The sequence below is a fragment of the Phocoena phocoena genome, chromosome 6, assembly GCF_963924675.1.
Source record: "Phocoena phocoena chromosome 6, mPhoPho1.1, whole genome shotgun sequence".
Taxonomy (NCBI): Eukaryota; Metazoa; Chordata; class Mammalia; order Artiodactyla; family Phocoenidae; genus Phocoena; species Phocoena phocoena.
Window position 1 is genome coordinate 64,000,353 of NC_089224.1, and position 72,089 is coordinate 64,072,441.

Sequence of the window (72,089 nt, forward strand, 5' to 3'; positions counted from 1 at the left end):
TACTCAGCAGAGCAAGAGGCAAACTTCTGGTCTAGTGAGAATGGAGGGACTGAAGATGTCAGCCACAGAATGGAGAGAAGAGGGACTGGGAAAGTGAAACACCTTCCTGCCCCATAACTCAGAACCAGTGAGGGAGGCCGATGTTTGCCTGTGTTGAATCCCTTAACTAAGCTGGATTAAGCCTCCACATTGACCATTTTCCTTTCCCTCCAGATGAATAGATATATTAGGAGTGTACTGTCCTGCTGTGGACGACGCCACACATTATAACCTTTGTTGGGGCCATGCTTCTGTGCATCATGCAGACACATTTCCTTGAAACAGAGACCAGTGTTTGATGTTCAGAAGTGAGAGAACTCAAGGAGCCTCAGCTCTTTGTTGGACACATTGGGGAGAGGTTATGAGTAAGAAAGTAGATGGCATGAGGGCTTAAGTTTAGGAACCCCTGTGGCGGTTTGGTTTGGCTCAGTTGGAGGGTGTGGGGGGAATGTGATGGGGCTGAACCCAAATTACTGAGGAACTTTCGTCAAGCCAGACCAAGCAGGAAGTGAGGGAGCCATCCAGTGGCTTTAAACAGGGAATAATAGGACCACACTGCAGAGGGACAAGGCTGGCGGTGGGCAGACCAATTCAGACACCCTCACGGCAAGCCAGGAGTGGTGGTGGTGGTGCCCTGAACTAAGGGAGCCCCAGCGCTGCCTCACAGCAGATCCTAATTCCCTCGCCCTCACACCCAACAAAGACAGGTTGCAGATTCCTCAGAAAAACCTTCTTGCTCTTCTCCGTCAGAGCAGCCTGCCTGGGTTCAGTGCTGCAGTGGACAATCCAAGCTGAACATGGACATCCACAGCTTGATCCGTTCCCACCCACCCAGCTGTTGTCCATGCTCCTGGGGTAACTCTGAAGATGCTGTTTCTGTGTGAGTGCCTGTGTGCTCTGGGAGTGAAACCTGGAATGATGAAAAACCACCTGGTCTCAAGAAAAAATTCCCTTACCTTTAGCAAAACAGCTAACGCTTCTAGAGCACCTGTGCAAGTTTACAAAATGCTTTCACAAGCATGATCTCATATGATTTCCTCATCATTTGCTGTTCCAAGTAGAAGAGGCTTGGACAAAGCAGCTGTGGGTTCTCTTTGGCTTTTGTTCTCGAGGTTTCTCTCCTCCTGGTCAACGGGTCACGTGACCTGACTGTAACTAGGGCAGAAGGGGTGGGTGCTTGTGTGACTTTTCTGGGGTCTGCCCATTTCTGGTAGGGGGCTGTAGCCTGCAGGTTTTGCTGGTTTCCTACTGCCATGGATTCCTTCTTGCTCCAGCTCTGGACAGGGTCTTCGGCTTCATTAGAACCCAAGGGTGCCCATCTGTGAAGACTTCTGGGCAAGAGGGGGATCACAGGAGTTATTTACAGAGCCGGGGTTGGAAGGTGTTTTATTGAGCTCCAGAGAACAGTTCTGGAGCTGTAGTCTCCAATCTGGGCCAAGAAAAACAGTTCCCCCTCCTTGACTGTATCACCTGACTTCTGATATAGAAGAAGGTGGTTAAAACTGGCGGGTGGGTAAGGTTGAAGAGAAAATGTTCAAAATGGCCAGACATAAAATAGCGGTGCCTTTTGCCCTTCCCTACTGCTTAGCTTCCCCAAAGGAAATGGCAGAAGCCAGCCACTGGTTGCCTTGGGAGGGCACCTGGATGGAGTCTTACCAAAGCTACAGCCCCATGTGCTGTGGCAGGTAAGTTCTGTTCTTGTTGGCCCATCAGCTGAAGTCCTTCCACTTCTTGGCTGAGACCACAGCCTAGAGAACTTAGACAGCCACACTGCAAAGACAGACACAGAGTCCCTTGGGGCTCAGACTTTCTAATAATACATCTTCGCGGCAGTGCCTGGAAATTAAGCATCCTTGTTTGTTTTACTGGAGACAGCAGGACTCCCTCCAGTTTTCCTCCTCCTTAGGATGGGAGTGATTTCTTCATCACTTGCTTTTCCAAGTATAACAGGCTTGGAGAAAGCAGCTATGGATTCTCTTTGGTTTTCTTTCTAGAAGCTTCCATCTTCCTAGTCAACGAGTCACACGACAAATATACCTGGGCAGGGCTGTCAGGTACTTGTGTGACTCTTCTGGGGTCTGCAGATTACTGGCCTGACCCTAACTCTAGTGGTGGTGGTAGGCTGGAGAGTGACACTCAGAGGCACATGGCAAACTAACTGCGCTCTCAGTAGCCAGGGCATCCCCAGAATCAGACTTCTGTGCCTTTAAATAAGCAGAGTCTAGGATGTTTTAGGAAACCAGTTCTCGGCCTGAAGGATTTTCATTTGCTCTGTAGTTCCCAGATCATCCTGGTCAGGGAAAGAGACTCTGTCCCACGAGACCCAGGCAGAGTTTGGAGCCACGGACATTGTGTAAAAGGCGGGTGTAACTCAACTTGCAGTCTTTTCTCTGGGATAAACTTTCTTACTGAATTAATCTCAGATAAAGGGCACCTTGATTGATTTCTTCTCTGGAATCGAGTCTCTAACACTAGAAATATAATCCCACTGGGATATGAGGCTTTGGTGAAGACTGCTTTTCTCTCTACAAGGGGGGCAGTGTGGTACAGTGATTAAGTGCAGGGACTCTGGAGCTGCACTGGTTCCTGGCCTGGCTTTGTCACTTAATAGCTGTGTGATATTGGGCAAGTTCCTTAATCTCTATATGCTGTTTCCTCATCTGTAAAGAGCATAAAGTAATGTTGTACAACTACCTCTCAGGTCTACGGTGAGGAAAACGAGTTAACATGCATAAAGCAGTCAGAACAGTGCCTGGTATGTAGTTAAGCGCTATATAAGGGTTTGTTGTTATTTTTCACTATGTGAAACCAGAGCAGAATGTGAAGTAAAAGGGTGTCATGCTCAGTAGCTTGGAGTAGTGATAAACAGTCTTGGCCTGGGAGACAGAAGACCCGGTCTCCCTGATCAGGCTTCCCACTAAGTAATGGGGTAACCCTGAGCCACTCAGAGCTTCCGTTCCTTCACTGAAAATGAGATGCTAACAACCCAAGTGTCCATCAACAGATGAATGAATAAATAAAATATCACATACAATGGACCATTATTCAGCCATAACAGGAATGAAGTTCTAACACAGGCTACAACATGGATTAACCTTGAAGACATTATGCTCAGTGAAATGTACCACACCTGCTTTTCCAAGTATAAATGTACCACCACAAAAAGACAAATATTACATGATTTCACTAATATGAGATATCTAGAAAGGCAAATTCAGAGACAGAAAGTAGAACTGAGGCAACCAGGGGGAGGGTGAATAGGAAATGAGTAGTTGTTTCTCGATGGTTACAGTTTCTGTTTCGGGTGATGAAACATTTTAGTAATGGATGATGGGGCTGATTATTCAACATCATGAATGAACTTAATGCCACTGAATCGTACACTTAAAAATAGTTAAATGGAAAACTTCATGTTATGTGTATTTTACCACAATAAAAAAAATCAAGAGTGGGAGAAATAAGCTGACTTTGAAGGAGTCAGACACGTGCTATTAAACTTTGAAACTTTTATAGTTCATGAGGCTATAAATATGGGTTACCAGGAAAAAAGTAAGGTGGTGATGACATTAGTCCAGGCTTCCAGCTACAGCCTGCTATGAGGTAAACATCCCTTTTCCTCTAGCACTTTCATGCCCTTTGTTTTCTTCATTATACAGCTCTGGACAAATCTTCCCAGGCTTCCTACCTCCCCTTGGTTCTACTTTCTCAAGTGCCTGTTGCACCATAACTTGCTTGTTTTTTACTTGTCATCTATGTTATTATCTCCTCAATGAGGAAGGACTGTGCCCTCTCCAGCTTTTGTGCTACCTCCTCCCTACCCACAAGTCCCTGACTCAGAATGAGTCAAAATGGGTGTTTGAGGATGATTCCTCCCAGTGTTCCTTGCCATGAGGAACCACAACTATGGAGGACCTGGTTGCACCATGTTTGAAAACTTTTTAAACTTCTACTCTACCAACTAACAAATACAGCTTACCTTGTGACCCAGCACATACACACACACACACAAATACATATGTAAAGTTCATGAAATAATAGTGACCATTACTATACGTGGTACAACCTGAGATTTCTGATTTATTTGACTTTAAAAAGTGCTTGCAGGGGCTTCCCTGGTGGCGCAGTCGTTGAGAATCTACCTGCCAATGCAGGGGACACGGGTTCCAGCCCTGGTCTGGGAAGATCCCACATGCCGCGGAGCAACTGGGCCCATGAGCCATGGCCGCTGAGCCTGCACATCCGGAGCCTGTGCTCCGCAACGGGAGAGGCCACAACAGTGAGAGACCCGCACACCGCAATGAAGAGTGGCCCCCCCACTTGCCACAACTGGTGAAGGCCCCCGCACAGAAACGAAGACCCCAACACAGCCATAAATAAATAAATAAACAAATTAAAATTTTTAAAAAGTGCTTGTGGCTACATTGATTTTGGAATCCATGACTTGCTTGAAAAACACACTTAGGAGACTGGCTCCTGCTTGGGTGTGTCCAGCACTGGCCTCTAGGGGGAGCTGCTAGGCCAGGTTGTTCGGAGGAAGTGGAGGACGCAGTCTCAGCCTTGGCGGGGACCTCAGGATGCCTACATGAGCTCTCATACCCCTTAACAAGCCCCCTCAAAGAAGGATCAGCAGTGCTCGCTCAGGCCTTATTTAGTTGAACAAACACCTGTTTTGTCGATTTAATTGAATGAACTCTTCCCTCTCTCCTGGGGGTGCCGTTTAAACGTGTGGCGTGCTGGTTTTTGGAGTTCTGGCTTAGTACTCAGACGCCCTTCCTCCTGGGGCAGCACAGAGCTCCTCCCTTCCCTTTCTGCGCAACTGCCCTTCAGATGTGTCACCGACCGCCTCGCGTGAACGCCTTGTAGAATCTGTCACACTGGGCAGGTTCGAAACTGTACACTGTGCCAGGCACCCGCCTCATAGCCTCAGCAAACGAGACTGGTTCTGCTTGCCATTTTGGTTGTGAGGAAAGTGGGGTCCCTAGAAGGGAAGTAGCAGCCTGGCCCTGGTGATCCTGGAACCCACGCACAGAGAAAAATCTCCATGGCATGTGAAGCCAGCTGCAGTGAGGACAGCCGGCCTGGCCTGGGCTCCCTCCCTGATGTAGGTGCGAGAAGACATCCACCTCAGCTCCAGCACAGCTCCTGTGTCTGTCTGAAGCCAGGGGCCAACAGGTGTTTCAGCCTTCCTCTGGGAGCGCCGGGAGGGTCAGGCCTCAGGCTGGTTAACCGCATCATCTTCAGTGGCTCTCGCTGTATTTGATAGTTAACATAGTTTCTTATCCTTGTTCTTCTACAGTCAAGTGTGAGAAGCACTGTTACGGTGATGACCGCAGTCTGCTCCACCTTTCCAGTGGGACCAGGAATGAATGCCTCGGTATTTTGAGTAGATTCAGTAGACAGCTTATATCCAGAGCAAGCCAGAGGGTTAATATACCATTAAGCAATGAGGAGTTCCTTTCACTTCTTTAGCAAGTGGTCAAGCTCCGGTCTCTGCCAACGGCCTCACTCCCAACCTCAACATTCACACCCCCGGCGCGGCACAACCCACTTCCACGCTCCACGTGACACGTTAGGCTGGGATCAGCTATCAAGGGGTAAGGGCCATGCCTTTTAGTAAGTGCCCAGAGACTGAGCCAGACTTACTTGGTTAAGACTGCCTCAGAGCAATCCCATGGACAAGAATTCAGAAATGATTATGGAGCCGTTCCCTGTTGGCCACGGGAAGTAGCCAAGGCCTGTGGTGAAAATAAAGCTCGCCAGCTAAGCGCTTAAGGACTCCAACATGACTGACGCTAGTCACCTCTCTGATTGTACCAGGAGGAAGCCAGAGGCTGTGGAGATCAAACTCCCATCCTGCTTTCTGGTGTAGGCTCCCCAGTAAGAACAGACTGGAGATAACTAGCTGCTCCCTCAATTGTGCCTCACCCTGATCCTTCTCAAAAATACTTACAATTAGCTCCCAAGACTCTTTTTTTTTTTTTTTTTTGTCGGTACGTGGGCCTCTCACTGTTGTGGCCTCTCCCGTTGCGGAGCACAGGCTCCGGACGCGCAGGCTCAGCGGCCATGGCTCACGGGCCCAGCCGCTCCACGGCATGTGGGATCTTCCCGGACCGGGGCACGAACCCGTGTCCCCTGCATCGGCAGGCGGACTCTCAACCACTGCGCCACCAGGGAAGCCCTCCCAAGACTCTTATATGACAACACTCTTCTCTTCCAGCTGCTTTTAGGCCACCCCCTCACCCCCAGCATGATTTCCAACAAGCTACCGTTATCTGTCCACGACTGAAGTTCACAGTCACTGGATGCTCTGCGGCAAATAAGTCTAGTTAGGAGCTCCCCTGTGGCGACAATCATGACAGTGATAATGGTATGCTGAGGACTTACACAAGGCCTCAAGAGAAGACCTGGTTGACCCTCTCCACCCTTTACTGCAGGTATTTAAAAGGAGGGTAATAGAAGTACGTCTCTTAAGCAACCCCCAAATCCTGGCCAGAACTATTACTGGGGGAGGATCTCACTGTGAAAGATTTATTGCATTTTATGGCTCCAAATCCTTTACTTCTGTCAACAGCCAAACACTCTGACATGTGGCTTTTCGGTTCATCTCACAGAAGAGGCAGGACTTGTTTCCCGATCTCCTTGAATCTGGGCTGGCCTTGTGACTTTCTTGGCCTGAAAGAATGCCATGGAAATGATGACGTGCCAGTTCTGAGCCTAAGCCTCAAGGAGCCTTGTCCACGTGTTCTTCTTGTGTCTTTGCTGCAGCCATGAGAACAAGCTTGGGCTATCCAGCTGGAAGATCAGAGGCATGTGCAACAGACCTGAATTGCCTCAGCTGCCTGGCCAAAGCCAGTCTTGATCCGCTGACAGCAGTGAGTGAGACTGGCCAAGGTCAACAGAACCATCTGCCTGGATATGTGAGCAGTAACTGCTTCTTGTTGTATGCCACTGAGGCTCTGAGAGCTGTGTGTTACACAGCATTACAGTTGCCATAAATAACTGACACAACAACTTAGGAATGAGAGAATGATGCACCCCTTGAAGAATTATTAGAAGCAGCTTTCACCTTCAAATAAAATGAGTTCCTGTAGATTTGCTTCTTCACTTGCACTGATTACCCCACGGTGAATATCCTTCACTGGTCTTCAACTCTAGATGCATTTACATCTTGGTAGAAGCCAGAGAATGAGCACGAGAAGTGAAAAGTCATTCTTCATTAAGCCTCCAATGAACAGAGGTGGAGCAGCAAAGACAAGAAAAGTGACACCTATCTACATTTCCATAGACTTTGGATAATATGGGACTTTCCTACCCAGATGGGGTGGGATGTTTGTAGCAGTCAGTATTTCTTATTTTGGCATCTTCATGTAGAGGCCAGCATATGTACAGATCACTGAAAAGTCATCTTTGTAAGACTTACAGGTGGGTAGTGGCAGTGCCTGTGAAGGAAGGCCACAGGGGCCCATTGGACCAGGAACCAACCTGAAGGATCTCCCTGCCTATAAAGGCACCTAGTGCATGTCCATAGCTCTGGGGTCAGAGACTGAATTGAGATGAGTAAGAAGAGGGAGGAGAAATCCGTGTTTCACGGGAAAGGGGGCAACTTGTTTATATCCTCCCCCATCTATAAATTAATCTCTGAGAGACAAGACTCACTTTCAGAAAGTACACTTGCTGACGCTGATTGATGGCAGGCCTTGAATGACCAAAGAATACTAATGAAGTTCCTCCATAAGCCTCACTCAGTCACTGTCAGAATATATGACCAAATGTGTAACCAAATAGTCAGAAGTTTGGTGTCTATCTTAAAAGCCTGCTATATGTTTCTAGTCTGTGTAATATTTTAAAAGGTAGAACAGAGTACTTCTACTTATCTTCATGTGTCAGAGTTTCTGGACCCCCATCTCAGGAGGCCAATAATCCTGCAATTGCTAGAGCACAGCAGACTTGGATTCATTAATTTGCTTTGCCAGATTCTTATCTGTGCTTCTGATCCATACTGAAATGAGAGAAGCTAAGCACTGCCACTGTCTCTCAGACCATGGCATGAGTGTCTAGATGACCACTGTCCTGGCTCTGTAAAGGGAAACCATTGTATGCGTCTGCCTGATGGCAGAAGAAGAACACAGCTGGAATTCAGAGGCAGCAGCTGAGAGGTGGCAACACGGCACACCCGCTCTTCCCTGCCTCACTGGGGTTTTGGGAGGAGACAGTGATTTTTCAAGGAGCATTCATGAGGGAGTGAGCCAACACAAAGAGACACTCAGTGGCATTAACATAAATAAAGATTTCTTTCTAAGCGTAATGTGTGGGTCATTTTTTCTTACAAGACTGCTGTGATTCAAGTGAAGTCCTCTGACCAAATTCTAAAGCCCAACTCTGGATGAATACAGGATTTATAAACACTTGATATTATTATACAAGCTGTAGAAAGAAAGAGTTGCCACTAGACAGTAACAGCTTTGCAAAATTCAGTTTTTAAATTGGGGAGCAAACGTTCCACAGGGAGCAGCTTAACTGCAAGGCTTAGTCACTGGAAACCGCAAACAAACAAAGAAAACCCCACAAAGATTAGAGAGCTACAGACACTTAGGAGTCCCATCAGCAGGTACTTGTGGTTGAGATAAGGGGAAGTCCACTTATAATACTCCTTCCCTTGAGCAGTGGTTCTCAAAAGCGTGGTCTCCAGGCCAGCGGCAACAGCATCACCCGGGAACTTGCTGGAAATGCCAATTCATGGGCCTCTTCCAAGACATACTGCCTCAGAAACTCTCGGTAGGGCCCAGCAATGTGTTGTCACCATCCGTCCTGGGGATTCTGATGCATGCTCAAGTTTGAGAACTACAAGTTTATAAGATGCCATCTGCCTTTCAAGATACACAAGAAAGGGCTTTCCTTCCCAAAGAGATTTAGTCCTTAGCACCCAAAGGCATCTATGCAGTGGATTACCTTCTCTCCTGTGCATCTAGGATGGTACTGGTACCTATCATTCTTGGGAAAACTAAGAAAGAGCCATTCAAATAGTTTCCTGTGTTCTGTGACTGATTCTCCAATGACAGTAACCTTGCTGTCAACACATCAGCTACTAAGCCCTTTGGTTACAGCAGCATCACTTCCTGGAAGCAATTTCTATATCAATATAGGAAATCTAAGTTACGCTGTGGTCACAAACCACAGCCTAACTTCCCTAACTCAATGTAGTAAAGGTGTATTGTATTGTACATAACACGCCTGTAACACAGGTCAGCAGTGGAACCCTATTCCATGCAGTCCCTCGGGGAGCCAGGATGACTTCCATCTCAACACTTGGTTCCATGATCACCATGAAGGGGGAAGAGGACCTGGTGAAGTGCACACTGGCCTTGAAAGCTCCCATCTGGAACGGACACATGTCATGTCACTTCCACTAGTGTTTCATAGGCAAAGCAAGTCACATGGTCAAGCCTAACTTCAAAAGTGGACGGGCAGTACCCAGAAAAACAACTGGAGGATCTGAAAACAACCTGGATGATTCCTATTCCAGGTTATGCTTGGGCCACAATACTCGTCGTGTGCAAAGCTGTGTATTTACATTAAAGAACTGGCAGGGCCGAGAGCTCTCGGCCTTACATTCACTCTCTCTTTGTTCCTGCTGACCTTCAGATCAACAAAACTGACACCTTTTCCACAAACGTTTTCATTTTTTTAAATGAAAAAATATTGAAGTTAAAATACCCACAGGCAAGTGCACAGGTCATGAGTATACAGCCAGATGAATGACTGTAACAGGGCAGCTACAAGGCTAGGAGAGGGACTGCTGTCAGGGGTGCCCAGCCCCGCTCAGGCTCCCTCCCAGGCACCTCCTTCCCTGTTCCTAATGGGAACCCTCCCCTGACTTCCAACGCTCATCCATTTCACACTCACTCACTCAACTAGGATTTATCAGCCAGGGACTGGAACTTCGCCGATCTTACTAAGCTTCCTGTCAGGGGGCTGGCTCTTCTGGGGTGCGTCGGGGGGTGAACTCTCAGGGACTCACTCTAATTAATGAGTATTGTCTTTATTATCTGTTTATTTAAGCACATTCAGTATTTCGTAACAGAGCAGATGGAATCAGGGCCGGAATCTCTGCTGCCTGGCACGTGAAAAATAAGTGGCCCGCCCTGCTGGCATGGGGTTCCCGACAGCCACCCTTTCCAGCGTTGAGCGGCCTGATACCACTGGGCAAAGCAGCTCTTGCCCACCTGCAGTTCAGGTGTTTTCTCTTCTTCCCCATCATGCAGCCTCACCCTTCCAAGTAGCTCTAGGGCTGGGCTAAGTGGATCTTTCTGGGTTAGGGAATGGGGAACAAGTGTGAAACTTATTTTGTCCAAGATACAAGATTGCCATTTGGTCTTAGGAATATTTCTTATGCAGCTTCCACTATCTGAAAATTAGGGAGATTTTTTCCATTCCCTTGCCTGTGAAATCATCAAAGGTCTTAATGGAGAGGCAGTGGGGCAGCTGGTTTCCTAAATGCCAGCTCTTCCCCCAAATGTCCTCAAAATCCTCAGACATATCTGTACAAGCATGCACCCGTAAAACATGGTACTTTGCTTTCCAGCTTCTCTACAAAAGCCGGAACTCGGGCCCCCAGGTATCTCAGGGACACCAATACAAGTGCTGACTAACCCCATCTTTCACCCTTAAAGAGCTGATGTGACCTCCCGACTCCTCCCCATGGGAAAGAGCCATGGCTCTGTGGGGGAGGGAGGGCAAGTGTGCGTAAGTAAGCTCGGGAACACTGTGACCAGCGGTTCAGTGACATCCCTTGCGGTGATCGTCTTTAACAGAATGTACTTTAAATATATTTTTATGATCAGTTGGCTTCTAAATTACAGTCATGCTGAGTAAGTACAGAGTAAACATATGATTAGTAATTTCCTTATGGCAGAAAGTAGCACCAAATAGTCTCCGGCTAAGGCCCAGGGCTCAGAAAGAACTGTGCTTTCAGTAAAAAAGAAAACAGAAAATGGTCCTTATTCCAAAGCCAAAGCAACAGGCCATGACCTTCTTCTTCCTGTGCGGTAATAGTCTTGCTTCACGAGGAAGTGGGGAAGGAAAAGATTAACTTAGGAAAATACTCCAAGAACCGGCTGCCTGCTTAACTGCTGTCACTCACGTACGGAGCCGCCCACTCCTCCTTCTGTCCCATAAACACAGAAAATGGATCCAGGGCAGCCCTGACTCCTGGCCTTCTGGAAATGACCACTCCAGGAGATGCAGAAACGTCACTGACCACGGACAAATGCCACACAAAGACTATACACACGCAAAGATAAATGATTAAATGTCATGTTTCCTCTTTCGTCGTAGCTCTCCCCACCCCACCTAACTTGTTTGGAAAAGAACATAGGAATGGCATCTCGTAATTCAGGAATAATGACATTCTCTGTGTGGACCAAAGGCCACATTAAGAAACACCCAGGATGCTTGTTAACAATGCAGATTCCCAGACCTTAAGAATCAGAATCCTCAGGGTGGGGCTGAGAATTTTCCTTTTCAGCAGCTCCCTCATGAAATTCTTACCCATGCTGTGAAGAGGATCGCTCACACAAAGGCCTCACAGAAACAAAACTATCTCTGCTTGCAGCAGGCTCCGCGCGCACCGAAAGGACTCACTAGAAATGGTATTTCCTTTGAGGGAAAAAATAGCCGTTTTCTTACCTGATTCTATCTGCAAGGGCTGTTACGTATCTGCAGTATTTCAGTATTACAAAAGTCTGGGATAACACTGTTCTTCTCATTAGCGTATTGGCAGCTTACAGGTAAGGACCCAACACTTCATGTATTGGGGGGACTGCGGCCAAGAGCAAGGCCTCCTCCCCCAGGGTAAATACAGGGTTTAGTCCATTTAGTCATAATGGTAGCAGGACAAGTGGTCAGTTTTACTTTCTTTAACACTGAAGTCTCCAAGTTCCCACTGCTCTATTCCTTTTGTCTCGGGGAGGATTCTGGCCTTCAGCTTCCAAATTTCCAGGGCAAGGGTGTCTGGGAAATTGGCTCTCTGTCACTTAAAGGTTTAGCCTTCTCTTCACTTAAGCTGGAAAATAAACTCAGGAGTCTCCAGCCCTATGCCAGCCTCACTTGGGGACCTTGCCCAAGCCTCCTACCACAAATCCCTTTAAGGACTTGTGCCTCAATAAATCACAGCTGTACCGATGGGGAGAGTCAGACTGGTTTTTACAGTGTGCCAAGATCCCAAGATAAAAAGCATTCTAAGTGCCCAGAGTTAGCAGAGCAAACAAGGCACAAGCCAGCATGTGCTATCCAGAAGTTAGCTCCTTAAATTCCTCATTCCACAATAAAACAAGCACTTATTTTCTTTTGCAAAACTTAGCACAAGAAATCCGAAATGCACCACGCAGATGTAGGAATTCATTTTCTCATGCACGGATGCTATGAATGCCTTCTTTTCTCAAATGGAACAAAGAAAATTCCCAGGACTGCAAACCACCTGAGATACAGTCCTCCTTGCTGAAAAGGCGTGCATTTCGTTAAGGGGCAGAAAACTCACAGCCCCACTTTTCTTCAAACACAAACTCTTCTGCTTTAATTTATTGTGCTATTTCAGGTCTGAAGGAACTCGGGTTTGCATAACTATCTGAACTGAAATTTAGCCCAGATCCCAGAACTAGCAGATCTGCTCTGGGAGGGAAAGAGACACTCATGACTCCAGGTAGCTGTGACCTCACTTTGATGGGTCATGAAGGCGGATGGCCCCTCTGCCCCAGAGGCCCTGGAACCGTACTGGGAGAGCATCTGTTACCACCCAAGGTTGGCCTGAATTGCCAGCACTCTTTTCACAGTTCCAGGTTCTCTAAAGATGCAAACCTCTGAGCCCATGAAACAGGAGTTCCTGAGCCAGCACTGTGATGACACATCTGTTGGAAAAATCTATTCTCTGGCCTCTTTCTCAAACTCAATAATGAGTGAATAAATGAAAGAAGGAAGGAGAGGAAGAAAGGAAAGAGAGGATTAAGAAAAGCCTCAGTGATATTTCTCCAATGCACCTGGCTCTCACAAATGGCCCAGGTTAAAGTTCACCACCAGCAACTGTGCCAAAACACCTGGCTTGCATTTTGGCTGTCATGCTTCTTCATTTTAAATGAGAAGGAATCAATCCCCTTTACTTTTTAAAAAGGACTTGAAAACAGGTGCTGTTGGGCCAACAGCATGCTGAAATAAAAAAGTCTCTCCAGGGGCTTCCCTGGTGGCGCAGTGGTTGAGAGTCCGCCTGCCAATGCAGGGGGCACGGGTTCGTGCCCCGGTCCGGGAAGATCCCACATGCCGCGGAGCGGCTGGGCCCGTGAGCCATGGCCGCTGAGCCTGCGCGTCCGGAGCCTGTGCCCCGCAACGGGAGAGGCCACAGCAGTAAGAGGCCCGCGTACCGCAAAAAAAAAAAAAAAAAAAAAGTCTCTCCGGGAGTGGGATGGGATAAATGGGAGATTGGGATTGACACATATACACTACTATGTATAAACTAGATAACTAATGAGAACCTACTGTATAGCACAGGGAACTCTACTTAATGCCCTTTGGTGACCTAAATGGGAAGGAAATCTAAAAAAGAGGGGATATCTGTATACATATAACTGATTCACTTTGCTGTACAGCAGAAACTAACACAATACTATAAAGCAACTATACTCCAATAAAAATTAATTTTAAAAAAAAGAAGTCTGTCTGGCTTCATCTTTCCTTTCTCATCACTTCCGGTTTCAACCAGTCACCCAGCAGCTGCCCCCAAATTAGAGTCAAGGACCAGTGCTTCTGCACCTGAGAAGAGTTAGCTCAGGAGTTAACTTGGAGGTTACCTGTCTGATGAACTGTTTGCCTAATTAGGTCTTAAATTTCAGACTCATGACGTGCAACCTGAGTAATGAGCAGAGCTGGAAACGGAGTGGTTCTCTCAGAAGACGTCTCCTCTTGTCGGAGCCCTGGACCAGTGGACTGGGCACTCACCCTACCCATGCGCTCCATCCATCAGCTTTTGCTGCCACTGCTGTAAGTCAATAGGATCGGGGCAGACGGCTGTCAGAGATGAAGCAGGGACAAGCAAAAGAGCTTAATGAAATTTTATTTTGAAAATATGGCAAGAGTCTAAGGCACTTCAAACATTTAAATACATACAGGACCAAAGCAAATGTGGCATGGGATAAAAGAATCCATAAATATGTGGAGAACTATACTATGCTTCTCTAGAGGCAAATATATAGCCAATTTCTCTAACACAATTCAAATTTTATCATTAGATACAGAGTTGTGCAATTATTAATAAAAATATGGTAATGTTACATGTCGTTCTTCAGGTCTTTAATTACTATGGAATATAAAAGTTGAAAATACTGCATCAATTTTATATGGATACCCTTTAAATAAAACGTCATGTAATGCATCGACCTAGATAAAACCAACTGAAAAGACTTCCTTTTGTTAAGTTCTAAACTTTTTGAGAGTTTCAACTTTTATTTTTAAACCAGAAACCAGCCCAGGCCCAATTCACCGATGATCAAAGTCATCTCAACTTCCTTACTTTAAAATAATAAAGACAAAAGAAAAATCAACAAAACCATCCTGGAATGGAATTTTCAAAGAGCTTTCCAATGGTTCCACGTTTGGTAAATATAAATACTTGTGGGAAAGTTTAAAAACACCATTCCAGTGAGAACCTGACACTTCTCAGCACTGGTAGGGGGTGGAGAGAAGGAACAGAAGTTGCCCACTCAGATCAGGTTGTTATTTCCTACAACTGTACATAACGGAGCAGAGACTCAACAGCAAGTGTGCCCTACACAGACGGAAGATGGCCAGAAGGGAGGCGTGTGTGCCTGGCCAGCAATCTCCTGCTGGCTCAGCTTCCACTGTGGCAGCTCCAGCCTTCAGCCCTTGGCTTTATGCGTTCTGTTTGCTGGTGAGCTCAGGCACAAAATACATTCAGTATCTGTCAGCCCAACAGGAATTAGCAGCTTAGTGGTGGCATGTAAATGGACGGTATTTGCACATAATCAATCAAATGAACCTCGGTGGGTGGGACCAGGAGATGTCTTCCTTCCAAGCCTAGGGGTGCCCTAGAGACCAGGAAAGGAAAAAAACTGGGGGTTAATTAGTGACCTCAGGTAGATGTGTCCTCTGTGACACAGGAACTCTGTCAGCCACAGCTGAGCACCACCTATAAGCCAGAGCGAGGAGAGCTGGAACACAGCACACAGTCCACTAGCGGGCGCAGCTCTGGGGCCAGCGGGCTCGGCAGTGCCACGTCCAGTTGTCCTGGGAAGTCAACTTCCCTCTCAGAGTGAGCTCTGGGACCACAGGCTGCAGCTCCCTGTCTGCTTTAAGAAAAATGCCAGGACGGCGATATGTATTTATGGGCTCAAGATGTGCCATTTGGATAATTCTGTCCAGAATAAACTCTTCCTGTGAGGGCATGAGGACAAGCAGGCATCCAGCCTGTGCTGTGCTAACCATTAGCACTCCTGGCCTTCTGGGTGAGGCAAAATTGATGAACTCTTCAGCTCTGGACTAAAACCTTGATTTTCAGAATCATTATAAAACCTGTATCTCCTGTCAACTCCCCGAGGAAGGGGGCCCACTAGTCTGGTAGCTTTTAGCCTGTTTACAAATGCCAAGTGCACAACACTGACCGGAGACTGGGCTTTCGCGAAGTTGACGTGGGCATACAGCAGAACGGCGATGTCCTTGTGTCCTGCCTCCAGGGCTATTGAGAGCGCGGTGCTGCCATCCTTAAGAGGAGATGAAAAGAACAAGCTAGGTTGGATTTCTCAAACTTCCAGGTAGCCCAAAGGGTAACAACACAAAACTCTTTCCATTAGATAAGGTTCCCCAATCTAGCCATCTGTTCAGTCTTTTAGGAAACTTTTCCGGACCTCTAGGTGCTAGCCCTGAAGGATACAAGGATGACAGAGGCACAGCCCCCTACCCTGCCCTCAGACAAGAATCACCCCGTTATTGCCTTTGTTGTTGCCTCATGGTACTTAGTGTGTAGGCCTGCACACCATGGAGACTCAACAAAAGCAGGCTGCCCACCAGCAGGGGGCAGGAGGTGAAGGTAGGGGGTAGAAACATAATTTAGTGTTGTTGTTTTTTTCCCTTATAATTACAAACGAACGGTCAAGTAGCGTGGTGTCTGTTTTGACGCCCTGCAATCTGCCAAGCATCTCTTAACTTTCCTCTTGCAGGGGGAGCTGATCCTACAGCCCTAGCCACCCCTGGAGAATGCTCCGAGTCACATCTACATGTAAGCACCACATCCTCATGCCTTGCAGAAATGTATCTTATGGAAATACGAGGGGAAACACTAAATATGGGTAAGAAAAATGTTCAGTTAAATGTCTGCTTTCCATTAAGATGCAGGAACTCAGATGGATATAAAGATGCATCAAGACAAAAAGAGCGTTCTGGACATCAACTCTACCTCAATCAAAAGTAGTAACAATAAAAAGACAAAAAACAGCACAACTTATTTTCTGTCTAGTCTTGGAATAAGGATGCCCTTCTGGTCACCAGCAGCTGGAAACAATTTGTGTGTGCTTTGAACCTTATGGTCCTCCGTCCCACTCTGAATTCTGGGAGTTACTTTTCTTCTGGAGGCCAGCTGGATGCCCTCCCGTTCCTTTAAGGATACGGAAGTAGACAACGGGCAGAGGGAACCAGGATTTCTGGAAGTTACTGTGGTGCAATGGTCTCTTATTATTAGATCTACCAGCTGTTCTTTGCTAAGAGTAGAAGTAAAAGCAAACAAACAAAAACAAGGCACACGAAACACAGACTGTTCTTAAGGAAAGAGAAGTTGGAAACTGGCCCTCTGCTGCAGTGGAAGTAAAGGGAATCTGGTGCAACCGCAGCTCACGTGCTCCTGGGGAGGTCACTGCAACTGCAGAAACCAGTCAGTCTTTCCTGCCAGTAAATACCTGCACTGATTTGCTCTTCCTGTTGGCGTGAGCCCACGAGGATCTCAAGTTTAGTGCAAAGGGGGATGTTTTCCCTCTAGCCTTTTTAGTGTTTGGGGCTGATGGAAGCTCTGGTCCAAACCTGGGCTCCACAGAGATAAACTTTCAAAAACAGAAGCAACCCAGCCAGACCTCTGGGACCTTTGGACCTTTGAACCATGTCGCCACCTAAATGTTAGTTCCTGTGCTGTGACCTATCGGTACTCCTCCCCTTTGGTCTGGAGACATCCAGAGCAGCAGGTTTCCTTGGAATGTTTTCCAGTCAAGGGGTTATCTGGGAATGGGACAGCTTGGGAACGGAGAGAGGAAGGAGATGAGAGTGACGATGATGGGAACAGCCCAAGGAGGAGTGCGAAGATGGGCTGAAAAGAAGCCAAGATGGTCCGGATTCCCTAGCTGACAAAATGTCACAAATTATTTACTCTGATGGGCCCTGGTGAAGGGTTTCCAAATGGACCAGGGGCCTGGTCCTCTCTTCGTAGTGTACCCATTAGTTGCCTACACTGCCTACTACATTTGATTCTGTATTGTAAATCTGTTTATTCCACTTCAGTATACTGGTTCTCGTACATGCCCATCACCTTCTTCCTTTTATAAATGTTTGGGGTGAGGCCTATTTATCTTTCTGCCTTTGGCTTTAGTTAATGGGAGTATTAGTTTGCAAACAGTAGATGCTACCATGCTGGGCCGTGAAGGGAAGTTGCCTGGATGGCAACGCAAATCCCTGAGGAGAATAAAGGAGGATTTGTTCTCTCCCCTGGTCAAGCAACGCTCACAGAACCGCCCCCCCACCCCCCACAACTGCGTCCAGGCCAGGGGCCTGCAGGACCGTTGGAGGCAGCTTACATTGTCCTCCAGGTGGCCACTGCAGCCTGGCTGGGCCAGCAGCAGCTTGACGAGCTCCACGTGCCCGTGCTCGCTGGCACACATCAGGGCGGTGGAGCCCTCGTCGTCCTGAATGTTGACGTCAGCCCCACAGGCCAGCAGGCCCTTCACCATGTCTATCCGCCCATGACTGACGGCCAGCATGAGGGCTGTTTGTCCTGCCTGTGGGAAGAAATGACAGCGGACTTCAGAAGCACATGCTGGGCTGGCAGCGTGTGACCTGCAGTGGGGCTGTGCCAGGGGAAGGGGAGGAGGGAGAGGGATGACAGGGGAAAACGTGGACATGGAATTACTTGGGGCCCAGTGGTGGAAAGGCATTGGAAAAACTAGTTTCTCGTGAGCTATGAGCTAATAAGTAAGACCATAAAGTAATGAGTTAATTTTTCCCTTTAGCTTGGAGGATCTGTCTTATGACAGCTAGGAGCTGGAAAGTGCAGAAGATGGTCACAAGGCAACTGTGAACACATCTGGATGAGAGGCGCTCTGTACCGGGCATGAGGATGCTATAACATGGAGACAGCCAGGAAACAGTGGTCACCAGGTACATGGTGGGGATCCCTAGTCCCTTACAGGCAGGCTGACCCATGATCCACACGCACACTACTCCAGGGAGGACGCAAGGTAATGGAGGGAGAAGTTTCCAGTGTGAAGTTAAGCCAGTGTTTCCTCGGTGTGTTTGGTCATAAGGACCACCGGGCAGCCGCATGGGCTGTGCTGAGTGGCGAGAGCACGGCAGAAGCACCCGGGCAGGTCAGAGCTGCATCAGCCAGCACAAACCCCGGAAGCAAGCGCGTTCACCTGGCTGGCTTTGGCGTTCACGTCCCCACAGGCAAAGAGTTCCTCCACAACTCGCATGTCCTTCTCTGCTTCCACAGCGGCAAGGGCTGCCAGCATGATGGGGGTATACCCCGCCTTGTTCTGGTGATCCACGTTACATACATCTGCAAAGACACGAGTCTCTTTAGGGAGGAGCCATCTGCTAAAAGCGTCAGTTGTCCCCATGAACTAAAGGTATGGAGTTTAGAAAAGCCCAGTGAAATGGCCTTAGGTAGTCAAAGTCCCGGAGTGACTCAGAAGGAAATGTGAGAGATGTTTCATACCAAACGGAAGAAAAAAATTTTTTTCTGTTTCATAACAAATGACAGCAAGCTCTCACAGCACCTCTTGTTTGCCACTGGTGGTTGAACTGCAACAGCCTGGAGGTCTGGGAGGCTATTCTAAGTAATGGTTGCTTTGAAGAATAAACAATAACATGGGATCTAGATACTAATCTGCGTCTAGAAAATCACCATTTTGGAGTGAAGAAGGCGGTGAGAGCTACAAAGGACAGAAGGATTTGTAAACGCTCACACAGGGAACACTGAATATGGCATTCCCCACTCATAAACCTCTGTTCACTCTGAGACCCTGAGTTTGCTGCTCTGACTCGTTTGGGGCCCTTGGAAGCCGAATTCCAATCACACGACACCCAGCTCTAGGAATCGTGGTCTGACAGCAACTGCAGTTAAGTCCCTTAGAGACTGTCAGGGACTCCCAGATCCAATAACCCAGACCTTTTCTAGTCCTATAATTCTTAAGGAGTCTTCAGGGCCTAAATTATCCTCCAGGCTTTTTAAAATTCCTTCAGCACTTTCTAATAAAATGAAAGGAATGGAGAGTGCAGGAAAGAAGCTTTTTATGTGTGACCAGATATAATTAAAATGCTTAGGATGTTTCCATCATTGGGAGTGAGAAGAGAAGGTACCGTGAAAACGTTCTTGAGTTCTAAAACAATAGCATACTAGGGACATAAGGGCATTTACAGTAGTGCATTTTTTTTTTTTTTCTTTTTTTGCAGTACGCGGGCCTCTCACTGTTGTGGCCTCTCCAGTTGCAGAGCACAGGCTCCAGACGTGCAGGCCCAGCAGCCATGGCTCGCGGGCCCAGCTGCTCCGCGGCATGTGGGATCCTCCCGGACCGGGTCACGAACCCGGGTCCCCTGCATCGGCAGGCGGACTCTCAACCACTGAGCCACCAGGGAAGCCCAATAGTAGTGCGTATTTTTTAACGTAGAAAAGGAAAAAGAAAAGAAAAAAGTTGTTTGATGGAGAAGTGGGTGAGCAGACATGGTCTTTGAGGCTCCTCAGTTTCTTTGGCGTTCGCCTCTTCTCTGTTGCTGCTAGTATCCTAGATTCACAAACATGCTTTACGAAGCCACAATCTCAGTCTATCATGGTGAGCAGTAAAAAGTGAAGTAAATCCAGAAAAGTGATTAACCAAAGCCATCCAACAATGGAATTAAAATAGTTTAATTTACCAAAATATCTTGTCCATGCAAATTTTCTAAGGGTGGATTAAGCTGTTACTTTCAGGGGCAATCCTGAAATCTTGTTCTTAGCTTTCCTGGATATCATCCACTTCTCTGTTTAAACAGTAACTCTGGCTGACAGTATCACCAGCTCTGTTTATAGTCTGGCAAGTCTGAAAGGAAGGAGGCTTGGAATTCCTTCCTTTAAGCTGGAAACAGTTTTATCCTAACATGGCCCCTAAACTGGGGACAAGCAAACTTAGAAGAGAAAAAAAAAGATAAATCTGTTTGGTTTCTTCTGTGCCTTAATGCAACATCCCCAAAACAGAGTAGAAAAAAATTGGACAGTTGGGTCAAGAAGCAGAATGGGAAAATTGAACAATTGTATTGCATATTCTAAATCAGATGTTCACATTGTGTTCTCATTAATTAGACTGAGGTACTGTGAATTCTGTATCAGTTATACTAGAAGTAAGAATATGTATTTCAAAAATAAATAAAAGTGATTTAGAGACTCAGTGTATCACAGGGCTGTTCCATTTGAACAAAAAGTTGAAAGCTCACTATGTCGCAAGGGGACCCTTCTATGTGCCACCGCCTCACTCCATGTTGAATACATCCACTGGCTATATTCTGGAATGGCAAATTCCAATTACAGACAAAAATTTTCACTGCTCTCGTTACTATGGTTCAGATGTAAGAATAGCATTTTCTTTTCTCTATGCCGATTCCCCAGGAACAGGGTGTATTTTGGCGGGAATGGTGTCGATTCTACCACAATCTGTTACAGTGGCTTTGCTTGGCCCCCATCTTGACTAACTGCACAGCTCTGCAAGGCGGCTGGAGAGGGGCATGGAACGAGGACAAAGAGAGCAGCTCACAAACACTAAAGCTTTGACTCTGGCCCCAGGCGCCGCATTCTGCCTCTTGAGAGTGAACCCACCAAGCCTGCATGATTCAGCTCAGGCAGGAACATGAGTCATGTGTGTTACCAGGGATACAACTCATCTGAACACAGCTAAACTGCAGCAAGAACACCCTCAACACCTCCTTTCAAAACAGATCTGGAGTCTGTGTCACCCCGTTTTGTTTAAACCTCAAGCCTCCCATGAATGACTCAAGGACGATTCTTGCCACATCACAGGGGAAAGCAATGAAAAGGCTTTTTAGGATGGTCACAGAACTGGAGATCAGCTGGATCAACCAGCTCCTTCTAAATGGGTCACAGCCCGAGTCTGTTAGAGAAGAGACAGGGACAACCAACGTACCAGCGTCCAAGAGCAGCTTCACAATCTCGAAGTTGGAGTGGGACACACTGTAATGGAGGGCGGTGTTGCCGTTCCCGTCTGCCATGTTGATGATATGACGCAGGACGTCTGGAGAGATGGCCTCAAAAGCGGCTATGTAGTCCCCCACCATGGCTGGGATGGCTGACTTCTGACTGGACACGCGGAACCACTCGTGCTGGAGAGTGTTCAGACAGAACCGCTGCCAAAACACCGAGCCATCGGCCATTAGTTCTTCTATTTATAGACATTTCTGAGACCTAGCTGAAAGCCTAAGAAAGCAGGCCTTTTATAGTCAAAAGTGTGTGCAAACAGAATTTGCTCTCAAAAAACAACTAATGAAACCCAGAGCTCTCAGAGAAGCCTCAAATTCCAAACTGAAGTATCCTTCCTGATTTTAACACACACACATATTGTAACTTCTATAAAACAGGCCTATAGCACTGTGCAAGAATTATACCACCAAGGCTCAAATTCTGACTCTGCTACTGACGAGCTGTTCGACGCCGGGGAAGATACTTATTCTGTGCCTCAGTTTCCTCATCTGCAAAATGGGGATAGTAAAAATACCTTTCCTTCACAGTGTTTGTGATGAGGACAAATGAGGCAACACATGTAAACCACTTAGGCCAGGCTCCATTTATTATTGAACTATTAATATTATGTAGGTACGCTGGCCTTGCAAATGATTTTCGTAGTAATCAGGACAGGAGAAATTACTTAACACAATTATGCTACCTCCTTCCTGTCCAGACCAACTTCAACTCCTTCAGCATCTCCACAGCACTAGGCTGGGAGACCATAACCGTGCAGGCAACCCAATTCCTACTCCATCCCAAATACAAACGTTCAACCACAGAAAGGGAATAAAAAGCAAGTCTGAAACAAATTACTTTTTCCCATTATGATCATCTGTATCTGGTCATCAGCCCCACTTGCTTTCCCTTAGGCTGTAGACACATGAACGTGGCATTTGTTTCACGGATAATCAAGTCAAACTTGGACATGAAGTTCAATGTAGACTGGGCAGAGCCAGTGCTGGAGATGGGGAAAACCACAATGCTTTTTTCATGGGCCCTCTTTCATATGAGTTTATCATTCATTTGTGCTTTGCTTGTTCTTTAAAAGTTTAAAAATAAATCAAGAAAGATGGAAAGCTTATGTCAAAAGCACCAGAACCCATGTAGTCTTCTTTCTATAGAAAAGGTGCAACTGGGATTACAGAACACACCCATCTCTTTATCTTCCTGCTACTAATTATTCAGGTGTACCCAATTCAATCATAGTTTGGGTCACTGGAGGAAAAGGGTCCTGGCCAGGAAATAATTCACTTAATTTTTCTTTTCTTCTGCTCACTCTTTCACATATTCAGATTTCATTTTTTGGATGCCTCACACAGAAGGAAGGGAAATTATGGCGTCTGGGTGTCGAACTCAGTTACAGCTACATAGTCAGTGTCCTGACATGGTTACATGGCCCTGGCATTGTGGTCATTCACATGTCCAAGACTTTTCACAGCACAGCACTTTAAACACTTCTTTACTGAATGAATATCCAATCAACAAAAAAAATGTAGCAATCCTGGAGTATGTGCCCGACAAAATGCTTGACAATTGGGGCTACAAAAATGTAAAGTCCTCCCGGAGGACCACATAACCTAGTATTTTGGGGAGGGTGAAAGAAAAAGTGTATTAAAGCTATAAAATCTGGGGTCCGAAAGCACCAGTTTTAAGTTCAGGTTAAACCTAGTGGGAAACATTAACACTGCAGTGACTTTTCCTGGTTTTACTATTTGTGACCAAGGCATAGACAGGCACTTAGTCTATACTGATGAGTTCAACATGTAGATCCATGTCCAGGCCAGGGACTTCGTTTAGTATTTCCTTCTATAAACATCACTGCCATGCTCCTTTTTCAGCACAGCATCTGAATGTCAAGATTCAGCTGGCTCTGATAAATTTGAGTTTCTATAGCAATATAAACAAATAGGAGAAGATACCATAATTTAAAAAAAAAAGATGCCATATAATAAGGTAATATGCTTTAGCTGGGATAAACAAAACATGGACCAGTACTTAAGACAGGTATAATCTAGTCCCAGCATTAACTAGCAGTTGACACTCCAGGCAAGACTCGTAATCTTTAGGGCCTCAGTTAAAGCAGGATGGACCAGAATAGAGTGGCCTCATAGACACACGCACCCATGTACTTCTCATGCCTGTGCCAGCCATCACCAATTCTTCTTCAGATTGTGTTTGTTGTATGAGGAAGACTATTTGCCTTTCCAGCGTTAGATAATTCCATAAATCCCTTCTAGGCTTAACATTTTGGTTTCATAATTCTATAAACCCGTGAGACCTATGAAACAACTTTCTCACTGGCTGCGGACTTAAGTTATTTAGCATAAAACCTTCATATTAAATCTACTGCTAATATGCAAAGATTCAAATGCACATTACTATCTAAAATAACATGAGATGCTACACTTTCTCAGTGCACTGAATAGAGCTGTCAACCAGAAGGCTGGTCTAACCTATGAAAGAAGCCACACATCTAAATGTCACCAATGCATGGGAGAGCAATACTTGTAAAGCATATCAGATTCACCATTGCCACGGAAACATTTATCTGTCCTATGTTATGCTATTCGTGCTCCCTAAGGCAACCACCAACCTCTTTGCTTCTGAATCTCAAGCTGCGAGAAGATAAGTGCAGTTATTTCTAGGTTTAAAAATAGTGACTGCCTGCATTCCACATCAGAACATAATATGCACTTTCATAATTGAAAGGAATGCTGACCTCGGTCTAGATAGGTTTCTCTTAAAAACAAAAGCTAACTTAAAAAATTCTGGGATTCTGCTGCCTAGATCACAAGTTCTGTAAGCAACAGAACATGCACAAAGGTGACGAATGACTGAAATTAGCCCTCCTTTCCATGTGCAACTATATGCCTCGCAGATGCTCAGCTCCCAAGCAAAGTACAGGGTGGAGAAAGGAGATCTGAAATCAGGCCTGAGGGAAACGTTCACAGGGTGGTCTGGTGAGCAGGGCAGCGGGATATTCACTCTGCCCACACACACTAGGAATAGTCTGGGGGAAAAGCATGCAGGCAACAACAGCTCAGGGGCAGGCTAGAGAGGCCTCATCTGTGGTGTCCACTCGGGCACTTTGTACAGACTGGGGACAGTGTCTGTAGGTCAGACTCACCATATCCTTGCTGGTCAAAGCTTTGGGGTCATTTATGTTATTTTTCAGTAAGTTGCATGCAGACAACATCTTTTCACTTAGTTCATATCTAAAAGGGGAAAAAAATAAAAGAAAGAGAGCTCATGACTGGCCACAAAAGGAAAGGCATTTTTACCTGAAACTCTATAACCCTTTACAAGACCGGAGGCCCCAAGTCAACCCTGGCAGGTTGTGGTGCCGCTAGTGCTTGCCTGGTGGAGTCTAGGCGTCCAAGGACTGACGTTACCACACAGAGCCAAGGCCTCCAGCCAGAGCTTGGATCTTTTCATGAGGGTAGCTTTCGGCTTCGCCACTCTGGCCTGTGTGACATTATGGAATAACACTTGGATATTTTTTGCTCCTTTTGTTCTAAATTCTTAAAAATATTTTTACTCTTGAGGGGCTGAAGAGGTCTGAATTACCACCTACCCATTATGCTGACCAGTGGACCACACATCTGAAATCACATTTGGTGACTCAGGAAGTGTTTGTTTAACCCACATGAAAATATAAACTTAAAAGTCAGATGACATATGGTATATAAATTATACCTCAATAAAGCTGTTCAGAAAAAAACCAACAGATGTCAAGTTATTGAGCCATTTGAAAATACTTGGAAATATAAACTAAAGACACTTACCTTGTGTTAACGCAGTTAAACATTCATTTGCCAAATCAGAGATAAGTTTTCTGAAATGTTCTAGTTACACTTCACGTGGTGAAACACCATACTGAAATTTCCAACCGTTCTACTCTCTCCTGTTTTATAAGCATCAATTCCATATTTGTTAAGTCTTTAAAATTGTCTACACTTTTAGGTACATGTTTCAGCCAACCAGAGTGTTTATTTGATATTTCAGCTGCTGTTTACGACATTCCCAAACCCATTCTTGTGGTGTTCCCAATCACTCAATGAGCAACAAAATATGGGCATGTGACTGATTACATCATCTTTATGGTAACTGTGATCTTTGGTTGAGGCCAAAAACTGTTCCTCTCACACACAGTGATCCTGTAATAACAGTACTGACACCTGTATGAGGATAAATGGCTAATGATAAAATCTGAAACTTTAAAATGTGAAATGTGTTGGTCACAAAAATTTCTAACATACCTTTAAGTATAAGGTGGGTTGTTCAAACAATGGAAGCTTTAGTGGTGCTTAACAATTATGCGGATGGTGACTCCACATGTAATATTAGACAGCAAATAGTTAAAGAAACAAAGGTGAACAGATATCAAGCCCTTCTCTCTGCTACTATAAGAGATCTAGCAGTTATCATTTTTGCACTTGTATTTAGTAGCATCATGACAAGAGGTACACACCTCTGAGGCACAGGTAAAGTTCAGCCCTCCTTTGGCGAGTGGAAAGACCAAACTCATAGATTCAACTGCATAGTCTCCTCATCGGCCAATCCTACTGCCAAAGTACATCAAACATGGGAAGGGTGAGGGGAGGGGGGGGAGTGTACCACACCTCTCTCTGATTTCCACCTTCTCAGGTTCACATTCTGGAACCTGCATTTCATCTTCCACCCTGCTGGACGTGAGACCTTCCACATTAACTGCGTGGTGGCCTTCTGCCATCCCCCGAGTGTCTTGGTCCTCCTCTTCGTCCTCCACTTCCTCAGGAGGATACTCGGGGACATCACACTCGTCATCTGACTCGGAAGAAGAGCTTTCATCTGAGCTGGAATCATCACTTGAAGTGGTTTCATACCTAGGTGGCAATTGGGAGTTCAGGAGATGCAAGGTGTGCCCATAAAGACCCAGTGACAGAAATGTTTATGAAGGGAAACCTGCTAACTGACTCCAGAAATTTCATCAGTGGTTTTAGACCCTGTACTTAGAAGTGCAGAGTAAGGTCTATTTAGAAGTCTGGTGGTTTTGAATGGGTTCTCACTTAACAAGGAATAACCTAGGTTGCCAAGTGGTATCACATACCACTTGCAGAAAAAAAAATATGTATATATATATATATATATATATATATATATATATATATATAGCACCTCTGGCTTAATATAAATCAAAGGAAATTCATTTTATGGAAACCAAGTCTGTAGGTTTTCATCTTTGCTGTTCCTTTTCTTTCCCCCTTTCATTCTTCTTATTTTGTACCGTTAATTTTCCCAGTGTCCAAGGTGAACATATTATGCAAGTTACCAATAGTTTCTCTGGTACACACTCCCCAAACTGTGGGACACATTACCCAATAAAACGTTAAAGATTTGGAAAACAGACAGCACTGTTATATCTTTGTGGTACGCACTACTATAAATATTATCTCAACTAACTCTGCACTATTGCTTTCTTGTCAAGGCCATGAATGGATTAATAGATTAATTGCTTTGATTCAACTGTAGGAGGACAAACAGACTTAACTATTGATCTGGGCCAATCAAAGGAGAAGGAATAAACAACTAAAACACATTCTATTTAGAAAGCAAAGAACTGATGGCGTGGCGAGGTCACTCTTCAGGTGAAAGGCCCTAATATTTTGTCTGTAAACATGGAGAGCTAAGCAAAACAACCCATTCTGAAGGAGTGGATGACTATCCCTGGACCATGGAGTGATCTTCTCAGTCTCTGGTTGTTGCTCAGTTCTGATACAGTTAAGTACACGCTGTCCAACAGGGAACCTGCTGCCTGTTGCTTTTGTTGAAGACCGTTTGTTTCAGATCAGAGGTGAGAAGATGTAAATTACTCAGCTTCATCACGTATCCTTTCAAGAGTGAAATATCCTTAAAGATAGCAAGAAGAGAGAAGAGAAGCCCAAATGCACCTTTCTGAGGAGGGAATCTTCCGTCACCCAGATGTGGTAGCATTCCAGACCAGGCACCTTTAAATATGACTGGAGTAGGCAGGAGGCAAAGGAAACAGACAGACCGCGTATAAACACCAGTACCACCATCTTTCCTTACCCTCCATTAATGCCAACAAACTGAAGATTCTTTTTCGCTCCATTTGAATCTTTGTTGGCATCTTTCTTCTTCATGATGGACTTCAGTGTACTTTCATTATTTGTACATACTGTGGAAAAGTGAATCATGGTGATCAAAATTAATACAACTCATACCCATGCAAGTTAAGTGAACAGGTATGCTTTCTTCATGTACATTTATTATTTTATGCATGTTAATATAGATCTTGGCATGTATATATGAGAAACTTGCCCAAAATTCACTGGAAAATTGTGTGCATGCAAAGAAAATACTTCCAAGTTCCATTAATAATGTTCTTTAAATGGAAAAAAAAAATCCATTCGTCCTTCCAGACATAACAAAAGCAGTGACAACTAGCATCTGTATCAGGCTTTATTGTTTATAAAGTGATGTCACGTCTCACTTGATTCTCAGAAACCATCTAGGCACTAAGATAGGGATTATTAGTCCTTTTTTTTTTCAGTTGAGATAACCTGGAAAAAAATTTATACCTGCCGAACTATGAAAGAGTGAAATGCTGTTTAAAATATTTTGTAATTTGCAACATCAGATGAGTTTTCTTAAGGGGACTGCATGGCTTTCTTTGATAATCTTAAAGATAATCTAGGCCTACCTTCCTAACAACTGTGTAATCATTCTTCCAGGTCAATTTATAAGGTACACTGACATTAGATTGGAATGCTGACAACTCTGGTCCTAGAACCCTGATGCCGAGAGGGGCCGTGAGTGAGGAAAGTTACCATAGAGGCCAGCGGCTATCTGGTCGTCTGTCAGGTTCACTGGAGACAGCGTGGTTTCCTGAGTGGGGAAGGTATCCTGGCTGCTGATGGGCTTCCCTTCTGTGGTCCCCACCTCTTGCTCATGCCGGGATGTCTGGGAGTTTAATGGCCCTCCTGATTGAAGACTTCCACACTTACAGGTGTATTCCAAATTACTGCCTGTCAGGAAGGAGAAGGTTGTAGAAGTGTGTGATGCTGGGACCAAATAAAATGGGCTAAATGGTATAAAAAAAAAAAATTCTTGCAACTCATCCTTTTCTCAAGTGCTTTTCTGGTGTTTTCTTTTTGCATAATTGGCATTAATGGCCAAGCCATCCAAAATCAAACCCCCAAGGCCTTCTTGACCATGATCCCTTCCCTTTATGACCATATCTGGATTGGTCAAACTCCACAGTGCCTCTCTTCTCTCTGTTCTGGTGCTACCACCTAACTTTGGCCCTGGGCCACCAGTGTAGCATCATGACTGTCCCCTTTCCTTCACATTTCCCCCTCTCCCGCACTGCTGCAGAGTAGAACTCCCACTCAGCTCAAATCCCATCCTAACTCCAGCTAAAACGAAACCTAAAAAGCTCCCCACCACTCAGGAAACGTAGTCCATACTCTTTAGCCAGATTCTACACCATCTGCCACTCGGCACCAACTCACCTCTCCAAGTTTATTTCCCGCTATACCTGTGGTCCTTTTTGGGGTGTGAACTGCACCCCAGTAGATGGAACTCCTCCCAGTGTAGAAAGTGGGGTCTCTTTTTCTCCTAAGAGCACACCTGCCTTAGCTTATTTTCTTCTACCTGGTGATGTTCCTTCCCCACCCTCCCTCACATGGCCAACCTTCCCATCGCTTCCTCTTCCGAGCCTTCCCTCATCTCCCTACCGGAAATTAACTCTCCTTTCTCTGAACTCTCATGGCCCATCTTTCAGACTCTCTTATAGGATCTATAATACAACGTAGTAGTTGATTCGCTTGATTGTCTTAGACTCCCTTCTTGTCTGTAAATATTTTGAGGGTGCCACATGGTTCTAATCAACTTTGTTTCTCTCACCACATCTTCTAGGTTGCTTTTACATATGTTAGGTACTTAATATTTGTTTACTGGACTTCCCTGGTGGCAAAGAGGTTAAGAATCTACCCGCCAGTGCAAGGGACACGGGTTCGATCCCTGGTCCGGGAAGACTCCACATGCTGCGGAGCAACTAAGACTGTGCACCACAACTACTGAGCCTGCGTTCTAGAGCCCGCAAGCCACAACTACTCAGCCTGCGTGCCGCAACTACTGAAGCTCGCGTGCCTAGAGGCCGTGCTCCTCAACAAGAGAAGCCACCACAATGAGAAGCCCACACCGCAACGAAGAGTAGCCCCTGCTTGCCACAACTAGAGAAAGTTCATGCGTGGCAACGAAGACCCAACGCAGCCAAAAATAAACAAATAAAAAATAAATAAATTTCTAAAAAAACAAAAATTAAACTACATTTTAAAAAATATTTGTTTACTGGTGAAGCAGAAAAATTGGATTATTATTATGTAATTTACACACACACACACACACACACACACACACACACACACACATACAAGTATATCACAGAATTTTTAGTGTGGCTGACATTTCCTAATTCTGCAAATGGTACTCTGTCCACTCACAATGCTCCCTCCTCTACCTCCGGAGGCACGGGGCGCTCCCTGGTGATTCCTTCACAAATCCACCTCCCTCCTCAGCACACGCAGACAGTACTAACTGTAGTCCTCCAAATAATATTCAGTTGCCCCCACGACCTGATGTGTCTCCCTAACAGCAAATAAGAAACGTCTCAAGTTCCTTTGTCTTACTTGAAGTAAACAAAGCAGGGCATTTGTCTTCATTCCTCCTTTTCCAACTTCATCATTACGCAGTAACCTCCAAAGAGTCTCAGTATGTTAATCCTCAAGTACCAGAATACTTCCTAGAGAAACACTTTCACTAACCACTTCTCCATTCAAGGACCAACAATGATTTTTAAAATGCAAATACATAAACAGTTTTTATTGTTATTGAAACCTTAAACAGCCACAAAAGTAGACAACAGTATAATAAACCCCTCTGTCCCCAGCACTAGTTTCAATAATGATCAGCTATCTGGGCTCATCTACACCTCCTCCAACCACTCACACTGGATTCCTCTGAAGCACAAGCTGAAGACCCTACCACTTTCATTCATAAATATTTTAGTATATATTCCTAACACAGTTCTCAAAAAGTAAGTATAAAGCTAAAACTATCAAATCTTAAAAAAAAGAGAATTTAAAATGATCACATATCTGGTCAATATTCACATTTCTCCAATCTCTTAAAATTTTTTTTATAGAGTGCTTGAATCAGAACCTCAGTCCTATACTTCCACTGGCTGCTATGGTTTTTAAGTCTTTTAATCCATAGGTTCTCTTTCCTTCTAAACACGGCTTTAAAAAATATTTTTAAATTGAGGTATAATTTATATACAGTAAAACGCACAGAATTTCAGTGCAGAGTTTGATGAATTTTCGGAAATGTACGTGCCTGTGTTAGCACCTCCCTAATTCAGAAACAGAACATTTCTAACAACCCAGTAAATCCACACTTCCCACGTGCTGCCCTTTTCCAGACAATCTTCCCACTGGAGGCAAATACTCCTCTTCTCCAGAACTTAGTTTTGTAAACTAGGGCTTTTTAAAGCTTCTCCAATCAAGGTCCACCCTCTCAAGCAGGCATCTGAGTATCCTTCACAGTGAACATGGACAGCTTCTTCTTTCCTGGGGTAGTTTAACTGCTCAACAACTCCTACCCTCTACTCATTCAGAGTGGTCTGGTGACTTATTTACTCCCTCCTCTGTGCCCTTCCTTACTAGACTGTCCTACTGGCCTAGAATTTCAGCTTTCTTTACCAGCAGAATTCTACCCATACTCTTCACTTCTATTTCCTCTAGTCTTCCTCCTATGATACCATTCTACAAAGACCTTTTCCCCTCACTGTTCTGCAGTACTTACTGTCCAGACCAGAATATACCCTGCCCTCCGTTTCCTTGGTCTCACACGTGTTCGCTCTGTGAGAATGGAAGTCCCTGAGTCCCTCCACGCTACATTCATACCTGGGGTCCTCTTCAGTGCTCTGAACAGTGCTGGACAATGGAAAGCCTTAAATAAATGCCTGTGTCATTCAATGGAAAGTCACAGGGATTCTGTTAAGACTAACTAGCAAGGCAAAGAACAACGCTAACCGTTAAACTAGTTCTCATTAGCTGGATCAGAGGAAATCTGTCACCTTTATTGCCAGAAAATGTTTTTTAGATGGTGTTGAAACTCTGGCTCTCTTGAGTGACCCAGAAACAATTATCTGAACTTGATAAAGACCCATTGTGGTTAGCAGGCACACATAAGATGACACACGCAGCAGCCTAAGACTGACAAATGACTGCTGTGTTTCAGTAAAACACAGGAAGAGTGCAGCCAAGAAAGCCAAAAATAAAGTGGCCAGCAAAATTCAATGGTCTCAACCCTGGCTGCCCTTTAGAGTCACCTGAGTTGGGGGCAAAGCTTTTAAAAATACAGATACAATGAAATATCTGCAGGTGGGCCCAAGTATTAGCAGTTTTTAAAAGCTCTGCAAACGATTCTAACGTACAGCTAGGATTGAGAACCAGTGAATTAAAGTAACCAATCAAAAATTTGCTGAAAACAGTGTAAAACTTGACTGCCAAAAACAAGAGTTTAGACTTCCCTCCGGTTTCACTCCATCAACTTGGACCATGTGAATTATTAGGAATTATTGTTGGTTTAGTTAGCAGCCCTGGACCACTAATGGTAGAAGTCCATGACCAAAAGTAAATGCTATGCAAACAATAAGGGTAAAACAACAGGAGTAATCACCAAACACCTTCCTAAGTCTGGTACTATGGCCTAGCTGCTCAAAATTCCCCCCAGGGCTCAAGAGTTTCCGAAGGCACCACGGGGGAGTTAGTGAACAGGGGAGTGGGCAACTGTGTGGTCTTCGGTCGTTAACTCAAACTTATAATGGCCATAAATGCCAATAAAGCATGAGCTTCATTTTATGACTTGACCAGATTAGTGATAACTAAAAGACAGCAAATGACAGAAATCTCAGTGCTCTGGAAAATAAAAGCATCCTCGAAGTATTAATTCTAATTCTAAAGTACGCTTAGCATTTAATACATGGATAATTATACTACTAGCTAAGGCAAACTGTAATGAAAAATAAGTAACTTAAAAGGAAAACTTTTTTTACGTTTTTGACTTTAGAAAAGTTAAAGCAAAGTACTTGATATTTTTTAAAAAAGCAATGAAAACTAGAGATGGAGAAGTTTTTAAAGAGATCACCTTCTCCAGTTTCCTCTGTGATATTTATCCATCCGGAATGGGTATTAGTTGTTGGTATATAGAAATCTGTTTCTAAATCTGTTAGAAAATTGATATTTTAAAATATATTTAAATGGATCTTAAAAGTTGCCCTGCTCACATACTGCAGTTCTTCCGGCACGCTGACTCATATTTTTATTTATAATGCCAAGGGCCTTCTAAAAGCACAATTATGAACAGTGCCGCCAACTAACTGACCATGTTATTGTGCCAAATTTTCATTTAAACATTCTGATTTGATTTTTAAAGAACATCTAGCTTACTTGTCAAAAAGGTAGGACTGAAATTTCTGAGTCATAATGGAGGCCGTTCAATCATTTAGGCATTTTCCCGAAGTGTAATTAAGAATTCAAAGAGGTCTAAAATAACACTTCTAGTTTTTCCATAAGGAAAAGGGCGTGAGCACAAATTCACCCTTTTCACCCACATGTTGGTTTGGGGAATAGACAATAGAGATTATTCATGAAGTATCACCTTCTTTATTTGGTACACATTACCTGTAAGGGGAAAGTATGTAGCTTTGATGGAGGAGAAAGGACAATCCCTTTCTGTTTGCAGGCCCATCGCTCAGAACTCTGCCTGAATACCAATGCGTGTGGCCACCAACATAAAGCCACTAAATGATAAGAGCCGCAGTGTAATAATTTCTAGGGCCACTTTAGTATTTTCCTGAGAACATACCAGACAGCTGTCATGAACGTATCTAAAAGTGGGTACTTAGAAATTAAAATGCTGAGTGGATTAAGAATCAGATTCTCCCTCACCACAACGCCACCCACATTTAATTACACACCAACCCAAGACCTGACCCAGAAAACCCACGCTGACAGGCTGCATTAACTGTTGGGTTAAACAAGATGTGCTCTGTGTTCTTCCAGATGCAGCTAACGTCGTCGTCCTCTCCACACTAAACTCATCTCTTCCCTAAACCTCAGAGAGCTTAATTGCAGCTGAATTCTTCAAGCACTTTTATTTTCACATTATTTGGTGGCTAACATATACCCCCCATAGGTTATCATTCATATTTCTGGTATATGTGTCTTGGCTTCCCAACTGAATTGCAAGTTCCAGGCTTTGACCACTTTCTCTCTCTCTCTGCTTAAGTACCACACTTTGCATATAGTTGACACTGAATGCATAGCTATCAATTGACCTGAATAGAGATGGGAACAGAGCAGACTTTAAACATCTTTACTGAGATACAAACGCCTCGCTGATTGGAGGAAGAACAAACAGTTGTAACCATCACCCAGTACCAACAATTCTTTCATCGTTTATGACTGGACATCCAGGAACTTAAAGCCATTTCTGTTCTTAAAAAACACCAATCTCCATGCATTAGCCAGAAATGAACTATATACTTTACAGATTCATTCAGAGTAGAAGTGTCAAAGTAAACATGCATCTTTTTCCAGAGTGCATACATTTCACTAATACCCATTTAAAACGATAACGCATCAGTTTAAAAGAAGAAGATTTTCAAACAAGTGTCAGCTGAAGGGCTCACAAAGGTGGTGGATTTTAAATCTTTGTAAAAGATTTTCCTCAGGGCTGAAGTGCTTTTAACCAAGGTCTGTAACAGATGTCCTAGATCTGTAATTTCAGTCTCTGAGGGTCAACTATCCCTTCTGAGAATCTGATAAAAATCATGCACTTTTGGGGCTTCCCTGGTGGCGCAGTGGTTGAGGGTCCGCCTGCCGATGCAGGGGACGTGGGTTCGTGCCCCGGTCCGGAAGGATCCCACGTGCCGCGGAGCAGTTGGGCCCGTGAGCCGTGGCCGCTGAGCCTGCGGGTCTGGAGCCTGTGCTCCGCAGCGGGAGAGGCCATGACAGTGAGAGGCCCGCGTACCGCAAAAAAAAAAAGTTAAAAAAAAAATCATACACTTTCTTCACAAAAATTCCAAACACAAAACTATTCATGAAGCTATGGAGCCCAGATTAATAAGACTCCCTTTAAGTCTGTTTATTCCAACAGTATTTCCCTGAAATAGGGCCCAAGTGTGCCTATTGAGTGGCTGGTGGTAGCAGTGGGTTGCAGCAGAAAACTCATGAATTTGGGGGAAAAAAGTTCTTCAGATGAATCTGATGGGCAGCCTGGTGAAGAGCTACTTTTACAGAATAATTCTGCTGAAAGGGCCCAAGCAAGAAAAATCTAATCCTACCCTCTCATGACACAGGAGGACACGGCAGCCCAAACCCCCCTAAAGTGTTATTCCAAGTTCTTGGGCAGCCAGAACCAGATGTCAGCCCTCTGACCTCCGGGTCAATGGACTTTCACATCATGCTACCACACACCGCAGGGTTCCAGAAACATTTGGTTTGGATTATTCAATGCTTGTAGCATTTACTAAAAGAAAATTGTGATTTTAAAGAAAGGTACTGGGACAAGTAAATGGTATATGATTTGAACTAAGAAAACTAACTAGAAATGGTATTTTGTAATGACTTAATTTTCCCTGCTTTTGCTTTGGCTCAGATCTCTGTCTACAAAATTGCTTTCACAGTTATGGGAATGACTTCAAGTTCATACATTTTTTTAGCAAGCCCAAGATAACTAAGAGTGCAAATATGGAAGCTGATTTTAAAAGCAGTTCTTTTATTCCGGTATAAGAGATGAATTTTCTATAAATCATGTGGCAGGCAGTTAAGTTCCACTGTTATAGATAGTTCTGTTTGTTATCTGCTCAGAGACAGTTACATATTTTTCAAGTATTTGTAACTGCAAGTCATTTGTCTAGAATTTTCTCTCTCCTCCTCCTCTCTCCAGAGGGAAAAAGGAAAAGGAAAAAAAAAAGTAACCCACTCCTCAAACCAAAACAATCCAACTGATTTACAGAAAGAATAAACATTTTTTTCCCTGAGGTTTCTGAGAAACTTATTTCCTCTTAACCTTTTAATTCCATGAAAGAAAATATTAAATACATGAAACTCATACTACTAGTAATTAAAAGTACTTTACAGATCATCTTTGATTACCACCAAATTCCAGCTGCATCAAAACTGTGACATTGTCTCTTAAATCCTGAAAAACTGTTTGTGATGTTTCACGTGAAAAATAACATAGGAGAATATGTACGATTCAAACGCTGTCAAAACAGAATGTGTCTAAAATACAGACCTGCACACTTGTACACACCAAACACACAACCCATGAGAGCATGTGGGAGGCTCTCAGTATTTTATGCTCTTCTGAACTGTTAGTGTCTTACGAGCACATACTCCAGTTATAACTTCAAGAAATTGAATAGGAGTGTTAGGCATTATTATTTTGCTGATAAAAATAATGCTCTTTTGCATACTAAAAAGCAATACCCTCAAATCTTCAACGCTAGGAAAACTGAAGAGAATTCTCTGGGTTTGGTACTAATATACACCTAATTTAATTTTGGGCTTCATTTTGAGCTTTGACATAGATTCTGAAAGAATCTGAATTGAAAATTTATTCTACTCATTTTGTGTTTTCCCATTGTTATTGATATCTTTATCTTGATAAAATTGTTAGCTGGGGAGGTGTAACCATTGGGGGGTGGGGGAAGGCGATGGCCAGCCAGAATTACGAAGACAATAATTTGCATTAAACACAAAAGATTATTTGTAGCGCATTTGCTTGGCAATTTGTTCTAGATCTACATTTCCATTTCTGGAAGTACAGAAAACAGTTAACAGCAATGAGAGCCAGCATTTATCCTCTGTGGTGCAGACTATCCCAAATGCTTTACTCACACTGACAACACTAAATCTTCATTTCAACCCTGTAGGGGAACAAAGACAACCTGTCCTAGTGCCCAGAAGGAATTCGAACCCAGAATACCTGGCTTTGGAGCCCAAACTTAAATTCTTTAAACTAAAGTACTAGGTTCACATAAGTGATCACTTATATGCTCTTTTTGGTGATGTCAAACTCAAACTTCTTATCATTTGATTTGGGGAAGAAAGTTTGAGATGACTACCTTTCTATACTCCATTTTCCTTTTGGTACAGAAATGTATTCTAGTGTACCTGTGGGGAGGAAGGTCATCTCTGCATCTTACTCTTCCGCCATCTTCCCCAAGGTCAAGAAATGTATTCTAGACTGTATGTGAGCAATATTCTGTAGTGTTCGGTGTGAACAATAAGCTGGAGTACATTTGACACACCTTCACTCTTCACAGCCTGCAGACGTTGAGATCTCTACTACACTGAACTGCTTTCATTTCCAGCCCATACAACACGCACGAGATAACAAAAATGTAATTCTCTGGATTGAGTTCCTAACCTAATTCCTTCATTAGAACTTTAAAGCAAAATATAAATGTGATGGGAATTACAGAAATAATTTAAAGTTGTTCTTGCATGCTCTGAGAGGGAGCTGCCCCTATGATCAAGTAAGTTCTATGAAGAATATTTATACTTTTGTTCACAAATGTTGTAGGTCTCCTGCATTTTAGTTGATTAATCGGGTGTACATGTGTAGGGTCAGATCAAAATAGTGATGTCTGGAATGTCAGTGTGACTGGAAATAGACCAAAAAACACTGTAACACAGCCAGACAAAACCTCCTCCCTGGGTCTTGATGCTCTGGGTGCCAGGCAGATTACCCCAACGATTCACCTGAATATCTTTGGCAGGAATGTGAAATAGAAACCCCAGTTTCGGGAGGAGGGAGGAAGGCTGGCAGGAAAATGCTCTTACAACGGATGATGCAGTGTACCATGTGTGTCTGGAGGTATTTAAGAGTTTCATTTTGACTTCAACATCTGACATCATGATTTTTAAAAAGAAGTAGAAACAGACATATTATTAGTGACTTAAGACCTTGCTTCGGTTCAAACATCATTTTAATCTCTTGACTCTAAAATGACTCCCTGTAAACTTATTAGACTCCTTTAACTCCAAAAGGCAAAAATCTGTCATACATCAGCTGTCACTGTCATGTTCAATTTTCTTCCACAATAAGCTATCTGGTCCACAGCACAGCTACTAAAAACTAATTCAGGTTTGGAGGTGAAACCTCAGAAGATATAAAAATAATCTATTTCAGTCTATTTTAACCATTGCTCTTTTGGTTATAGAGGGAAAACAAAGAATTTGAACTTTTTGTTTATTAAGTTACATTTAAGTCTCTACTGCACGTTTCCACATAAAATTAAATTTAATGCACACTACACCAATCATTTGAAGCACTTTAATTCATTTTATGTGTAGCACTGGGCCAGAGGAGAGAGTGTGTTTCTTTAGTACTTCCCAAACCTCAGCTACACTTTGGCACATCAACAAAAGAAACCACACTGGACGTGCTAGCAGCACCACCCCCAGGACGACAAAGGCCACCCTGTGCTCACTGGGGGCCAGGGATGAACACACTGACAACCTTACAGGATGGATGCCCTTTGACTGCCCATTTCACAAGGAAGTATAAAGAAGGATGACTTTCCTTCCCCAGGTCATGCTGCTTTGTGACAGCTCGAGAGCCAGGAATGGAACCCAGTGGTAGGATGATAATATGTACTATCAGAACCACATGCAGCTGACAACAGGGGAACTTATTTTAGTGAGGCTCACAGGGAAATAGCATGTCACCAAATCTTCCAGGGTAATTTCTCCATTATTAGCTTCAATTTAAGGAAGAGCCAGGGCCTTCCCTGGTGGCGCAGCAGTTAAGAATCCACCTGTCAATGCAGGGGACACGGATTCGAGCCGTGGTCCGGGAAGACCCCACATGCCACGAAGCAACTAGGCCCATGCGCCACAACTACTGAGCCTGCGCTCTAGAACCCGTGAGCCACAACTACTGAAGCCCACGTGCCACAACTACCGAAGCCCGCACACCTAGAGCCTATGCTGCGCAACAAGAGAAGCCACCGCAACGAGAAGCCCACGCACCACAACGAAGAGCAGCCCCCGCTCGCCGCAACTAGAGAAAGCCCACGCTCAGCAAAGAAGACCCAATGCACCGAAAAATAAATAAATAAATTTATTAAAAGAAAAAAGAAAAGCCGGGGTGAGCAGGAATCCCAATGAATAAGGGAAAGTATGAGAAAGACAAAAATGTAAGCACCTAACACAATGAACAGTGGGAAAGGCCTCCCTTGTCTCAGGGTTCTGGCTCAGGGGCTCCTTGTCAGAGAGGCCTTCCTGGACCACGCCATCTCCAACTGCCCTCACCTCTCCGCCACCACTCACTGTTTCTCTAAGTGGAGTTCCTTCCTTCATAGCACGTACCACCTCCTGACATATTTAGGTATATTGTTTATTGCCTGTGCCCCCAACTGGAAATGTAAGCACCATGAAAACAAGAGCCTATGTTTGAAACAAAGCAGGTATGTAATCATTATTTGTTGAACTGATACATGAATTAATGGAATCTCTGTCCCCTCATAAAAAGTTTTAATTAAAAACACTTCATACCAGTATTTTTTCATTGATCATACACTGGTAATTGTGGATACAAACAGGGCAGGACTCTTTTTCAGGCCACCCTGTATAAAATGAGCAAGTACATAACGGAAAGGCATCTAGCAAACCAGCAGCCCCCCAAGACAGCCCCTAAGCCAGCCAACACTAGTATGCTTTTCTTCTTCTAGCCTTAATGAAACTATCAGATAATGAGAATCAGCAGAGCTGCTTATGGATTTAGATTCTTGGTTTTCATTCTACCCATTACCATTCTGAAGCTTTCTCCATGGTTCCAAAAAATAGCTCCGCCAGGCGAAAAAAAAAAAAAATCCCTACCTCCTGGATTTCCACTGTCCCCCATCCTCTCTCACTCCCAGGACCCTCAGGAGCACCACCTACCTGTGACCTTACCCAGGCTGGTTTTCAGGAAGTCAGGCCTCAGCTCTTCAGCGCTTGCAGACTTCACGACAGAGTTGATTGACGATAAGGCGTTGATGAGCTGGGAGTTGAGGGAGCCAATCTGTGAGTGAGGTTCCCCAAAAGCTTCTGCCAGTTCACTGTAGTTCTCAGCCAGCAGCGCCTGCTGCTCTGCCAGCAGCTTCTGGACACGCTCAATGTAGTGATCCAAGCCTGTCACCATTCTGGACGGAGCCTGGGGCTGGGGGCTCTCCACGAACTCTCCTACGGGCTCGTCCCCAACCCCTACACTCCTCCGGCTGCCGGTCGGCCCCACTGTCAACTGCGGAGGGCCACAAGCTATGGTCCTCATTTTCAGACCAACCAGACAGTTGTCGTTAATACTGATGTGCCCCACGCCTGACTCTTTGGTCTTCACAGAGGATGGCCTGTCGAACCCAGAGGCGCCGGAGAGCACCGTTCCAACTCCGACGGACCGCATCTTAGCGGAGCTGACGTCCTTGACGCGGCCTTCTCCGACCGCCACAGTCCGCATCTCCACAGTCCGGGTGCTGGTGTGCTTGTCCATGGTGCTGAGGGAAGTGTTGGTGCAGGACTCTGTGAGGGTAGCTGTCTCGGTGTTGGTGAACTGGGACACCTGTTCTAGAACCGTGCTGCTGTGCTGGCTCGTGGTTCGAGGCACTGCCATGACAGCAGCTTCCACCTGGCTGACGGCCTCCGTGTTCACACTCCGGGAGATGCACTCCCTTGGGGAACGGACGATCACATCGACAGAGCAATCTCCACAGCCGATGGAGCGGACTTCTTTGAGATTCAGGTTGGTCTTGAGGAGTGTCAGGTCGCTCACAGACTCCTCCGTGTTGCTGCCTGTTTCACAGACGCTGATGTCCACACCCACGCTCTTGTCACACGTCCCCACAGACCGCCCAGTACATCGGTCATGCATTTCCACCCTTTCCTTAACAATCCACCAATTCATGGGCAGCTCAGGCCCCACCATTTTATTCTCACGATCGGGCTGGCAGGAGATGCCTACGCTATTTGTCTGCACACAGGTCCCGACACAGGTGTCAACCACGTCCACGTGACTGCCAGCTATTTGGTCTCTGGTGGGTATCACTGCCTCCACCACCTTGCTGAAAACGAGCGGCTGGGCCATCATAGCTCTGTCAACTTTTTTTCTCGAGCCAGCAGCTTGCAGCTCTTGCTTGAGTTTAGTCATCTCCCGGTCATGGGTGGTTTCTTTAAGCTGTACTTCCAGGCGATAGATCTTTTCCTTTAAGGCTTCTATGGTCTGCTGTTGCAGCTCAATTTCTTTGTCAGCTTCGGTAGTCACTCCAAGCATGGCTTCTGTCACGCTGACCCCAGAATTCCTCGTCGCGGTGACCGTGCCTACAGCAACATCCTTACAGGACCTGGCGCCCCTGTGGTGCACGACAATGCTGTCCATGTTCTCATCAGCACCCACAGCCACAGACTGGCACTCTCGAGACCGACACTGCCCGTTCTCCCTGAGCTCTGAGGAGGCCTCAGAGCTGCTGTCCTGGATCTTCTGCTCCAGGGCCTGCATGTCTGCTGTGAGCTGCCGGAATTCCTTTATCCTCTGGGTGCTCTGCTCTGCCCCCTCCATTTCTCCCTCCTCATAGTCAATGTATAATTCCCCGCCACTTCTCTGGGTCCTGGAGAGGTGTTCCAGCTGGGATGCGTTCCCAGCACTGTAGGACCTCTTTCTCACACCACAGACATCGTTCTGGGATGCAGCTCTGTGGTCTTTCAGCTGTGAAGCCAACTGCCTTTTCTCCTCTTGCAAGACAGAGATCTTCACCTGGAGCACAGGGATGGTTCGCACCTGCTCTTCTAGCTCTTTCAGGCGTTTCAGGGCAATGGCCATCTGCTCACGGATGTGCTGCAGGTGCACGGGGCTCACGTTGGTCACCGGAGTGGAGATCCCTGAGCTCAGAGGGCTGTGGCGGATGGAACTCCCCATGGAAGAGGTGGTGGCAGCAGCTGGGGCATAGCCACCATAATCCCCGTTGCCTTGGTATCCATTCTGATGCTGCTGCATGGCGGGATTGTGGTTTCCAGAACCCATAAATGAGGAGAGGGAGCTCGTGGAGCCCACGCCTCCAAAACTGGCCAGCCTGGGCCTTCGGAACTCACCAGGTGCCACCTGCATGGTGACTCTCTCCTGTTCGAGTCTTCTCCGGGTCTCCATCAGTGTCTTGGTGACATGAAGGTTGTGCTTTGGGAGTTGCGGGGATGGTGGTGGCAGCTGTCGGCTTTCTGGGATGGTAAGAAAAGTGGGTGAGGTCTCCAGAGGGGCAGGTGGCCTTGGGACTGGAGCTGATGTAACTTCACTTTGGGCTAACTGCTTGTTGCCATCACTGCTGGAGGATGAGAGGGACTCGGTGGAAGTCCACACACCTTGATGGCCAGGTGCGGCCCTGGTTTCTGGGCGTGGCACAGATGGCTTCCGCCTCTTCTGGATGTTCACTTTCTTGATGGTGTTTCCTTTCTGTATGTCATCTACGTATTTGAGGAAATCTAAGTCTAGTTGATAACCATAGGGGGTCTCCACAAAATAAGGACCTTTTTGTCCCCTGTCATGATCTCCATTCAGAACATCATCTGCTTTTCCTAAGAGAGAAAGAAGAAACTATTATAACGCCACGTAATACTCATAATGGTAAAAACTAACATTTGTCGTATGTTGCAGTGTGGTAAGCTAGTATGATTTAAGAGTTGACAAATCTATGCTCTAACCCTGAATCTACAGCTTATCAACTGGGTGAGAGAGTTAACAAACTTCTCAGAACTTCAGTTTCCCCCTGAGTAAAAATGCAAACAAGTATTTAAACCATAAGGTTGTTAAAAGAATGTAATGAGAAAATGATTTTTAAGAGCCAAGCACACAGTAAGTCCTTACTAAATACTTGATTTTTTAAAAAAGAATGCATTAAAAAGACTGGAAAGCATTTTCAAGTTGATCATTTCTTTGGCCGTCTACAGTCCCTTTGAAGTATAGACAGCAGTCGTTATGACGCCTATTTTACAAAGTGTACTCTGAGGCACAAAAAGTGAGAAGTCTTAAAGTAACAGACCAAGTCAGTTCAGATCCAGGAAGCCTGGACCTGAGTTCTCCCACCTACTACTCTTTTGCAGACCATACAGCCTTTCTAACTGGCGGCCAGCGTACCCCAGTGCCTGACCACCCCCACAAGGTCACAATTTGCCTTGACACCTTCCTTGCAGAGAAAGCGGGGACACAGGGGACACTGAGTGATTAACTCCAGCAGCATGGGGGCAAGAACAGTTGGAGGACAGACTTCACTTCACCTATGTTGTGTGTCTTCCCATTTAAAAACAAAACCAAACCCCAAATGTGTTTTCCTCTTTGACTTCTTTTGGACAAAACATTCACTATTCCAAGAATACCTTGTTTTGCATTTGTTATGGATCCAAACAGATGCAAAGGAGAATGAAAATAAGGACAAACCTATACTCCAAACACTGGATCGTGTGGCATTTGATAAATGCTACTTCTGGCTAAACCATTTAGAAAAGGAAACAGGAATCTTTCAAGGCACAGACCTTGCTGCTGACCTGAGCTACGCATTTCAAACTGAAAACCAAGGCCATTTTTGTTTAAATTGCAGGATTAAGTAATGTGTTTTCCTAGAGTCATAATACCAAGATCTGCATTTGAGAGCTATGGGAAGGATCCCAAAGTGATGAGTAAAAATGCAAGCCATCTGTACCCCTGCCCCTTTCCTTGGGTGTAAAAGCCCACCTAACTGCTGTCAAGGTCCAGGTACTTCCAGCAATTTGGACTCAGCAGTCCAAATTCCCACCCTTGACAGTGCTGAATGTAACACCTGACAGTGTGAAAGCTCTGAGTAAACCTTTTACCTCCACTCCCCCCGCTTCCCTCTGAAACGCTGGAAAGCAAAGCACAGAAAAGAAAAATGCCAAGCAGAGGAATAAAAAGGTTATGTTCTCTTCGTGTCCTCATTTAAAACAACATTAAATTGTTCTGGCTGTTAGAATCTGGCCATTAGATTTCAGTTTTAAACCACGTGGAAAAAGGATTCTATTTGAAAGAGGTGTTCAACACCAATCATTTTCTAGCCTAAGGAAGGGTAAGCTGATGGGGAGCTCTGCGCCCGGAAACTTGTGCTCAGGCTAACAGAACGTGTCTTCTTTCCTTTTTAACTCCACAAAGGACAACATGCTCACTCAAAGTATGCAGCCAGACCTGTTTCCAGGGCTGTCTGAAATTCCATCAGCAAAGAAAAACGGCAGGCTTGGGTGTCAGACAGATCTCACGGCACGCGTTGATTCTAAGCTGGGCCGGCCTAGACCCTCCAGGCCGGGTGCCCGCTGCCGCCCGCCCCGCTCCCGGGCCGGCGGGGACTGCGCCCCGGGGGAGGCCCTGTCGCCCGCCCGCTGGCCGCACACCTACCGGGCGCCCGCTGCGCTCCCGCCGGCCCGCCGCCCGCACTCCAGCTCGGGGGCTCAGGCTCTCCACCCCGTCAGCGCAGGAGGGTGGACACTGGGGGAACTCGGCCGGCGGGCCGGGCGCACACGCCATAGGCCGGGTCCTCACCAATGAGGTCGCAGCGGCTCGCCGACCCCACCCCCGGGCGCCCTCAGCTACTCGGCGGCCCCCGCTTTCTGAATGCAAACAGGAAGCCCGGAGCTTTTGAAAACGTGTGTTCTTCTGGCCAGTTTTGCCAGGAGTCAAAAGAAAGCCAGCAGTTTCAATGTCTCCACAGAGAGGCTCTGTCTTTGCCGCACAGGTCCCTTCTTCATGAAAGAGTGTGTGTTCTGGTGTGGAAACCGGCGGCCTCGGCCCTGGGCCACCTGAGGAAGCCGGAGGCACAATGGGCCCCACTGTTCTCTGTGGGTTCCGAGAGCACCCGCCGCGGCATGGGTTCCAGAGCGGGCGGGCGGAAAGCTTCCCAGCGCTCGGCTCAGGACAGGGATCAAGGAGTTATCCTTTAACAGTCATCTCCACTGTGCCTTTGCCACGAGTGAAGGTTTCTTAGAAAATAAAATAAATAAAACTTTTTAAAAGCCACTTTGCTTGTTAAAAAAAATCACTATGCTGTTACACCTATATATAATATTGTACACTACTACAATATTGTAAAGCAATTATACTACAAAAAAAAAAGAACGCGATGAGGAATACAAAAAAAGAATGTTATGTACGGACCATCTAAAGTAAAAAAAGTCACTCATATCTCACCATCTAGTGGCAATTGTTAGTATTTTGGTATAGCGCTTAGGTTTTTCTGTGTATGTCTTTTTAACATCGTTAATTTTCCCACTTAGGCATTTTCATTAGGAAAGGTTAATTTTCATTGATTTCTCCTCAAATACTTTTTTTTTTAATGCACTAACGTCAGGATTAAAAAAAAAAAGCACATCCCATTTTTCAGCGAAATTCAACTGGCCCATCTTTAGTTATTTCTGAAGTTCACAAAAGGCACAGGTCATGCTGAATTATCTCTAAATGAACTTCAGACTTCTAAATCTGGGAATCAGGAGAGGTTAGAATTTAACCACGTTAAGCTTGATCAGACTGTTCTAAGGACTTGTAATCCAAATTTCATTCTCCAGCAACTAAAAAGCATGATGTATTCTCAAGGTGTCATTTTCCCAAACAGTTGTCCACGGTACAAATTATTCTACCATTAAATAAAGACACCTAGTGTCATGATTATTTTATCTTCTGCTTTCTAGTGTACCTTTACATACATTAACACAAATACAGCACTTATATGCCCTGATTGATTTACCAACTTTTTCATATGTTTGTCTTGTCTCTCAGTACTAGACTGTAAGTATCTTGAGAGCAACAAATTTAATTTTTAAAAGTTCTTTCTTTGCTCTCCCTTCCAACCACACACATGAATTAACAAGATGCTGGGGACTAAGATGTTTTATAATGTTTACTGAAGGAATAACTGCATATACAGTATAGCAGAGAACCTTTAGAAAGGTTTAGAAAAACATCTAAATACTTTGTACTCTGAAGTTGCTTGTTCTATATTAGTGTTAAGGACATTTCTTACATGATGCTGTTTCAGTGATTAGGTTGTGGAATCATGGTGATTTTAACGTTGCTCTTACAAATTTTTACAACGCATAGGCATTTATCTTCTAAAAAAATATGATTACAAGAAGTCACTGTTTTGAAGCAAGAGGAATGTATCGAAATAAACTCCAAGAAAGCTCATTTGACAGAGGGATGTATGGGGCAGCCATAGCAAAGATAACTAGATGTTCCTCAGTATGTGTTACCTCGTTCTTCTACACTAATAGGACTCTCTTTGTTCAGCTGGTCAAATATAAACACTATATTTCCCTAGCCTCCTTTGCTGTTAGTATGGCCATAAGCAGTTATGTCATGTAGCAACTCCCAAAAGCCTCCCCTAAAAGACACAGGAATTGTTCTTTGACAGCCTTTCTCTTTGTTCCTTCCTCCATCCTGCGGCCTGGAATGCAGATGTGACAACTGGAACAATAGCACTGCTAGCTTGGACTATGAGATCATACTTAGGAATGGAGGAACAAGGTGCTAGAAGGAACCTGGGTCTCTAAGAGCTTTGTGGATCAGAGCACTACACTACTCCTGGAAAGCCTACCTCTACACATTTATGTGTAAGATAAACTTTTATTTTGTTTAGCTATTGTTTGTTTGGGGTCTCTGTTACTTAGAGCTAAACTGAACTCTAATGGATACAGTACTCTCTCCTCAGTGTCTTCTCCCTCTCACAAAAAAAAAAAAAAAATTAAGACCAGATCTTGAAAAGAAAAATGTTTAATGATAAACTGGGGGAGATGTTACATTAAAACATTTTCATCACAAAAAATTTGATAAATTCAAGAATAATTAAGGATGTGTAAAAAAAACAACAGTTAAAAAAAAAAATCTCTGAATGGGTTATAAAGGAGACCCTTAACTTCCTAAAAAGCCTTTTTGGACGAACAGAGCTATGCCTGCTTATACAAAGCCAAAAACCACCGGCTGTTATCTGCAACTGGAATCCGGAAAGTAACAGCTTCTAACGAAATAGTCTGGAATCAGAGGGCTGTCCCTGGTGTTTACAAGAATTTTCTGAATGTCTGGAAATCCAGTGGTAGAGATTGCTCCTGGCACCACCTCTACCTTCATTATATAGCATTTATTGAAAGCTTAATTGGGTGCAGAAAATGGTCCTATTCAATGGAAAGAGTAGGAGGAAGGATTTATAAGAAATAAAATGAGGTACAGTCTAGCTGTGAGATAAATGCCAAACACCCTAAACATAACACTAAGTTAGGTCAGTTACAAAGGTATATTATCAACAAGCACAATCTGATGATGTATGAATAAATGATCAAAACAGAATGGAGTTAACCAGGAGATGAGTTCTGAAGACAAGGTAAGTGATGACAGAGTAAAATGGAAAGACAGGTAGGTGGTGGAGAAGAGCCAGGCAGCTCAAGGAAAGACGAGGCTAGAAGAGAGGGGGGTGACCAAGTACAGAAGAGGACACCACACTGGGTCCCGGAGCAGGGGAATCTCGTCCATTTAGTCACTGATAGACTGCATACTGGGCCCTGTGCTAGGGGGTTAAAAGGCTCAACAAGGATGGTCTTCATAGCTGTGTGTGGATTAAACTGAGATAGGGAAAGAGATTAAATTCAAGGGGACCAGTTAAAATGTTATAGTACCCAAGTGTGACGAGAGGACCAAATAAAAAAATGATTCATATATCTAACTTATAATCAATATTGATTAAAGAAAAACAATTTTGGTAACACCTCTCTCTCTTATTACTATTTTCCAGGTACTATTATTGTAGGAGCTGGGGACACAGTATGAACAAAGGAGACAAGGCCCTTGTTCTCACAAGGCTCACAGTCTAGTGGGAGGGGGGTAGGTAGTGCATAGAAAAATAAATAAATAAAAGGCAAGGCAGAAGTGAAGCGAAGAGGCGGAACCACCAGAATTTATATCTGTGTGCCAGGCTAAGTGGATGGGCTTCTACTAACAGTGCTCCACCTGGCTTCTCAGGTTGCCATCATCTCTGGGTCGACCAACTTCCTAGACACCAAGGGTCAGAGTCCCTCTTCCCTCTTCTCTCCCCCAACCCAGTTTGTACAGTTAGCAATTTGGGGTAACCAAACACCAAATGTGAGAGCACCAACTAGAGACAACTCCCCAAGTCCAGACCAAATTCCCATGTGTTCAGAGAAAAGCTAAAATCAACAAACTGATGGTTAATTCTACTCTTTATTTATATGTTTGCTACCTGTAAAACTAGTGCTCTGTGACAAGGCAAGTGTATAGACTCAAGAACAATTTGAAATTTTCCTTGCAATTTTTCTGCATTAACAAAGTGCAATGGGGATATGGATATTTCAAAAGTCATTTCATTCAGATTCATAAAGCATTATATGGTTTTAACTTTTCAAGAAAGTAAACTTAATATCCAAACATTTGGTCTGGGAAAACATAAAAAGTAATGTACTGGCCAGGAGGTAGAAGATTAGAAGAAACTAGTCTGGGAGTACTAACCTGCTAGTAGTGTTTCTCAACTGGGGGTGATTTTGCCCCCAGGGGATATTTAGCAAATTCTGGAGACATTTTTGCTTGCCACAACTAGAAGAAGTGGTGCTACTGGCATCTAGTAGGTAGACGCCAGGAATGCTGCTAAACATCCTACAATGCTCAGGAGGGTCTTACCTTTCCCAACAAAGAATTATCCAGTCCAAAATGTCAATACAATGGGCCCTCTTTATCTGTGGAACCCACAGATACAGAGGGTCAACTGTACTACGTCATTTTACGTAAGGGGCTTGAGCATCCACAGATTTTGGTACCCCTGAGGGGTCCTGGAATCAATCCCCTGTGGATACTGAGTGCAGACTGTGGTGTTGAGGCTGACAGTACCTACGCTAAAGGCAGTGAGCAGAGTAAAAATTCACATATAGCAATTGAGAATCTGGCCATGTAAGCTGCGGTCTCGAAGTCTTCCTCTTCTCAGTGGAACCACACCATCATGCTTAAGTGACAGGGTAATAAAGATGCCATTTCTGAGCCAGAAACCACTAAATACTTTTCTACATACACCATCACAGTGAGCCATTCTTTACTATGAGCAAAAAAACACTGGAGGTTTCTGAAATAACGTGTCCCGGTGAACTTCTAAATGGACAAAACTTTGATATTACTACTCTATCTATTAATTAGGCTACAATGACTTCTTTGTTCTGGTTTCACTGCTGCAAACTCTAGGCCCAATTACTGACTAATGGTGCCGTGAAAAATAATTGCACCCATGTGCCAAGACTTCCACACACTATGTGTTTTCCTTCACCAGATAGATAGTCTACCTGACTATTGAAACTGAAGAACTCTGCTAATTCCCATTACCGTATTACCCCCTCTCACATGAAGCATGAAGTTTTTGCCTTAAGAGCTGAGTCGATCCCCTAGAAGCACATAATTAAACACAGATTCCCATACTTAAAAGCAGCAGAGGGTAAGCGTCCTGCTGTCTGAAGCAGTCAAAAAGATTCAACATCAGCTAAGGCTGAGAGGCAGGAGAGAAAAGCAGTAGGATCAGCTCAGAGATGAACTTTAAGAGAGAGAAGTTCTCATGAAGTTACTCAGAGTATGAAAGTAATTGAGCCAGCAAATCAACATTTCCCGGCATGGAGCAGGGGAAGAAGAAGACAGTGAAGTGGAACAGGTCCTTCTGGACAGGTTTAACTGGAAAGCTCTCCTGATGACACTGTCAGCGTTAAGACGGAGACCCAAGGAGCTTCTCGTACCAAATCTATTGAGAAATACCATTTGTTAGAGAACACACAAAGAAAAGGATAACAACGTAAGTGTTCCTCATTCTGTTTTCCAAGAATGTATGGCAGATGAGACTTTTTCTTGCTTTTTCATTTACCAAAGAGTTATTCCTATATCTGCTCTTTTCCCCTCCTAGCTAACAAATCCATCCGATCATTCATTCGAATGATGAGCACCTATTAGATGTTAGGGCCTGTTCTATAAAGCCTGAATCCCTGTCCCATGGAGTTTATACTACCTACCTGATTTCACCTAGACTTCTTTTCAGGTTGCAGCTGTTTTAAACAGCTACCCAAATGCTTTGTTCAAATAAAATGACAACATGAAGAAAAGCAAAGTGCATGCCAGAGTTCATGCGAAATACCAGGCCAACTGACACGTCGTACGTAGCATAACTCAATTTTACAGGCTTGGTTTGTTGACGTGGCTAAGTTATAATGTGTTTTTTTCCCTCATAATCCGAAACTCTTCATAACTCCTTCTGGCTTCTCCCCTAAATAGTAAGATTTCGTCTCACAGCTGATCTTATCTCTGCTTTTGTAACCTGTCCCCACAGACATTAACCTGTACATTCTTCCACTGTCTCCCATCACTACTCCTCTTCATACTGGTCCCACATTCCAGGTCTACCTGTTCCCACACCCCAGAGAGGGAATTTGACCTAGGGAAGATGCAAACTGTCAGACTGAAAGATGGATTTATTCTTTCATTCAGTAACTATTTATTACGAACCTACCATGTGGCAAACACTGCTAGGGGCAAATCAAAATGGACAGAGAGCCTACCTGGGTAGAACTTGTGAACTATAGGAGACAGACCAAGGATGCATAAATAAAAGCAACTGTGAAAAGTGCTGTGAGAGTAGAAGACAGGATTATGCCAGGGCAGAGCAGGGATCCCACCTGGGCTGAGTGCAGGGAGTGTTCTGCCAGGGTGCTGTATTTGAGGAGTCCACTGGGCTAAGGGCGGGTGGGTGTTTGGCAGGGAGACTGGGATGGCAGAAATTCTAGGCAGAGAAAACAGCATATGTGAAACCTGCCACTTTTAGGAACTGAAAAGAGCTTTGCATGATAAAGAAAAGACGAACCGAGGCAGAGAAGGGACGAAGCCCCAATCACACAGGGCCCTGGGAGTCAGGTCTGTGGTTCTCAGGCGCATCAGGTAGCTGCTGAAGGGTCTAAACACGGGAGTGAAATGATGAGATTTGCATCTTAGCAAGGCTGATCTGGCTAGATGCTAGAGTATGTATTAAAATTCTCTTCGGCAGCCTCCATTAGGTTTTCCATGGACTGTTCAAGTCCCTGTGAATTTTTCTTGTGGTATTACAAATTCCTTTGCACTGTGTGAGTTTTACTTACTCAACTAGGTAAGTGCTAGCCATAGTGTTAAAACCACCAGAACTTAGAGCCTGCCTGCATTTGGCGGCAGCTTGTGGCCCACATCTTCCCCCCTAAACTATTCAAGAGGAAACTGAGAAGGCCTGACAAATCTCAGCTCCTCTGGGCAGAGCTAGAGACAGGAATCAGTCTTTGTACTCATCCTCTGGGGCTCTATCTATGACCTCATTCTGCTAATAAAAAAGAAAATATTTTTCTTTAAACCAATGGATGACTCACTGCAGAGAAAAATGATGGGATTTCCTTTTGAGAAGTATGATAAATCTAATCTGGGAGGAACAGGGGTGGCACGAGTGAGGGCAGGAAGAAAGAAGAGAGGATATTTCAGGGAATGCAGGCTCTGATTTAGCACGTTGAGATGCAGAGCACAAACTTGCTCCATATTTGAAACTCGAATGGGCACAGCAGGCACTGAAAATCTCTGTGTAGCAAAGACAATGTTGACCCTGGCAGCCAGCAAGTGTCTTCGTGGAGGAGAGAGGGAAGAATGGGTGGCATGCTATTGCCAACCCATAGTGTGCTCCCAGCCCCAGCCCCTACTTCTCTGCCCACGCTGACCAGGGCCTGAGTTACCCAAGGGAAGGCTAGAGACAAAGGAGAGGGTCTGGGAGAATGTAAGCAATACACTCTGAAAATTCAAGACTTCTACCTACTACATGGTCTCTGACAAGCTGAACTTCAGATCGGCTTGCCTCTAGTCACCTGAGTGCTCTACCTGCCTGACAAGGATCTTGCGGCAGGTGACCCCTGTTGCCTGAGGTGCATACAACCTTTAGAACTCAGATAACAGGTGCTACCTACTAGTTATTAACCTCAAGTGTCAGCACACATCAGATGAGCTATTTAATAAGTGTCAGGGGTCTAGTTGGCTCCAAAACTCTCTTAGGTTCCACTGTCCAAATCTGGGATAATTTGGGCATCAAAATAATATGATTAATGATAGCAGCAGATTTCAATCCATTGAATAAATCAGGTATCTGTGAGTCCATAATGCTGTAAGAAATATATAATACAGTGCCAATTTATAGTTCAATAAATAAAGAATCATGGAAACAGAAAATCACCATTTAACAACGATTATTAATAGTAGCTGACTCAGGCAGGAATCATCAACGGCTGCTAGGTCTAGTGTGTAGAGATTTCCTACTGAAGAACAGGATATTGGTGTGGCCTCAGAACGCCTCCCACAAAATACGTGTCAATCACAAAGAGAAAAATGGTGATGGTATGGTGCAGAAAGCTGACCAAGAACCACGTGGACCCGGTGATCAAGGCTACCAACACGTGCCCCTGAGGTCTGAGGTCATATTCTGAGAAGAGCACAGTTTCATTTCTGTTAGGTTTCCACCCGGAAGGCATGCCTGAATCTGGAAATGTTCATGGATCCTACCTGAAAGACACCCTACAGAAGGACAGGTCTCTCTTTTTTTTTAGGCTGCACCATGTGGCTTGTAGGATCTTAGTTCCCTGACCAGGGATCGAACCCAGGCCGCCGGCAGTTGAAGCGTGGAGTCCTCATCACTGGACCGCCAGGGAATTCCCAGGTCTCTATTTTTATTTTATTTTTTTAATAGGTCTTTATTGGAGTATAATTGCTTCACAATACTGTGTTAGTTTCTGTTGTACACCAAAGTGAATCAGCCACATGCATACACATGTCCCCATATCCCCTCCCTCCTTTTTTCTTTTAAACATCTTTATTGGAGCATAATTGCTTTACAATGGTGTGTTAGTTTCTGCTTTATAACAAAGTGAATCAGTTATACATATACATATGTTCCCATATCTCTTCCCTCTTGCGTCTCCCTCCCTCCCACCCTCCTATCCCACCCCCCTATCCCACCCCTCTAGGCGGTCACAAAGCACCGAGCTGATCTCCCTGTGCTATGCGGCTGCTTGCCACTAGCTATATACCTTACATTTGGTAGTGTATATATGTCCATGCCACTTTCTCACTTTGTCACAGCTTACCCTTCCCCCTCCCCATATCCTCAAGTCCATTCTCTAGTAGGTCTGTGTCTTTACTCCCATGTTACCCCTAGATACTTCATGACCTTTTTTTTTTTCTCTTAGATTCCATACATATGTTAGCATATGGTATTTGTTTTTCTCTTTCTGACTTACTTCACTCTGTATGACAGACTCTAGGTCCATCCACCTCACTACAAATAACTCAATTTCGTTTATTTTTATGGCTGAGTAATATTCCATTGTATATATGTGCCACATCTTCTTTATCCATTCATCTGTTGATGGACACTTAGGTTGCTTCCATGTCCTGGCTATTGTAAACAGAGCTGCAATGAACATTGTGGTACATGACTCTTTTTGAATTATGGTTTTCTCAGGGTATATGCCCAGTAGTGGGATTGCTGGGTCATATGGTAGTTCTATTTGTAGTTTTTTAAGGAACCTCCATACTGTTCTCCATAGTGGCTGTACTAATTCACATTCCCACCAGCGGTGCAAGAGTGTTCTCTTTTCTCCACACCCTCTCCAGCATTTATGGTTTCTAGATTTTTTGATGATGGCCATTCTGACTGGTGTGAGATGATACCTCATTGTAGTTTTGATATGCATTTCTCTAATGATTAATGATGTTGAGCATTCTTTCATGTGTTTGTTGGCAATCTGTATATCTTCTTTGGAGAAATGTCTATTTAGGTCTTCTGCCCATTTTTGGATTGGGTTGTTTTTTTGTTACTGAGCTGCATGAGCTGCTTGTAAATTTTGGAGATTGATCCTTTGTCAGTTGCTTCATTTGCAAATATTTTCTCCCATTCATACACCATGATCAAGTTGGGTTTATTCCAGGAATGCAAGGATTCTTCAATATACGCAAATCAATCAATGTGATACACCATATTAACAAATTGAAGGAGAAAAACCATACGATCATCTCAATAGATGCAGAGAAAGCTTTAGACAAAATTCAACACCCATTTATGATAAAAAAAAACCTGCAGAAAGTCGGCATAGAGGGAACTTTCCTCAACATAATACAGGCCATATATGACAAACCCACAGCCAACACTGTCCTCAGTGGTGAAAAACTGAAACCATTTCCACAAAGATCAGGAACAAGACAAGGATGCCCACTCTCACCACTGTTATTCAACATAGTTTTGGAAGTTTTAGCCACAGCAATCAGAGAAGAAAAAGAAATAAAAGGAATCCAAATCAGAAAAGAAGAAGTAAAGCTGTCACTGTTTGCAGACGACATGATACTATACCTAGAGAATCCTAAAGATGCTACCAGAAAACTACGAGAGCTAATGAATGAATTTGGTAAAGTAGCAGGATACAAAATTAATGCACAGAAATCCCCTCCCTCTTGAGTCTCCCTCCCACCCTCCCTATCCCACCCCTCTAGGTCATCGCAAAGCACCAAGCTGACCTCCCTGTGCTATGCGGCTGCTTCCCACTATCTATTTAACATTTGGTGGTGTATATAGGTCCACGCCACTCTCTCACTTTGCCCCAGCTTCCCACTCCCACCCTGTGTCCTCAAGTCTGTCCTCTAGGTCTGCATCTTTATTCCTGCCCTGAAACTAGGTTCATCAGTACTTTTTTTTTTTTAGATTCCATATATATTTTTTTAAATCTGTCAAGGTCATCAAAGAAAGGAAAGGCTAAGAACTGTTTCAGGTTGAAGGCGATTAAAGAGATATGACAAATGCATGTCTTTATACACATACACACACACACACAAGCACATATATACATGCAAAAAGACAGCAAATGTGGCAAAATATTAACCACTGGGGAATCTGAATCTGGAGAGTTCTTTTATAAATTTTCTCTAAGTTTGAAATTATTTCAAAATAAATTACATAGATATAGATGATAATAACCTCCTCTACTTGTGCCTCCAGTATCTTCGGGGTACATGAGAGCAGTCAGTGTGCGTCACCAGGGAGCACAGCCAACACTCTGCTGTTGCTCATATGCAACTTAAGCGGCCTGTTTTTATCAAGCCTAATGTCTCTGCTCTCCTATATTACATATTCTTTGAGGAATTTTACATTTCTTTGATGTATCCCTGGAAACTTATAGAGCTCCTCAAATATTAATTTTGCAGATTGGTTGCCAGAAGCCCCATTATAGAAAATAAAGTCCAAAAGTTCCTTTCTGTTGCATTAAAAGTCTTCAACAATTTTGCCCCAATCCAGCACTTCCCAGTTTCCTCCCTCCGCCCACCACCCCCACCCCGAATCTCAACCAACCAAGCAACTTTAAGCCTATCTGCCTTTGCTCACTTTGTTCCCTCTACCTGGCATGCCCTTCCCCAGCTTCTTCCGTCTGTCAGAATTAGCTGCTTTCCCCTTAGGGGTCCAACCCAAATATCCCATCCTTTGTAGAGTCCTCCCTTATCCCTAACTGCTCTGTCCTGGAAAGAACTGGTCACCTTCTTCCCTCCATTCTCCTAGCCCTCTTTGCTAATGCGTACTGACCTGTGCTGTGACTGCCAGGCGCGTGCCTGTCTTCCCCCAGCAGACTGCAGGTGTGCTGCGGGGCAGGAGCCAAGTAGTACTTTTCTATCCTTCAGTGCACAGCATGGTGCTTGGCACACAGCATGCTCGGTATTCGGTGAAATGAAAAACCCCATGTCTAGGCATGTGCCAGTTACTTAAGTATGGTGGAGGAAGAGCTCTAGTGATTAAAATCAGGCACTCTGGGACCAGACTGCCTGGGTTCGAATCCTGCCACTGCCACTTTCCAGCCACTGGCAAGTCAGATTCTGTTCCAGCTGTATAATTGGAAAAATAAGAGACCTGCTTCAGTGTTTTTGTGGAGTACTTAGAGCTATGTCGGCAGACTACTATTATTATTTACTATTATTGGACCACCCTCTGTTGTTTGGTGAACCACATAGCCCTGGCATCCAGATAGTCCAGAACTCCTCTCCCTCCACCCTGTTTTTTCTCCCCCTACCCCACAAAGCTAGGGTTTGAGGTATTTGTGATGCTTTTCAAAATCGAGTTTGCTGTTCATGTGTATGTGTGTGCACACTAGGGCTCAGGGGAGTGGAGTATGGGTGCTGGTTAGGTATATAGGGAGCCCTAGTCCAGCATCAATTATGCATAGGAAGGAAGTAAAATGAAAAGTAAAAGCGGAAAAACTTCCCCAATCTTTAAAAGTATATTACGACCAAGTTAAGATATTTTCTTCTCACAGTAAGAGGACAAAGGTAGGCACTAATTTTTATCAACAATCTCATTCTTCTATCTCTACTGAAGTCATAAGAGTACAGCTTTCTTTAACACACTGTGCAGAGACGTGTGCTTTAGAACCACTGACTGCATTTCCATGCAGTCATCCAGAATGGCTTGCCTTAACTTGGGGGCGGGGGGCAGTATAATTTTTTCATAAAACAAGTACAGGAGCCATAAATACTTCCTAGTTCACAGACAAGCAATGGGCAAGGGTCTGGAATTGCACACTCAGTGACAAGGTTTGTACACATAAAATGAGGGGACTGGTGGAACTCGATGATTTCCAAAGGTTGCTTCCAGACCATGACCCTTTCACTATACTTCACACAAAATTCCATAACATCGCATGCTATGTGAGCAAGTGAAGGAAGAAATTAATTAGAGCAGTTGTCAGACTAGAGGAACTCATACAGAGCCCGGGGCCTTGCTCCCTGCCCACTCCATTGGGCAGCACTTTCCAGCTGCATGGTAACAAGTGGCACAACTTAACAATCCCCAAATGCAGCTTCCTTTTGCTGTATCATCAGTCCTATCCTGGGCAGGCCTTAGAAGTCCAGAAGCCAGGCTGCAGGTGAGCGGTGAGAGGGAAGAAAGTGGAAAGGGTTACAGTTCCTGGGAATGGAATGGACGATGTGTTAATAAAGGACACATTGTAGTAAGGAGGATGTGACATTACAGAGGCCAGGAGGGTCACATAATGGCCCTCTTCTCCAGTGTTCAGTGCCAACTAGAAGATGCAGCGACTCTACCCAAAATCTGTCTCGTAATAGTCAAGATACCACGGGCACTTCAGTACTTGTTCTCACCAGCCTCAGCAGTGCTGCCTTCTAATGTCCACTGTCTAATTTAAAGACTTACTGATGAACTAGAGCCTAAATTTGCCATGCACGCACAGATGGGACACAGCTTGGGGACTAAATGCTGTTTTCCAAACTTTCTTCAAAAATAACACGTTGAGGGCTTCCCTGGTGGCGCAGTGGTTGAGAGTCTGCCTGCCGATGCAGGGGACATGGGTTCGTGCCCCGGTCCGGGAAGATCCCACATGCCGCAGAGTGGCTGGGCCCGTGAGTCATGGCCGCTGGGCCTGCACGTCCAGAGCCTGTGCTCCGCAACAGGAGAGGCCACAACAGTGAGAGGCCCGCGTACCGCAAAAACAAAAAACCAAAACCAAAAAAAAAAAAAAAATAACACGTTGCTCTAAGCATACATAGGAAATGTGCCAAAGAGTAATTTTGTGAAAAGCAGAGAAGCAGCACAAGCTAGGACTTTGGGACAGAAAGGCTTTTCTAACAAAGCATTAAAGTTTTTTTTTTCTTTTCTGGGGGGTGGGGCTAAAGTAATTATATGAATCCCAGCCCTTATTTTGTTTTACAGTATTTACATAAGAAAAAGAAACCGGCTTTAAGGCACACTGAGCAGCTCCCTATTAGAAAAACAGAGCTCAAAACAAACGACCAAAAATGGATTTACCAACAAGAAAGGAAATTCTGTGATTTAAGTAAGCCATAAACTCAACAACTCAGACCTTAACATATACATACAACCTCTCACTCCCACGACAATGACATCTTTATGTTAGAGCCACGGGCTAAAGCTGAAACTGTCACTGAACCAAAAATCCAGGACTAAGTTATTCTTTCCAGCCTGTAAGAAAAGCAAATATTTTTTATAACATACAGAGCTTGAGTTTATATTTCACCAACCCCCATCCAAATGTCACACTCTCCTCTATTTTTCTTTTTTTGGGCTTTCTTACTTACCCACCCAGAAACAAAATAACTGTAATTTTCAGCAAGCAGGAAGCCAAGTCTCAGGCCCACTTCCCTCAGCATTAAAGGGCCTGCACACGTTAGCAGGCAAAGAGCCCAGGAGCTGCTGCAGAGCATTTATTTATACCCATTTGGAATTTCCTGACCAACTAACAGCCTGCTGGCCACGGGGTTTAATTCCAGGACTCTCGGCGTCAGTGAGACAGCAAAAACTACCAATGAACGAAACTGCTAGCAAGGATCTTAACCCAGAGGTAAAGACAGACCTCTCCCATGCCCCTTCCAATTTTTCAAACAAACTCTGCTCATATCCTTCTGACACATGAAGTGCTAACCTAGAAATACAGCTATAAATCTGCTAATTCTAGGAAGAACACAGACTGAAAGGTGGCAAATGTGTCCTTATTCTTCCTGCTGACTTAGTCCCTCCCCCAAACCCTCCAGTGCTGAGAAAAGCTCCCGGTCACAATCTGAGCCATAGCGCAGGGCTGTTCTATGAAGGAAATGATTCAGTGTTATGCTGAACCCAGGCTGGGCTTGAGGCGAGTGATTTCTTTTCTTGGTTTATTCTTATTTAATGCAACATGTAATTTGAAGGCTAAAAACACTCCCATTTGTAAACCACAGACCCAAACCTTTTTTTTTTTCATAGTTCCTTAAACATTTTATTCCAATTAGATCATATGACTTTCAAAGACACAGAATTAGTTCCCAAACAAGTGCTTTCTGTTTTAGGGGGATAACATTTTTGAGCGACATTTTGTTTCTGTTTTAAACGTTTACTAAGAATGAGATGTCCCTCTAATGGTTTAAATTCACCACCAAAGAAAAAGAGGGAAAAAAGGGTTCTTCTAAATCTGTTCTTCACTTGTGCCTAAGTATATTGGGTCAATGTGACTGACTCTAGTGGAATAAAGTTTAATTGAACTCTTCTACAGGGCAAGTAAGAAAAGCTAGTTCTAAACGGTAAAACAGAGATTAACAAAGAGTAAGGATGACTCTAAATGGCCTGTTTTGTAAAATTCAAAATGGGACAGCTATGTGGAGAGAGGCAGAGTTTTACAAGAACCCCTGGATTTGCAGAGTCTAACTGGTCCACCTTAGTGCTGGCACACACCCTATCTCACTCCACTCACATTCTCGTGGCTGAGTGCTTTAAAAGTGACTATCTTTGAAACAGACATTTTCCTGCGTGAAGCTACAAAGATCAAACTTTTTAAGATGACGTGGAATTCATTTGGGCTTGTTTTACGCCAAATAAACTGATTCAGAGAGAAATAACAAACTAATAAAGAACAAAGCTTCAAGTGCCAGATACTTTGAAATATAGGATCCAAAAACTTCCAAGTTATTTTACCCAACGACACCACATTAGATAAGAGATTTGAGTTAGATCAATTTTTTCCTTGTTTTTGGACTTAAGAAAAACTTTTTTGAGATATTTATGTCCCATAAAATTCACCCATTTTAAGTGTACATTTTGATGAGTTTTAGTTAATGTATATCATTGTGCATCCATCCCCACAATCCAGTTTTAGAAAACATCCATCATTCAAAAAACTTCCTTAGGCTTGTTTTTTTTTGTTTGTTTTGTTTTGTTTTTTTTGCGGTACGCGGGCCTCTCACTGTTGTGGCCTCTCCCGTTGCAGAGCACAGGCTCCAGATGCGCAGGCTCAGCGGCCATGGCTCACGGGCCCAGCCGCTCCGCGGCATGTGGGATCTTCCCGGGCAGGGGCACGAATCCGTGTCCCCTGCATCGGCAGGCGGACTCTCAACCACTGCACCACCAACGAAGCCCCTTAGGCTTGTTTTATCATTTGCTTTTAAGAGAGAAATTTTCTCCTCTGTACCTCTGAGAATATTCTGGTATTATTTAGTCACATTATTATATTCCAAACTAAGTATCAATATCAAAAGACTCGTTCTTAAGAATTAAACTGAGGAAAGCATCTGAATGTAGTGTTCCTTAATCCTGGAAAAAAATTCTGCTAAATTTTTATTTTATAAATATGAATATAGTTGTTCTACAAAAAGGGTGATGGTCGTTATTTTGTCTGTGTGCTTCTATGAAGGCAAGGTCTAACAGAAAAAGTCACTGTATGCAAGTAAATGTCTAGTCCTTTATCAAGGATGACAAAAGTTGGCATGGGAGAAGAATTAAAAAAAGGAGCTTCCTCTGACTGGAGAGTGTCAGTCACAACGGTTCCCACTGTTGGGAGAAAGACACACCTCTCTGCCTCTACTCTTCTTTAATTTATGTACAGAAGAAGCCACCAAATGAGATCTGGGAGGATGAAGATGTGTGTTCAAGACCTTTCCTCAGATAGGTGGGGAGTAGCCAGGAAAGGTGACTCCTTGTGAGAGGGGAAATGGGCTGTAGGCAAAGGCTTCTGTGACACCAGGCTGGCAGACAGTGCCCCAACGGTCCTTCTTCCCTGGACGGTGGCTGCAGGACTTTGAGATGGCAACCAAGCGTATCAGTAGCCACAGTTCTGCTGACTCATCCCCCCATCCCCACCCCTCTTGTGGTGGGGACAGGGGCATCAGCATCTTTACAAGCTTCCCAGATGAGTCTCTGCCACAGCCAGGGATGAGAACCTCGGCTCTAAACCAAGCAAACTCTGCAACTCTTAAGTGTGCTCTTCATCTTGGCTTCAAGGAAGCTGAGAGCCAAACTGGGGGCAGCCCCTTAAGCAATTCAAGTAACCAAGTAAGGTTCAGATCACAAGTTCAACTACCTTCAGAGTCCAGGTTAATGATGGAAAGGAAGGGATTCAGAGGGATTTGGGGGCGACCAGAAGGCACCTGTCCTCTCCAGATGACTGTGGCCCTGTGAAAGTACACATCCAGTGATCTAGATCTTCTGACTTTTCAAGATAAGCTGCAGAAATTGGTATATTTTTTAGAAATTGGTATTTTTATATGAAATTATCTAATATAAAAAATCTTGGCAATTAATTCAAATTAAAACAAAACCTTGGGTTGGTCAAACTGAACACGCTCCCAGGTCTCGGTATGACACCAAGCAAGGACTTCATGGTATCCATTTGGGATGTAATTTCATTACTGTTTCCATCCCTTTCCTTTTCCTATTTTCCAGGTGGCCAGCTTTTTTTCCTTCTCATTTAAAATGGCTAGAGTCCTTGTTGAAACAAATTGAAGACAAAGACAACAACCAAAACAACAGCCTAGGATCCCTACCATGACCATTTCTCTAGCAGGTAATCTTGATAGCAAAAACCCTACCTGTAAGTCTTCATCCTGAAAAGAGACAGGTTGAAAGCAAGATGCTCTGCTGTCATGCTCATGAAGGACCTGCGTTGAGACTTCCCCTCAACCCTTAAAGAATTCAAATACCTTATCACGCTACGTCACCCATCCTCTCCTCTCAGATAGGATATGACACCAAAACCTGGATGTCTAAGGGAACTGCAGTGACGGAGAAAAGTGGGCACAGTTCCCTTCCTCACCACCAGGGCTCCTTCTCTATCCACCTCCCTCACAGCCCAAGGAGGCTGACAGGACTTGAAGGGGATTAGAAGGACAGGACAGGTCCAGCAAGGGCTTACAGTTCTTTCCCATCCTGTTAGGTGTGGACAGCATTGGGTGCTGGAAGAGCACTCCTCTTTACCTGCCTGTATTAGAAGGATCTGCGCCTAAAACTGAACATCAGGGAGATTTTCCAAGGAGAGGCCACAACCAACACCAAAAGGGTGTGCCCCAGCGGAGGTGTGAGGTTCCAGCTGGAAACTGAAATCGGGAAGAGGGTGCTATGGATGATGGGCCTATCTTAGAAGGCCAGAAGAGAATCCTCTGTCTTTGTTAAACCTTGCTCAACAAAGTGCATTTCCCCCAGACACATTTAAGGTTTAACACTGGAGTCACACTGAATTTCTGTGGGTTTTGGGTTTTTTTCATGGTCTGGGTTGCCTCATGATTATTCCTTTCATTAAGTTTAAACTAAAGACTTTCTCACAATATATTTACATCTGAGATTTGAAATCAACATTTAAAAAAGCCAAATGACAAAATGAACTGGGGCATGAAACTAAAGGATTTAAAACTTTAAATGAGATCACCACAGAGACTATAAAGGCTGTAAATGATGAAGCAGTAAGGACAGTTGATTTCCTTCCATCTAAAAGGGGTGATAGATCTGTAGAGACCTTCCCCAAAAAACTGTGGGTGAGAAGGAAGGTAGACCAATGGCCATACTCCTGCCTTAGAGGTCACCAGCTCAGGTTCTCATCCACAGGTTCAACCAGTCCACCAAACCAGACTAGATAATAAGCAAGAGGAACTGATTGGAGCTCCCCCACCTCTCTCTGCTTGGATTGTTAACAAGCTGGGAAAGGAGCAAAGAGGCCATGGGAGCTAGAAAGAGCTTTCCAAATGGCCTCCAATAATGCTCCTCTCTGGATAACCACATTGTACCTGGTCTCCTCTCCCTGGAACTCAAGGCATTTAACAGACAACACCATTTTAAGCCTACCTTAGAGCACGTGATAGAGAGAAAGTATACACTACAACTTCCACTTAGATGTGAGGTATGAGGAGGAAGAATCCAAGTATGTGTGACAGAGTGAAAGCCACCTGTTCATGCAGGGGAAATATCCGGGTGAACAGGCTGGGAGAAAATTGCCAAGAGTATGACAATTTAAGATTGGCAACTGGTAGGGCTCAATTCAACCCCACAGATTCCTAAGCAGGCACTGTGCCTGCATCTTGCTCTGTATTAGATGCCCAGAGTTAAGGCAGCACCAAGGAGGTGGGCTGCAAAAATTTGTTGGTTGAACACTGAGCCTGTTGGCTATGCTGGGTACTACACAAGCCACAATGGGCATACCAAGATGAAGACGACATGAATCCGGCCTCTTAAGACCTCAGAGATTACAGATTAATGAGACACACAACTACAACTCTTACATAAAAGCAAGTGATGGCAACTATTTAACAGAATACAAAGCTCTCCAGGAATAAACAAGAGGAATGGGCGAATTCCCACTGGGAGTATCTGAGAACACGTGTTGGAAGAGGTAAGAGAGGAAGCAGGACTTGAAGCATAAGAAGGGCTCATATAAACAGATACAGGAAAGACATCCAAGTAAAGAGAACAGCGCTTTGCACAAAGCCTACAGGGCAGGTAGGAGTGGGGGAGTAGCAGCTGGGGTGGTGGAGAAGCCCCTGCTTCTTTCACACCTCTTTGGACAGAGCAGGTCTCTTACCACCTGGAGCCATGGAGAACTGGGAAGGCCAACTGTGATTTTTGCAGGCATTATGACTGAAGAAACAGAAATAGACTATGATTTCTGTCAAAATAAGGCCCAAAACAAAGGCTCAGAATAAAGAGCAGAAAACAGAGATTAAAGTTCATGAAAGCTAAAATGTTTGGAGAGACAGAGAAAATAACAAAAGTATAGAAAGCTCAATGACCCTTAATCTTGCCAGCCATCCTTAACAAAACAAAATCACAAAGTAGTGAGAATAAGGCAAAGACAGACCCACTTTCACAGAACCTCAGGGTTGGTCCTTCCACAAAGAAGGGAAACAGGTGCCCTCTGCCTAGTAAATTTCTGTGCAGTCTTTTAAAAGTGAGCTACTGAATGAATGAACTCACTGAACTGAATTATTTCTACTGAGTTTTGTATCATTCTTTCTGGTAGTCCAAAAACTATACCCTCACTTAAATTTACCACTATTTGGAAAGCCTACTTTTTCTGTCCAGAGGACAGAAAACGGAGGGATAACGTCCCAGAGGAAAAGCCCCCAGCTCTAAGCCCTCTTTACCTTTCCGGAAGCTTTTCTGTCTTGGATTTCTTCATTTAAAATCAGTATCCTGAGGTGGTGTAAGTTCCAGCACTGTCTTCCAGTTCTCAAATAATTTCCGAGCACCCCCTTTGGAGAATCCACGGCTCCTCGTGTGTGTGTGTGTGTGTGTGTGTGTGTGTGTGTGTGTGATGAATGAGCATTTAGAAGGCATTGCTCAGGGCCTGCTGAGATTCCTTACAGGACAGGCTGACAGGTAGCCAACCACAGAGCTTATGATGTGACGTGACCTTTTCCCCTCCCATTGCCAAACAGCTGTCCCTGAGGCAGATTTGAAAACTGTGTAAAGTGTGGTGCTAATGGAAAAATTGGCGGCAAAGGGCTTCAGTATTTTGCAATTTTTCCCTGTAAGCTGCATTGCTTGAATGGTTTGACACGCAAACCATTCCCTCCTCCCCGACCGGCTTATGGACTTCCAGGTCTCCACCCTGCTGTGCTATAGAAGTCAGTATACCATCGGGCTGACTCACCACGTGAAGAAGTGGAATACTGGCTAGGGGACGTGCTGCATGAAGCCAGCAGGTACTTCTACCTCCTCTGCCAGGTCATGGGAAGACAAATCAGGCTTTGTCCTCACAGTTGGAGGGAACATGCCAAATGGGCTGCCTCAAAAAACACTGCCATGGGGTGGCCCTGATTTGAATAAAAAATCCCAATCAATCTGAAATGCTAGGGAAAAGGAAATAAACCAGCCGGCACTTGCTGGGTACGCTGTCTTACATGAGGGGAATCCTGAGAGCAGAGGAAGAGTGAACTTTTTTCTGTTTTAGTTAGAAGAATGTAAGAACTGATGCACATGACTAACGATTTAAAGAGATTAAGCAGTTGGGCTTATGAATTATTAGAAATGTCACCCCTCTCTCCCTCTGTTATATTTCTAATCTTGGCATATTCTCTCCCTTTATTTCAGGAGACTTTTTTTTATTTGTGGCTGTGTTGGGTCTTCGTTGCTGCTCACGGGCTTTCTCTAGTTGCGGTGAGCAGGGGCTACTCTTCGTTGCGGTGCACGGGCTTCTTATTGCGGTGGCTTCTCTTGTTGCGGAGCACGGGCTCTAGACGCGTGGGCTTCAGTAGTCGTGGCTCGTGGGCTCAGTAGCTGTGGTGCGCAGGCTCAGTAGTTGTGGCTCGCGGGCTCTAGAGTGCAGGCTCAGTAGTTGTGGTGCACGGGCTTAGCTGCTCTGAGGCATGCGGGATCTTCCCGGATCAGGGCTCGAACCCGTGTCCCCTGCATTGGCAGGCGGATTGTTAACCACTGCGCCACAACAGAAGTCCCCTTTCAGGAGACTCTGAAATGTGCCTGCTGTACAAAAACACTCGAAATGCCTTTGCCTAACAGATAGTTGATGCAAGAAAAAGGCACTCAGAAAGTGGACAGGGAAGGGAAAATTTGGCAGGACAAGCTGAATCAATGTTTGCAAAGCTGATGGAATTTATCAACTAAACCAGATACTGTGAGATCAAATTCAGAAAATCCCATGACTATCACTTGATTCTATCCAACAGAGATCATGTCCAAAATGCAAAAGATCCTTTGGAGAGAGAACTGTTCCAATTAATAAAATCACAGAAAAAGGAGCTAAAATAAATTTAGTACTTGTGACTATTAATAGCAAATTGCTTCCATAAACTATTACTCTAGCACCAGCTCCTTTAAGTAAAGGTTTATATGATGAAATGTAGCCATGTCCACAACCTCTGATCCAGCTGGTGGAAATGTCACGAACCACTCAAATCTGGCTTGTCACAAACAAGACAAAGTAAGAGTACAAAGATTTAAATTTCAGGATAAGAACAAAAATCCCAGGAATCCAATAATTTTTTTCTCTTGGTCCAGTTCTCCCTCATGTCTATAGTTCTGCTTTTCATTCTGTTGGTTAGAAAAGCCTTCTGAATATTATAGAATATTATTCAATCTGAATTTTCAGCCATGGCTTGCTCCAAAAACTACTAGGACTAGAAATCTGGTCACTATTTTTAAAAATCCTCAATATAGCTACATACTTATTTTTAAGCTGTGAGATCACTTGTCCATATAGAGCTGCCAGCTGAGATCACTAATGCTGTATATGTAAGTGGCTGCATATTTTAAACACTTCTCTTGTTTTCAGGCTTCCTAATGAACTGCAACCCAAAAGCAGAGCCAGGTTTTATCCTCTAAAACATGAACATACTTTTCCTAAAGCATATGGGAATAGAGTACACTCCAAAAATATCTAATAAGGCAGCCAAGGGAGGAAAGATAGAATCATGATTTTTTTTGACTTAGAACTTCTACGACTGTATGAATGAATCTTACCAAGTCTGATTTCCTGGTTGGGTCTTATTTGAGGTTTTTTATTAGAGAAGTCTACTCAATGCCATTTTAAAATATGTTGCCAGAAAAGAGCAAGAATTCATTATCTCTGTGAATTTGAGAACTATGCTAACTATTTTTCATGCCAGATCAAAGAGCCTTTTATAGAAAAGGTCCCCAAAGCAGAAACTGTGAGCTTTAGTCACTGATTCTCCTCCAAACCCATTCAAACCTTTCTCAGAAATTGCACAAAGGAGATGAACAGGAATTATCCGGGACACAGGAAGAAGGAAGCTAATGGGCTCAACTAGCCCACCCAAAGTTCTTCCAGAAAGAGGGGAAGTGTATAATCAGAAACAAATGTCAATACTCACGATGGGAAGTCTGCGGGTGAGCGGGGCACAAAATATTCAAGTCCTTGTAAGAAGGGTTGTTGTAATCCTTTGCCTCACTATGCAGTCTCCTAATGATAGCAACAGCTCAAGTTCTTAACATAGCCAATCTCCCTGTTGGGCTTTTATTTTGTGTTTTTTCTTTTTTGTTGGCACCCACGGTGTATCAGGGCAGCAATCGACAACTGAAGGGTACTTTGCCCAGCACTCAGGACTAGCAAGAGCCTGGATTTTATCCTTCTTACACCCAAGTCAGCTGGTACTTGCTGGGAGATAAGTCATCCTTCCTCGGCTTAGCTGGAGAGCTAATCGCCTGTCTGAAATCTGATGCTTAACCCATTATGACTCGCTCATGGTTTGAAGCAAAAATCTTATAAGGCGAAGCTGGCTACAGCTTAAACCAAAGCCTTGAAAGTTTATAAAACAGGCAAGCCCTGACAAGGGAGGGACTCTTCAGAGCCTCTTGGGGGCGGGACAAATTCTGGGGTTCTGATTAACCAGACAAGCACGATTCTAAAACCCAGGGTCCCTGTTTGTAGGTGGTCTTGGCATTTTAACAGTAATGAAATTCAAATGCAAATACTTCTTACTTAAAAAAATAACTATCTTACCAAACACCATCACTATAAGAAAGTAAATTATTTCATTTATAAACTTCAGTGTGAAATTAGCCTTCAAATAACTAACAACGAAGTTTCATTTGAAGTTGAAATGCATAATCTAATTAAATCCAATTAGTAAATACATCGAATAACAGGATGAAACTGCACAATATACTAAATATACAAATATTTTATATATATATATATGGTATTAGAATACGTTTGTTAATTTGGCTCTATGAAACACGTCACACGAAGAAAAAAAATAACCCCTGTCAGGAAGGACATGTTATTTGTAATCATTCTACTTTTGGTTTTTTTGTAGTTTTCTTAAATACCTACTTTCCCCTTGACCTGTTTCCCCTTGATCGGATCTTCACAGACACTATACTTCTGATTTTTAATGTCAACAGAATGCCTCAAACAAAGGAAAATTACTTTCCATATTCAACTTCTGGCTTAGCCATGGTGGCAAGTCGTGTTTTGCCACCTGAAAATAAGGAAGGGAGACTGAACAGGAGAAATCCAAACCCTGGCTAGCTCTTACGTATGTTTTTATGTTAGGCAACTCTGTGTTACCCTCTCAGCTCTTCTGATAACCACTGAACACACCACTTAGGGGAAAATGCAAAGTACAAATAGGAACACTCATTTAATCCTCTTGCAGATTGTATCAGGAGACCCTGGAAGGTCAAGAAGGGTACCCATGAATTAAAGCAGCCCCAGTTTCTAATCAGCTTACTCTCTGTCTTTGGAGTAATACAAACACAGAGGTCAGGTCTAAGACTCACCACCATGAACACAGCACCTCTGCCATGCTCTGTGACATTCTTTACAGATGGTCTCAGAAAACACCAGGTCGACTCTAGCCAAACCAGTCAGTGCAAATTGGTCTTGTCTTGTACTTGACAAACAGCATGCAATCCCTGCTGTCAGGTTCACCGCAGTGGGCTCAGAGTTCTGTTTGAGAAATCCTCCTGCCCAGAAAAAATATTTACACAATGGAGAGTGGGCTGCACTGCACTGCAGCCTTCTGCCTGCTCGGCCATGAGTCTTTGGCTTTCTCTGATTGGCCAGGTCTTATCAGTGGCCTTTGTACCTCATTTAAGATCAGCATGGAGAAAAAACCTGGAGCCAAATAACTGACCAGGGTAACAAGATTTTATGAAAGTTATTATATTAATTTAAAATGACAACCAGGGCTTCCCTGGTGGCGCAGTGGTTGAGAGTCCGCCTGCCGATGTAGGGGACATGGGTTCGTGCCCTGGTCCGGGAAGATCCCACATGCCGCGGAGCGGCTGGGCCCGTGAGCCATGGCCGCTGAGCCTGCGCGTCCGGAGCCTGTGCTCCGCAACGGGAGAGGCCACAGCAGTGAGAGGCCCACGTACCGCAAAACAAAACAAAAAAATAACAACCAAATGTTTAATGTAGTTCAATAAAGTATATTAAATGAGTAAGTATGCATCTGTCTGGAAAAATTCACATGTATTTGGGCTGTGAAAGAGAACAGCAAGAGAGGGAAAAACTGTAATAAACTAGCAAAGGCAAGTATTCACAGAAATAAAAATGGTGATGGCAAGCATAAAAAGTCACTCCCTAATGCTCATCTATCCATTTCATTTAACTGTCAAAGGACAGTAATTCAATTCTTTCCCTAGCATCACAGCATCCTACAGAGCCTGGCACAATGGCACCTGAGCCGGTGTTTATTAGATCAGGAACTTATAACAGAGATAGCGAAACAAGAAGGATGGTGATTTCTCCTGACATCTGACCAGCACTTTACATTGTGTTTTTACGGTTATTGTTTTATTTTTTATTCACAACAATCCTGTGAAGAAGGTAGGACAGGTATGATTATCTTCATCTGACAAATAAGCCACTTGTTATTTGGCTTCTAAAGAGATTCTAGGCTCTAATTAAAGTTTCACAACATTAATTAGTGTTTACAGAGGCATCGATCAGTACACTCAGTTTACAACATGATGCAAAAACTTGGGGAAAAGCACACTGTCCCTATCTCTAAATTCTTCAGAAATACAGCAATTTACCTAACCAATGACCCCCATTTACTTACTACTTGGCTATATAAAAAGAGAACAGTCAGCCATAAGCAATTTATGATGTTCATAAGTCATTACATTAACTAATGACATTAGGGTATTCTTAATAATACCATAATAAAATGTTTTAAATTAATGAAAACAAAACTGGACCAGTCAATAGAAGTAGGATAAAGGATCTGGTGAAAAACAGATAAAACTATGACAAACAATTGATAATGAGGGGGTTGCCAGTAAGAAGGAAGATGCAGTCTGGAAGGGGTTCACAGGTAAGGTTGCCAGGTTTAGCAAATAAAAATACAGGACACCCAGTTAAATCTGAATTTCAGATAAACAAAGAATACTTTTATAGTATAAGAATGACCTCTATTTTAGCTGCATACTCTGTCCACAAGGAGACTTTAACTTCCACTAGAATGTGAGATTCCTGCAAGTAGGGATTTTTGCCTGTTTTGTTCACTGTTCTATTCCCAGGGCCCAGAACGATGTTTGGCACGTTGTAGGTGCTCAGTAATATTTGCCATGTACTAGTTAAGTTTATTTCTTAAGCTGTGATGGTATGTACATGGGTGTTTGTTATATAAACTTTACGTATTTTGTATGTCTGAAATGTACAGTAATAAATTTACAAATTACAGCATTAACTAACTGCTCTTATAAGGGGGAGGGGGTGGGGGCAGGGATGGATTGGGAGGTTGGGGTCAGCGGATGTAAGCTATTACATATAGAATGGATAAACAACAAGGTCCTACAGTATAGCACAGAGAACTATATTCAATATCTTGTGATAGGGACTTCCCTGGTGGCTCAGTGGGTAAGACTCCACGCTCCCAATGCAGGGGGCCTGGGTTCAACCCCTGGTCGGGAAACTAGATCCTGCATGCATGTTGCAACTAAGAGTCCACATGCAGCAATTAAGAGTCTGCATGCTGCAACTAAGGAGTCCGCATGCCGCAACTAAAGATCCCGCATGCCTCAACGAAGATCCTGCATGCTGCAATGCAACTAAGACCCGGCACAGCCAAAATAAATAAATAAATATTAAAAAAAAAATCCTGTGATAAACCATAATGGAAAAGAATATGAAAAAAGAATGTATATATAACTGAATCACTTTGCTATACAGCAGAAATTAACACAACACTGTAAATCAACTATATTTCAAAAAAAAAAAAATCAGTACCTTTTACCCAATCTAACTGAAGGACTCAATGGGGAAGTCAGAGTATAAAAAAGACTTGGAATGGTCCCCTACCCAGTTTAAACTCTAAACAGGGACGTGAACATGGGATGATCAGTCTTCAGGTATGTTTTGCAGCCAAGGGCACAGTTTAACTAGGTGGTACTTTTCTCATCTGTCTTCTTTTGCATCTGCTTTATTCCTAAGACCGTGGAAAGTGTTTCTTTTGCCAGTGCTCTGACTGCACCGTCACACAGGATTTCTCCTCATATTCTACGGAGCCCAAAGCAGTGATTTTTCAGGGGTAGGGGTAGGGGTAGGGAGGGAGACCCCTTTCGGACATAACACATCTAGGGGAAGTACAGTTTAAAAAAGCATATTTAATATTATACTTTATTTTTGGAAAATGAAAGAAAACCATATAATTTACTCCACATTTAAAACTTCCACTAAACTATCCAAATAATGTAACTTTTTCTCATGGGAAAGATCAGTAACCAGCCTTCATTAGCTGCCATAAAGCTCTCTTTATCCCATCTTAATCTGGGTTTGTAAATGTTCTTATGTTAATTACATTTCAAAAAGTATATTTATAACTCACAAACACTTTCGCATTGTTTGAGTTTGGCTTTTTTTTTTTTTAACAATGGGCAGGTATTTCTTTTGTAATACAAAGTGAGAAAAGAAAATGTAAAATACAGATTTTTATAACTATAATCTCCACTATGTGAAATGCATAAAATTTAAAGAAGGAAATAATGCCATTTGCAGCAACATGGATGGACCTAGAGATTGTCATACTGAGTGAAGTCAGACAGAGAAAGACAAATATCATATGATATCGCTTATGTGTGGAATCTAAAAATAATGGTACAAATGAACTTATTTACGAAATACAAAGAGTCATGGATGTAAAAAAAACAAACTTATGGTTACCAGGGGGAAGCGGGGGAGGGATAAACTGGTAGATTGGGATTGACATATACACACTACTATATATTGATATAAAATAGGTAACTAATAAGGACCTATTGTAGAGCACAGGGAACTCTACTTGGACTCTGTAATGACCTATATGGGAAAAGAAGAGTTGATATATGTGTATGTATAACTGATTCATTTTGCTGTACACCTGAAACTAACATCACACTGTAAATCAACTATGCTCCAATAAAAATTTTAAAAATAACTAAATTAAGAAAAAAACTTTAAAGGCCATATGGAAAATGAGCAAAAAGTTTATTTTAGGGTGGTGGTATTGCTAGTAATTCTTGCTTTATTTTTTTGGAAAACACTAAACTTGTGTATTATAAAATTTTCTCTAATGAGTTTCATATATACGTATGTGTATGTATACATAATGTATACATGTATATGTACCTGTGTATGTACATACACACATATATTTATACACATATATGCATATATAAAATTAAAGTAATTGTGTATGACTAAGCCTCTAATCAGATTTGCTTACAGGCTTACAGAGGTCATGGTGATTAGAATAAACAAAAACCTTCCCTTGCCTTGTCCAGGCACCTTTGTGCAATAACAATTCATACCCTGACACCCCAGAAGTCACAAATCAGAGAGCTTTCTTCACTTTCAGACTCAGTCCCCAGACCTGTTAGGCAGGACACCAGGTGAGGAAGAAAGGTTATAACTGTATCATCAGACTTCAGGAACAAAGGAAAAGGGATACTCCAGGACAAGTCAAGTTGGAAAGGGAATTAGGGTCACTTGGGCTAAGTATCTAAACCCTTGAATATATTGATTCTGCCAGAGATACCAGAGCGTTCCAAGGCACCAACAACTTCGAGCCCGCTTTCTCTGAGTGTGTGAGAAGAACTGAGGGCAGCAGAGGGAAGGGAGATCATAGTACC

The 72,089-nt window shown here is 43.9% G+C and overlaps 1 protein-coding gene across 4 annotated transcripts; it reads right to left on the minus strand.

Moving 5' to 3' along the window:
• Window positions 1–14,640: 14,640 nt before the first annotated feature.
• KANK1 (KN motif and ankyrin repeat domains 1) lies at window positions 14,641–42,241 on the minus strand. 4 transcript variants are annotated; one of them, XM_065878584.1, is made up of 10 exons: window positions 39,592–42,241; window positions 28,452–28,593; window positions 27,635–27,745; window positions 26,188–26,430; window positions 24,693–24,780; window positions 21,468–21,687; window positions 18,711–18,853; window positions 17,874–18,074; window positions 15,702–15,800; window positions 14,641–15,128 (listed from the first exon to the last, which is right to left on the minus strand). In XM_065878584.1, the coding sequence occupies exons 1-10, from the start codon at window positions 41,822–41,824 to the stop codon at window positions 15,066–15,068; spliced, it is 3,543 nt and encodes a 1,180-aa protein (XP_065734656.1). In that variant the 5' UTR covers window positions 41,825–42,241; the 3' UTR covers window positions 14,641–15,065. The 4 variants fall into 4 exon arrangements, with proteins under 4 accessions (XP_065734656.1, XP_065734655.1, XP_065734658.1 ...); XM_065878583.1 differs by having other exon boundaries at window positions 27,635–27,743; window positions 28,396–28,593; XM_065878586.1 differs by lacking the exon at window positions 26,188–26,430 and having other exon boundaries at window positions 15,066–15,128; window positions 27,635–27,743; window positions 28,396–28,593.
• Between the last annotated feature and the right edge of the window lie 29,848 nt (window positions 42,242–72,089).

Bases quoted from the DNA above. Each gene is read 5' to 3' on its own strand.
- KANK1 (XM_065878583.1), bottom strand. From the start codon at position 41,824: ATGGAGACCCGGAGAAGACTCGAACAGGAGAGAGTCACCATGCAGGTG. The intron at 21,688-24,692 runs GTGAGTCTGACC...GTGTTTTGGCAG, and splicing joins CTTTGACCAGCAAGGATATG to CGGTTCTGTCTGAACACTCT. The intron at 15,129-15,701 runs GTCAGTGTTGTG...CCTGGTCTCTAG, and splicing joins TCGCGAAAGCCCAGTCTCCG to GGCACCCCTAGGCTTGGAAG.